Source organism: Aquarana catesbeiana, linkage group LG04 (genome assembly GCF_042186555.1).
Source record: "Aquarana catesbeiana isolate 2022-GZ linkage group LG04, ASM4218655v1, whole genome shotgun sequence".
In the NCBI taxonomy this organism is placed as follows: Eukaryota; Metazoa; Chordata; class Amphibia; order Anura; family Ranidae; genus Aquarana; species Aquarana catesbeiana.
In genome coordinates, this window is record NC_133327.1 from 140779607 (window position 1) to 140851695 (window position 72089).

At 43.5% G+C, this 72089-nt stretch overlaps 2 protein-coding genes across 2 annotated transcripts in view; one reads left to right on the plus strand and one right to left on the minus strand.

The window, feature by feature from the left end:
- Window positions 1-7237: 7237 nt before the first annotated feature.
- Window positions 7238-28136, plus strand: POLR2D (RNA polymerase II subunit D). Its single transcript, XM_073625807.1, has 4 exons — window positions 7238-7379; window positions 14101-14281; window positions 16830-16925; window positions 25862-28136. Exons 1-4 carry the CDS (start codon window positions 7253-7255, stop codon window positions 25938-25940), a joined length of 483 nt encoding a protein of 160 aa, XP_073481908.1. The 5' UTR covers window positions 7238-7252; the 3' UTR covers window positions 25941-28136.
- Window positions 28137-48024: 19888 nt separating this feature from the next.
- Window positions 48025-72089, minus strand: part of LOC141139548 (dysbindin-like) — a 32041-nt gene continuing 7976 nt past the window's right edge. Inside the window, exons 3-4 of the mRNA XM_073625797.1 lie at window positions 51123-51260; window positions 48025-48878 (exon numbers count right to left, since the gene is read on the minus strand). Of these exons, the coding sequence (XP_073481898.1) occupies window positions 48682-48878; window positions 51123-51260 (335 nt within the window). The 3' untranslated portion in view covers window positions 48025-48681. The remainder of the gene's footprint in view (window positions 48879-51122; window positions 51261-72089) is intronic.

Genomic DNA, 72089 nt, shown 5'->3' on the forward strand with positions numbered 1-72089 from the left:
ACACCTGAGAGGATAATCAAGTACCTCAGGCCTACCTTAGGGTGGGACCACTGCAAGACTCTTGGCGAACCTCGGTTCTGCAGTAAGCTTTACCTTTACTCCATATGCTTGATGAAGGTATCTTAGCTGGATCATGCGGCTGATCTGCCGGTCTACTCCACCGGTGTCCCTGCCTTCTCTGTTTTGGATGCAGGATCTAGGTGGAGTGGGCTCTTAAAGATGGAATCAGAAAACATGTTAAACTTGTAGGTTATCAATGTTGCCTGTCACACATCTACCAACAATGGCCTATTCTGCCTATAGGTGCTGTTTAGAACCACTAAAAAGATTAATCGGAGACCTGTGTTGTAAGACAAGGACACTACATTGATCCATAAGGGGGCCTGTCTTAACACAACCCTGTCCAGGGAAATAAAACTGCCAAAAAAGGGGGGCCCCTGACAGACAACCCCTTTTTGTTCATTTTTAGCTTTACGTCAGCAAAGACTGAAGGGAAACCTACTTAAGGGAAATAGATTAACAAAAACTTAATCCCTGGGTTTAAGGCATGCCCAATCTATAGTTTTACTTACACCTGAGAGCCTACTCAGGAGATTAACATCTATAGCAGGAGAAGAACACTCATATTGCTACATCTAGTTTTGCTAGAAGGGCAAAATGAAGGCCATGCACCGAGCCGTAACCTATTTGGTCGGGTATACATGTTTATACTTCATCTTCAGGCCATAAAACTCCTCTGAACCGAACTTCCTAAGTTCTTATTAAACAGGGCGATTCATTATCGCCTTCCTCCAGTGACCCATAACTCTACTGGGCTTCAATCCTAGGAAATGGCTCTGGCATCCCTGAATGTAAGGGGTCGAGGCTTTCTGACATTTGACATCTGCACCAGAACTCCTGGCCCTTTCACGGAAGAGAAGGCTGAAATACAAAAAGGTGATACATGTATTATTAATATCACAAATAAAAAAAAAAATCATAGATTGTGGACATAGCACAATAGATTTAGACAGAAAGGACACAAGCATAGACATCAATGTTGTGTATCTGAGTGTGACTAGCTAAACCAAAATATCAAATATGGGAAGAGACCCAAATCTGAACCTCACAGTCTGGTTTTCTGATGTGCGGCCAATATGTAAGCATTAAGACACAAACACACCTTAAATGCTGCGCATTTCTGAAGTGCAGCTAGCTAGGTCATAACTGGTAAATACAGAAAGGACGGGAACCCCCTTTTACAGTGGCGTTTTACTGATGTACAGCAAAACAAGGCTATAAAGAGAAGACAGAAAGACCCAAACTTCTATGTTGCGTATTTATGACGAACCACCAAGTACAGTTATAAGACAATCCTTCCTGTTATGCAGTTCTGTAGTGCAGTTACATAGAACCAACAGAGAAAGAACACAAGCAACCTACAGCATTGTGTTTTTCTGAAGTGCCATAAGGTAAGGCAATATGAAACAGAAAGCACCAACAAGCTTCAATGTTGAGTACTTCTGCTGTGCAGCAACATAAAAACAAACAAACAACAGACAGCCTTTACAGCTGCAATCTTTCTGGTCTACTGCAAAATAAGGCAATAACTCCACAATGAGTATTCCTGCAGCGTTGCAAAACCTGAACCAGAAGGGACAGATAAGCTTAGGGTTCCCACACCCGTGCGACCCAACCTGCCACTTGGGACTGCAAGACGCATGAGAAGTCATACTATGGCTTCCAAAGGGTATCATTCGTGACTGTGCGACTCCAGGTCGCAGCGTATCCAGCAGTCCCTGCTTACGGAACCACAGACCTCAAGATTACACAGGTCGCAGGAAAAGCAGTTTTCGGGTCGAACAAACAAGGGGTCCCCATGCTGTGGCTCCCTGAAGGAGTGGAGCCAACAACCCCCTACTGTGTATACCTAAGAAACAGCAAGGAAGATCAATGAGAAACACCACTTACTGCTGTGCCTTTCTGATATACGGACGATAAGTCAGTAAATATAGGACATACAGGACACAAACAATGTTCAATCTTTGTGTATGTCTGATGTGTAGCATATACCAATACTGAGCAGGGATGTCATTACCCTCAATGTGTCTCCCTGCTGAGCAGCAAAAACAAATCAGAAAAAGACAAACAACCTTCACTGTTGTGTCCTTTCTGATATGCAGCCAATAAGGCAGTAAACCTTCAATTTTGTATGTGTCTGATGTGCAACAACAATCTTGAATAGAGATAGCACATCCATATTCAAGTGATTTGGCATGTGACTCAACATGTCAAATCGCATGCCTAAAATTGGCAGCCATTGCCGTTAATAGCACTGTCTGAATCAGCCCGGGCCACTTTATGGTGCTGCACTGATTACCAATAGCAGTATGTGTACTACCCCTGGCACAGGTTCAATTTCGTATTTTCCAACAAAATCAGGACCATCCGTCATCACTGCTGCCTTTCTGATAAGCAACCAATAAGGCAGTGATACAGGACCCACAGACAGACCTCAATCTTGTATATCTCTGATCGGCAATAATATAACAGTTCTGAATAGAGATAGCACATCCATATTGAAGTGATTTGGCATGCAACTCAACATGTCAAAGTCGCATGCCTAAAATCGGCAGCCATTGCTGTTAATAGCGCTGTCTGAATCAGCACGTCACTTTGTGGTGCTGCACCGATTACCAATGGCAGTATGTGTACTACCCATGGCACAGGTTCAATTTGTATTTTCCAACAAAATCAGGACCATCCATCTTCACTGCTACCTTTCTGATAAGCAACCAATAAGGCAGTAATACAGGACCCACAGACAAACTTCAATCGTGTATATCTCTAATGTGCAACAATCTAACAATTCTGAATAGAGATAGCACATCCATATTGAAGCGATTTGGCCTGCGACTCACATGTCAAATCGCATGCCTAAAAGCGGCAGCTATTGCCGTTAATAGCACTGTCTGAATCAGCACGACGCCACCTTGTGGTGCTGTACCGATTACCAAAGGCAGTATATGTACTACCCCTGCCATCAATCTTTCCTGCTGCCTTTCTGATAAGCAACCAATAAGGCAGTAATACAGGACACAAAAACCCCACAGACAGACCCCAATCTTGTGTAGGTCTGATGTGCAGCAATATAACAATTATGAGCTGAAATGTCATCACCAGACTCAATGATGTGCGTTTCTGGCGTGCGGCACAAAACCAGAAAGTACAGACCACCTTCCCTGTTGTATTTTCTGATCTGTAGCCAAACAAAGCAGTACCTTTAGGATATAAAGGACACCCAACAAGCTTCAGCAGAGATGTCACAAATCTCAATGTGTACTTTAGTTGTGCCAAACACCCCAGCAAGGACAAACCTTCACTACTGAGGTCTACTGGTGAGCAGCCAAGAAGGAGTCATGGTGTATCCCTTTATGAAATAACCAAACAGGGGCAAATTATTTCATAGGCATAGCCTGGGCTGTAGATACTAATCCTTCACCACCAGTGAAGGAACCAATCCTAAAATGGTTGGACACCTTACTATAGTAGCTGTTGTCCTACCTTACCTCCGTAGATTGAGCAAACGCTAGCCAGCTCATACACGGGTGGGGCTGATCAGTAACTAAAGTCTCAATGAGCCCAGCCCTAGAGACCAATATAAGACCTCAAAAAAGGGTGGTTACCAATTTAGCCTGGAGGTAAATAGCCACCTGCAGCCCTTAAAGAAGCAATCATATAGCCATCTAGCTCTTGCATATGTTTGCACAGAAAATCCTTAATCAAAGGATATAGGAAAAACGATTTATGGTAAATCGCTTTTAGATCTGTCACTGAGTGGACTGTAGCCCAAACCAACAAAAAGGTTTTTCTTACCCCCTGCATTAAAATATAACCACAATGTAAGCGTGGAGTGGGAGGTTGGAGCTTATGAAAAGTTACCCATAGCAAGCAACCCCCAAAAGGAGGATCTGTCACAAGGGAACCCCTACTGTGCCACACAGAAGCTTGGTCCCTGCCACATTGTTGAAAGTTAGGTCAGCTTTTAAGCATCTTGGAGCAACTTTAAGCAGATTCCTAGCAGCTGGGCTAATAGGGCCAGATAACCTAGTGCACCTGCTGAGCAAGGGAGCTTACTCCTGAATCCTTCAACCATTGCACCATTAATAACTTGTTTAGTGGTATACCTGGCCAGTAAGGAACTCTTTGTTCTACCAGGTCACCCTCTTTGCTGTATTCACCCCTACTAATGTACCACAACCGGTTATGTAGGGAGAGGCTGACAACCTACTGTGGTGATAACCACAGTGTCTCTGCTATAAGAGGAAGCTGTGGCTGGTGGTTTTTAGCAGTAGCTTCTGGGCTATTTTGTTATGGAGACCCCAGGTCCTGCACTGCACCACTCAGTAAATACAGGTGGAAGGGGAAAAAATGCCTTACCTACCTCTTTCCCATCTGAGGTGGTTTAGGCACACTCGCTCCTCTGCACCACTTGTCCACCATACAGCATCTCTTATGTAGGAGGGAGCTGTGGCTGATGTCTTTAGCAAAAGCTTCTGGGCTATTTGAATCCAGACCCCAGGGGAGATTATCTCAAATGCCCAGAAACCATCTGGCTGGGATTGGGGATTTTTGACTCACCGTTGTCGTCTTCCCCTTTACCACAGCCACCGGGCTTGCTTTTCCATCCTTATGGTCCACACGCAAGGAGGATAGCCGCCAAAGTGCCCCCCCCCACAACTGCTGTCCCTTTAGGGAGCTGCAAGGTTAGGCTGTGTCCTGCTCTGTCCAGTCAGTATATACACATGGGGGGGGGGGGCCATGCCATACGTTCCTCATTCCCATCTGAGGTGGTCTAGGCAGACATTCACCATAGTAAACTGGTGCCTCCTCGAAAGGAGGATGTGGGCGCCTGCTCCTGCTGACTCTCAGCCTTCCCTTCTGGGTAAGAACGCGGGTCGTTCAGACGGTGCCCTCCCCAGCAGCCCACGCGAGCTACCAGGGACCCAGGAGTCAGGGGATACGATCCCCCTGGAAAGAACCGACGGCCAGCACCCCCGTCTGAACGGACGTCCGGACAGGTAAGGGGGGGGGAGACAGGATAAAGGCCCCTGAAGTTCTGGGGACACCACTGTACCCAGGGGCCTTCAGCTCTCAGGGGGGCTTTCCCAGTTTCTGCTGCCCCCCCCCTGAGGAAAGGATAGGGGAACCCCCCGTGAAGGATAAATATATCCCGCCAGACCCAGAGGCTTCCCAGGCATTTGGTCCAGCTCCCAGGGGGAGACCACCAGCCCCAGGCTTCGGTCATTTGGAAAAAAACAAACAGTTTCGCCATGTAGGGAGAAACACAATCAAAAACTGAGGATCAGGGGGAAGGGTGTGGACTTAAAACAGCTGTTGATTGATTGTGTTTCCTGTGGGGAGGAGCCTCTCATCTCTCAGGTGTGCCGTCCTGGAAGATGACTTGAGAAATAATGCGCTTCAATCATCCTGACACCATATCAACCATGGTGCCATGATGATTGAAGCGCCAACACCAGGTGTTTGGAGTATCTTTATCTGCTGATTGTTAAACTTTCTGGCATACACATATTACTATTGCAGTGTAGGATCTGGGCCTGCTGTCCCTCCATTTCTCTTTTATTTCCTTCCTCCTCTTTCCTTCCCTCCCTATCTCTTTCTCTTTCTTCTTTCTCTCTCCCTCTATTCCGTTTCCCTCCACCCTCTTTCATCTCAGACTCTAACCACACCCCCTTTAAGCCACACCCAATATTTAGTTTAACCACTTAAAGAGGAACTGCAGTCTGCTCACATAATCTGTAATAAAAACATCTTTGCCATTCTGAAGCTTCCCTCCAACCACTTTGCATATTATTTTATATATACTGTGATTCTGTACTTCTCAAATATGCTGCAGAAATCTCCCTCCACTGAGTCTGGCTGCATCCATTTTAACTGTGGGCAGCTGAAGCTGCTGCCTGTTCACTTCCTGGATTTACACAGACACACAGAGGCACACCTCCAGCTCTGCAGCTCTCATTAGCCCTCTGATGACTCCCCCCCCCCCCCCCCCTTCCTGGCAAACTCTCACAGGAGTGAGAGAGAGAGCTGTTCATGAGGTCATAAGCCTAGGCTTTTTACCAGACAAGAAACAGGAAGTGGGTTTTTCCGCCTCCCTGCTATGCGACGCCTACAAACGAATACCACACCCCCTAATTATAACAAGACTCCACCTACAGACAAAAAAAGTGTCCCTATACATTTTTGACAATGTTGGCAACTATGCAGTAGGAAAAATAATGTGCCCTCATTGGTGTCAGTGGGAGAAACAGTGTTCTACAGTTAGTGTTAAGTGGTAGGAATGGTGCCTCGTCGTTGGTACCAGTGGAAAGAATAGTGACTCATATCAGTGGAAGGCATTATGCCCCATTGCTGGCATTAATAGAAGTAATAGTGCCTCATTGTTTATATCAGTGGGAGGAATAATGTACACTCATTGGTGTCACTGGGGAAAACAGGGCTCCAATTGGTGTCAGTGAAAGGATTGGCCCTCAAGAGCCGCGTGTGGCCGGTATCTTGCCGAATAAGTTCCTTTGGCGGATAGGTTCCCCCCCCCCGCCTGCGCAGTACGAACTACTAACAGCCGCCGGAGATAGCCGAAGCTCAAGATCGACAATCAGCTGTACACGGCGCCTGCGCTCTGGGTCCAGGTTCCTTCCCTACCATCCAAGTGGACCTAGAGGGGAATCTAAAAGAGCCGAGCGAAGCGAGGCCGTGCCCGAAGCGCGGCGAGCGAAGCGAGCCCGCGAGGGGCCCTCTTATAGGCGCCGTGTACAGCTGATTTTCAGCTATTCTGCTTCGGCTATTTCCGCCGGATCCTACTGCGCAGGGGGGGGAACTTATCAGCCGAGCGGAACTTTCTCGGCAGAACACCGGTGTGCTGCATTTTGAAGACCACTGCTGTATATAAACATAATCATACAAGATTCAGACATAATCAATTGCTGTAAATGGTGGTGGATGGGGGTTATATGGATAGAGGTTGTGCTTTGACTAGACTGTTCATGCCTCTATATGTATTTATATTGTTGTGTTCACCTGTGGATATCTAATAAAATGTATTATTTAAACATCACATTGTGTGGTGCCTTTAGTATTTTTCATGCCAGAGCAGAACAGCTCAGACTTCTGCCAACCATAGAGAGGACATAGGAGGGGTGGAGCGGCCAAAAAAGAGGAAGGTGGGGTATGCGCTTTCCAAGAAGACGGCTCTATGGTATATTACTTACTTCCGTTTCCTCTGGACTCTACAGCCGGGAAATCCAGCATGGCGGCCGGTGGAGTGGAAGTTCGTACGGCTGATGTGGAGGAGGACGCATCTCAGTTACTGTTTCCCAAAGGTGAGAGGTGACGGTGAGATCACAGGAAGATGTGTTGGGGTAGAAGGAGTGCTGGCTCTGTGTGCTAGGAGGCAGAGGCAGCTCCTGTATAAATGGCGCCTTGTTGTGTTGTTCTCGGTAGTGCGTGTTCCTGGACTCGCCACACCTCTTCCCCGTGCAACCTAATTGTGCAATCTTTTATAGAGATACCAACAGCTGTATACAAAGGAGGCCTACCTGATTGTACAAAACTCTTCTTCTATTAACAGTCTGATTGTAATGTGTGTAGTCAGCAGATCTAGGATTCCCCTCCATACTGCCACCAGAACACCACTTCATGTTAGGGTCCCCATACACATTACATTCTTTGTACAATCGGCTTTAGATTTACCAAAGCTATGTAGCACGAAGGCTTAGCTCAGCTATCCAATTAGGAAGACCCATGCACTACATCAGCATTTTTCAACTAGGGTGTCTTCAGGGGTACCCTGGCAAAATACCTACAAATTACCCAAAAACCGTATATAATCCAGTGGGTGGATCACTGTTAGTTACACAAGGCTGTGCACCATTACAGCCTTCCAGCTGCTATTGTCCTAACAACCAATGATGTGATTGGTTGATAGGAGGATGTTGTGCACCTGCCCCTCTTCTTCAGCACCAAGGTCACATTAGCTGAGTGAGGGAGAGAAACATTGGAATACTAATTAGTACCAGTGTGCAAAGATGTATTTTTGCTATAGAAGAATAAATCACCGCTAATGTGTCCTACGCACGTGGATGTCTTGCTATAATATGCAAAACTATTTGAACAAATTAATGGGTTGGGCAGATACATGGCAAATGAGGTTTCATGTAGAAAGATGTAAAATAATTTATATATGGGGCAAAAATATGAATGCAATCTATACACTGGGGGGGAGAACCTCTGGGGGAATTTAGGATGGAAAAGGACCTGGGGGTCCTAGTAGATAGGCTCAGCAATGGCATGCAATGCCAAGCTGCAGCTAACAAAGCAACAGAATATTGGCATGCATTAAAAAGGGGATCAACTCCAGAGATAAAACAATAATTCTCCCGCTCTACAAGACTCTGGTCTGGCTGCACCTGGAGTATGCTGTCTAGTTCTGGGCACCAGTCCTCGGGAAGGATGTACTGGAAATGGAGCGAGTACAAAGAAGGGCAACTAAACTAATAAAGGGACTGGAGGACCTTAGTTAGGAGCACTGGACTTGTTCTCTCGAGAGGGGATATGATTTAAATGTATCTGCTGATTGTTAAACTTTCTGGCATACACATATTGCTATTGCAGTGTAGGATCTGGACCTGCTGTCTCTCCATCCCTCTTTTCTTTCCTTCCTTCTCTCTCTCTCTTTCCCTCCCTATCTTTCTTCTTTCTCTTTCTTTTTCTCTCTCCCTCTATCCCTCTCTTCCTTCTCCCTCCACCCCTCCTTTCATCTCAGACTCTAACCACACCCCCTTTAAGCCACGCACAATATTTAGTTTAACCACTTAGGCCCCTTTCACACTGGGGCGGTTTGCAGGCGTTATTGCGCTAAAAATACCGCCTGCAAACTGCCCCTAAACAGCCTCCGCTGTTTGTTCAGTGTGAAAGCCCGAGGGCTTTCACACTGAAGAGGTGCGCTGGCAGGACGGTAAAAAAAGTCCTGCGAGCCGCATCTTTGGAGCGGTGAAGGAGCGGTGTGTTCACCGCTCCTGCCCATTGAAATCAATGGGACAGCGCGGCTATACCGCGGGCTATAGCCGCGCTGTACGAGCGGTTTTAACCCTTTTTCGGCCACCAGCGGGGGTTAAAACCGCACCGCTAGTGGCCGAATACAGCCGCAAAAACGACGGTAAAACAGCGCTAAAAATAGCGCTGTTTTACTGCCGACGCCCCTACTGCCCCAGTGTGAAAGGGGCCTTAAAGAGGAACTGCAGTCTGCTCACATAATCTGTAATAAAACCGTCTTTGCCATTCTGAAGCTTCCCTCCAACCACTTTGCATATTATTTTATATATAAAACTTTCCGCGAAAGTGAATTTAATAAGACATGTGGCCATTCACTAAAATTAGAAGAAAAGCGGTTTAACCTTAAAATGCGTAGAGGGTTCTTTACTGTAAGAGCAGTTAGGATGTGGAATTCCCTTCCACAGGCGGTGGTCTCAGTGGGGGGCATCGATAGTTTCAAAAAACAATTAGATATGCACCTGAACGACCACAACATACAGGGATATACAATGTAATACTGACATAAAATCACACACATAGGTTGGACTTGTCTTTTTTACAACCTTGCCTACTATGTAACTATTTAGTTTTGTTGTTTTTAAATTTTAGAATGGGGTGCCTTAAGATTGTGTGGAATTTTAAAAGGTGCCTTGACTGAAAGGTTGAGAAACACTGCACTACATAGTAGTTGGTAGAGATGGTACAATCAGATTATACAGCATCTCACATTTTTGTAAATATTTTATTATATCTTTTCATGTGACAACACTGAAGAAATGACACTTTGCTACAATGTAAAGTAGTGACAACACACAGCCATTAATGTCTAAACCGCTGGCAAGAAAAGTGAGTACATCCCTTAGTGAAAATGTCCAAATTGGGCCCAATTAGCCATTTTCCCTCCCCGGTGTCATGCGACTTGTTAGTGTTACAAGGTCTCAGGTGTGAATGGGGAGCAGGTGTGTTTGATGTGGTGTTATCGCTCTCACTCTCTTATACTGGTCACTGGAAGTTCAACATGGCAAAGAACTCTCTTGAGGATCTGAAAAAAAAGAATTGTTGCTCTACATAAAGATAGCCTAGGCCAGTGACGGCGAACCTTGGCACCCCAGATGTTTTGGAACTATATTTCCCATGATGCTCTTGCACTCTGAATTGTAGTTGAGCATCATGGGAAATGTAGTTTCAAAACATCTGGAGTGCCAAGGTTCGCCTTCACTGGCCTAGGCTATAAGAAGATTTCCAAGACCCTGAAACTGAGCTGCAGCACGGTGGCCAAGACCATACAGCAGTTTAACAGGACCGGATCCACTCAGAACAGGCCTCGCCATGGTCGACCAAAGGTTGAGTGCATGTGCTCAGCTTCATATCCAGAGGTTGTCTTTGGGAAATAGATAGATGAGTGCTGCCAGCATTGCTGCAGAGGTTGAAGGGGTGGGGGTCAGCCTGTCAGTGCTCGGACCATACGCCGCACACTGCATCAAATTGGTCTGCATGGCTGTCATCCCAGAAGGAAGCCTCTTCTAATGATGATGCACAAGAAAGCCTGCAAACAATTTGCTGAAGACAAGCAGACTAAAGACATGGATTACTGGAACCATGTCCTGTGGTCTGATGAGACCAAGGTAAACTTACCATATTTATCGGAGTATAACACTCACCCCAATTTAAGAGGGAAGTTTCAGGAAAAAAAACTTTTTTTTTTTTTTTTAATAAACCACTTTGAAGCAAAATAATGGTCAGTGAGAATCAATGCAGCCTGATTAGTGCCCATCTGCAGCTTTAGTGCAACCTGATCTGCGCCCTTCTCCCCCATCAATGCAGCTCACCATCTCTCGCAGGAAATCACTGAGCCGTCATCTGTTTACTTTGCTCTCAGTCGGCAGTCACATACAGTCCTGCCTCCGCCATTGGACCAGCTCCTGTGATAGACAGAACACTGGTCCAGTGCCGGAGGCGGGACTGTGTGTGTGACGTAAGAGCCGTGTGGAGAGGAGATGACGGCTCAGTGATTTCTGGCGACACTCGTTCCCCTTCTGAGGTACGCTGTCAGCGTATAAGGCGCACCCGGGATAAAAGTGTGTTATACGCCAATAAATACAGTATTTGGTTCAGATAGTGTCAAGCGTGTGTGGCGGCAACCGGGTGAGGAGTACAAAGACAAGTGTGTCTTGCCTACAGTCAAGCATGGTGGTGGGAGTGTCATGGTCTGGGGCTGCATGGGGGGCTGCCGGCACTGGGGAGCTACAGTTCATTGAGGGAACCATGAATGTCAACATGTACTGTGACATACTGAAGCAGAGCATGATCCCCTCCCTGCGGAGACTGGGCCGCAGGGCAGTATTCCAACATAACAACCCCAAACACACCTCCAAGATGACCACTGCCTTGCTATAGAAGCTGAGGGTAAAGGTGATGGACTGGCCAAGTATGTCTCCAGACCTAAACCCTATTGAGCATCTGTGGGGCATCCTCAAATGGAAGGTGGAGGAGCGCAAGGGCTATAACATCCACCAGCTCCGTGATGTTGTCATGGAGGAGTGGAAGAGGACTCCAGTGGCAACCTGTGAAGCTCTGGTGAACTTCATGCCCAAGAGGGTTAAGGCAGTGCTGGAAAACGATGGCGGCCACACAAAATATTGAGACTTTGGGCCCAATTTGGACATTTTCACTTAGGGGTGTACTCACTTTTGTTGCCAGTGGTTTAGACATTAATGGCTGTGTTATTTTGAGGGGACCGTAAATTTACACTGCTATACAAGCTGTACTCTCACTACTTTACATTGTAGCAAAGTGTCATTTCTTCAGTGTTGTCACATGAAAAGATATAATAAAATATTTACAAAAATGTGAGGGGTGTACTCACTTTTGTGAGTTACTGTATATGGGGGGGCTGCAGCACAGTATTTTTTTTTTTTTTACTTTAATGCATTGAATGTATTAAGGTAAACAACCTTGAGCCCGGGTTCACACCTATGCGAATTAGATGCGGCTTACACCGCATCTAATTCGCAGGACATTTTAAAATACATTCATATGAATGCATCTGGTTCACATATGTGCGTTGCATTCGCACTGCGCATTGCACAAAAAACGTGTGCGTTTTTTGGGCATTGCGGTGCGAACTACAAGCCTATTATCTCCTATGGGAACGCATCTGATTCGCAGATGCATTGCGTTCTGAACAAGGATTTTCTCTTTCTCCTCACTACACCTCCCCCTCTCCCCCCCCCCCCCCCTCCCTCCCCCTCTCCCCCCCCCTCCCTCCCCCTCTCCCTGCTCTCTAATCCTGAGCAAAAACGCAATGAATCCGTTGAACAGGAGATTGTTATCTCCCCAGTGAAACCTGAGCTTCAATTCGCACCGCACATGTGTGAAACCAGGCTGAGGCTTTAGAACCAATTTAATAAAACTGATGCATATCCGAGTACTCTTTTCAAGCAATTATCAGAAGTCTTTGAGACTGAAAAGCATTACAAAGGCCATGCTCCTTACAGTTAAGCTGATAATGGCCAGGGATTTTCATAAATGTACAAAATTAAACTAATAGTTTACATATTGCCGCAACATCCACACATGTAGTATATCTAACATGATTTTTTATTTTTTCCAAACCAAAAACACCTTTGCACTCTGGTACCGACTAGTACTCCAGTGTTTCTTCTCTCCCTGACTCCGCTAATGTGACCCCAGTGCTGAGGTGGTGGTGGGGGGGGGCACAAACATTGATGCTTTGCAGACACCCGATGTCCTTTTTATCAACCAATGGCGTAATTAGTTGTTAGGGTGCTAGTGGCCGAAAGGTTGTAATGTTGCACAGTAAAAGGCATATGGACATGTTTTATAGCAGAAAGTAAAACAATTTTTTTTTCCTCCGAAAGTTTTGGTCTTTTTCTGTTTATATAATAATAATAAAAAAAAAGTGGTGATACCACCAAATAAAGCTGTATTTGTGTGAAAAGATGTGATATAAATTTAATTTGTGTACAGTGTTGCATGACCACGCAATTACCAGTTATAGTAGCACAGTGCTGAATAGCATAAAATGGCCTGGTCATCAAGGGGGTAAAACCTTCTGGAGCTGAGGTGGTTAAAATAAATGTGATGTAAATGCAAGGACTGCCGTTACTGACTTTCTTCTGTTTGACGCTTTCCATTGGGAACTGTTTCCAGTCCATTTGGAGCCAGGTGCCTCTTCATAGTGATCCTGGAGCTGTAGGGGTAAATGGGAGAACTGCGTGGGCTCACACTGGGTCATGGGATGGGGGTAGACCTTGCCAAACTTCCTATTAAATCAGAAGGAAAGGCATGACCATAACTTTCCAATTAAATGGTGGCAGGGCACACTTCTCCCAGCTAACGCTTGTCAACTCTGGGAGCTATGGGCACTGGAGGGAATACGTCACAGCTCCCTGATATACAGCACCATTGTTAGATCCACAGAAAAGAGCCAAAGCTTTGCAGTCACACAACCACATTGAAAGACAACAAGAATGTATGCAGGGCAAGTCTGAGCCAAGGAGAAGCAACATTTAACTGATTAGTTATTGCAATGCCTTCTACTGTAACATCTTTGCTGCTACAGCTGTATCTATAACTGCAGGGCAGTAAGTGGCTGCAAACAAGCGCACATTCACAATAGCAGCTATTATCAGCTCCTTTTCACTTCACTATCTTATAGCATGTCCCCCCGGGGCACTGTGTTACCTAGTTTCTGTTGCTATGGCACTACTGTGCCTTTTAGTAATGTGGCAGCTGACGAGAGGAACCACAGTACTTGGCAGAATGTGTGGTGTAGGTTTAAAAAAAAAAATAGATTTTGCTTTCATTTTTCTTTTGAAATGATTGTTTTAGAATTTTACCAGGTGTATGTGAATGTGGGTAGAAGAGAGGATTTGTGTGTGGATGAGAAAAAATTGAACTGTCCTAGGTATGGCTGCATCTGCCGGCACATCAAAGTGCTCCACTTTTTATGTGACTCATGCCTGTCCATTTTTTTTTTCCCTGCAGAGTTTGAGAGCGCAGAAACACTGCTGAATTCAGAAGTGCACATGTTGTTGGAGCATCGGAAACAACAAAATGAGAGCGCAGAAGAGGAACAAGAGTTGTCCGAAGTATTTATGAAAACTCTCAACTACACAGCAAGGTTTAGTCGATTCAAGAATAGAGAAACCATTGCCAGTGTCAGAAGGTACATTCAAAATGTTTTTAAACCTACCCCGTACACACCCATACCAATCCAGAATATCCTGGTAGTTTGTCCTCTGTAGTGGTTATGGAGTCTAGTTGAGCCTGTGATGTGAATATAAAAATGTAAAGCTGAATGTAGACACTAAAGGATGATTGAACTTCCCTCAGGCATCTGTGCTAAGCAGCAAATCCTACAAACAAATGACTGCATCAACCAACCCCTTGGGGAAATTAGCAAAGCTTTATAGTGGCCATTACAATGGCCAGTAAACTGGCACGAGCCACAGGCACCACATTAACAAAGCAGATGGACCTGATTCAGTTCTTTCTGGGCCACCCATGTCAGTTTCTGTTTTAGAGTGAAATGGATTGCAGGAGTTTTCAGCATGGAAGATTGCAAGATTGGACCTGGTCATTTGGGGTGATCCTCTTGGTAACCTTTTAGAAGAATGGGGCAGGATTGATGCTTTTGCCACTCTTTAATTCCCCCTCTTATGTTGGCCAATGCATTAAGGCACTGTTGACACATCTGTTGCTGATTTATCAGAGAAGCCACTAACAATATGACAAGTTTTCAGAGCGTTCCAATTGCTATTCCTCAAAATGAGCCTAGTGGATAGATTGCTCTGTATACATTAGACCATTGCATAAGTTGGTAAGCATTAGAGCTGCATGATTCTGGCCAAAATGAGAATCACAATTTTTTTGCTTAGAATAAAAAGATCACGATTCTCGTGACATAAAATCTTTCACATTATCAAAAAAAAAAAAATGGGCTAACTTTACTGGTTTAGTGTGTGTGTGTGTGTGTGTGTGTGTGGTGTTTTTTTTTTTTTTTTTTTTTTTTTCATTAAAGTGTAATTTGTTTCCCTAAAAAAAAAAAAAATTGCATTTGAACGACCGCTGCGCAAATACAGTGTGACAAAAAAAATAGTGCAACAACCACCATTTTATTCTCTAGGGTCTCTACAAAAAAAAATATATATATATATCTCTATATCATATTTTTTGCCAGAAAATTACTTAGAACCCCCCCAAAAAAATTATATAAAATGGTTAAACCTCCCTCATTTACACACCAAAGTGTATTCCTTTGAACTAAAGGACAAATTGTTACAATGTTTATACTTAAGTTCCACTGCTAATGGATGTTGTGATTCTTGGCAGATTTCCCGTGTTTGTGTTTTTTTTTTTTTTTGTTTTGTTTTTGTTTTCTTTCTTTTCCTTTTGCTGTCGGCTTCAGCAGAGAGAATTCTCTGCATAGAAATCAGGAAATTCTTTGTCAAGATCGCAACAGGGAAAAAAATCGCAATAACGATTAATCGCGCAGCTCTAGTAAGCATCTAATACCTAATGGGCCCGTTAATATTTAAACCATCTTTCTTGTGAAGTGCACAATGCTTTGTTATACAGATTGTATATTTTGTTTACAAAAGGTAGTCCTCAGTGTCATTATTGCACTCCTAAACCATTTTGTTTTGTAGCAATCATTGTTAGACGTTTACTAAGCCTGCTTGGATTGTGAACTGTAAAAATAAATGTGTAGAGAAATCATGCTTTTAAATGAGACAGGTTTGTTTGTAGCCTTTGTGGTTCAGTAAAGTAAACTAAGTTTGAACAGATGTTCTGGCTAACAGATTACCGTATTTATCGGCATATAACACGCACTTTTTTCCCCTTAAAATTGTGGGTGCGTGTTATAGGCCGATCCCCGCTGATTTTGTGTGATCGGAGCGATTGCGGCAATTGCCGCGTTCGCCACCGACATACACAGCCGTGTATAGATTCAAATATGGCGCCGAGACTGCAGGGATTCGTCGGAGCCGAGATACACATACCCGAGTGTTCTCGGCTTTTTTTCAGCGTTGCTCAGTCACGCCCAGTCCCACCATTGGATCTGTGTTATGTCCATCATAGGTCTGGGCGTGACTGTGAGCGGCGCCGAGAACACTCGGGTATGTGTATCTCGGCTCCGCCGAATCCCTGCAGTCTTGGCGCCATATTTGAATCTACACACGGCTGTGTATGTCGGCGGCGAGTGCACAAAGCTGCACTGGGGCAAGGCTGCACTGGACACTGAAAAGGCTGCAGATGGACACGATAAGGCTGCATTGATGGGCATTTTAATGTAAGTTTTTTTTTTTTTTTTTCCCTTAAACTTCCCTCCTAAACTTGGGGTGCGTGTTATACGCCGATAAATACGGTACTTTGGTAATCTATTATAATGCCCAGAATCGCTGATAGCATGGTTTATGCATTTATTAGATCCGTATTGACTTACATCTTCTCAAGTATCAAGAAACAGATGCTTAAAATCTATGTATGTTGTAAATCTGCAGATGTGATTTTAGATTAGAGTCTGCCTATTTCAAAGTGCTTTCATTGTAGAATTGAACATTCAAATGTTGACTACTTGCCAGTACACCTGTATTCATTGTCTTTTTATGTGTTTGATAAAAAGATGTGCAGAACTAATATATGTTTTGAACACCATTTTATAGGACTAACTGATTTAGTGTTGTGACATGTCATTTTCTTTCCCCACACAGCTTGCTGTTACAGAAAAAGCTGCACAGATTTGAGTTGGCCTGTTTAGCCAATTTGTGTCCAGAAACAGCAGATGAGGCAAAAGCACTGATTCCCAGGTATGTATCTTTGTAAAAATACTAGCCTGTCTCTCTCATAGCTCACAACCACTTCTCAGTCCCATTGCCTCTAGCCTTCTGTAGTATACATTCTATAAAGGGGGTAGCCTCATTTGAAGCAGTCATATTTGACTTTAGATTTCTACAATGCAGCATTCTTTTGTCATGGGAAAAGTCCATATGGTGTCTGTACAGACCGATTTGTCTGTCACTGAGAACCACGATTCTGTTTCTGGAGTCAAAGTCCTCCCTTCCCATCTTAAGAAGGAACCTCATGACAGGGTAGGAGTCCTGGTCTCTTGAGAACCCTCTAGAACTTTACAGTGTTGAACCATCATACCGGAGGTCATCCTATCCATATTCTGTCAGCCAGTGAACTGGTGGTGGTATACATCATCTGTCAGAACATCACATTCCAAACTTGTCAGCCATGTACATTCAAAGGGTAGACAATTGGCAGTCAGACTTTCTCAGCCACCAGCATCTGGATTGGAAGGAGTGGTCCCTACACCTAGTGGTGTTCCAGGACCTGTGCGGCAGGTTGGGTATGGTGGATGTGGATCTCCTGGACTCTGGGTTTTACCAAACTTACAGCAATCCTCTAATGGAAATATTGGTTCTGTGGGATCAGTTGATCCTGACCTATGCCTTTCCTCCCCTGAAGCTTTCTAGGATTGCACAAGATGGCATTCCAGCGATCCTCATTGTTCCAGTCTGGCCCAGATGGATTTTGTGCGCCAACCTGCTAAGACTCCTAGGAGACGTGTGGGTTCTACTACATCACCAGGATCGTTTGTCCCAAAGACTCCTTTGTAACCCTTCTTCAGTCACTGGCCTCACTTACATAGCTGTTGAAGCACAGGTTCTGAGGGACAGGGGCATCACTGAGTCTGTAATTCCTACAATAATAAAATCTACTTCTCGCAAGGACGTGGAAGGCATACTTCACTTGGTGTGTCTCTTGGCTTCCACCCTTCGAGTTTCTCATTGGGATGAATCCTCCTCTTCTGCAGAAGGGTCTGGACCAGCATCTGGCTCTCAGCACTATCAAAAGTCAAGTTTTTACACATTTTGTTCTTTTTAAGAGACCGTTGGTCTCTCTCACCGTTTGTACAGGTGTGTCTCGTGTATCTTCCCGTTGTCTGTTTCCCTATCACTGAAATCTGAATCCTAGTTCTATCACTTCAGAAACTTAAAGTAATCTCAAAGGCTGTTTGTTTTTTACGGTTAAAAAAAAATAGATATTTTTGTACCGTCAGTAAAAACCACTTCTTGGGAGTCCACTGAGGGACACAAAGTCTTAAACCTTTGGATTATACTGCAGCCTACGTCAGTACGGAACAATGGCAAAAAAAAAAAACACACCTGAAGCCCAGCCCAGGATAACCCATCCTATCGCCAGCATTGTATTAGCAAGTTTTTTTTTCCTGTTTTGCCCATCCTTTATTGGACGGCTTTTAGACATCCCGAAGGTTTAGGACTTCCTCTGTTACTGAGAAAATCTGACTGTAAAATCCTATCTTTGTGCCCATAGAGTGACAGGTTCCACCCCTCAGTGTTTATGATCCTGCTCTTGGTGCAACTTTTCTGAAAAACAATAGTATGCTGGTGATGGGTTATGCTGGGCTACAGGTGCTTTTTGTTTTGTTTTTTTGCCGTTGTTCAGTACTGCTGTAGGCTACAGTATAATCCAAAGGTTTAAGACTTCGTGTCCCTCAGTGTACTCCCAAGAAAAGGTTTTTACTGACTGTACAAAAATATATATTTTTTAACCATAAAAATCATAGCTGGCTGCAGATTGAACTTGAAACATTACATATTCTTTATTACATTTGGTAAACATCCACAGCATTAATAAAAACTTGATTTTAGTTAATGGGAAAAGGGGGGGAAGGGGGAATGGGAAAATGTGAGCCTTTAAATGAGACTCAGGAAAACCTACGCCTCCATCCCTAATAAAATGTAAATAAGCATCAAATTGAGACTTTAAATGAAGCATGTTCAATGTGGCCAGAAAATTAGTCAATAATAAAAATGTATATGTATTATCTGGACAGTGAAAAAATGTCATATTGAATACAACAATTGATGAACATAAAAAAAAATATATACATTAAAGACCATTGTCCTAGAAATGGATCATCGCATAAAAGTACACTACACAATGTGGCCTAAAATACCGTCCATGTTTATAAGACTTTTGAACAGAGTGGTATAATAGCAAAACCAACTGAGCTAAAATCAAATAGACCGTCTATATAAGACATGAGATGCATCCAGATATACCCGACATGTTTCATGGCTAAAAAAAACCTCCTCAGGGGCAGGTGCATCTAAATTAATAGAGAAATATAAATAAGCCAGTATAATAAAGTGTAGACAGGGAAAATTGAATAAACTATCCCCACATGCTTGCATATGAACGAAGCCTGGAACCTGCGAGACCCAAACCTGGAGGCTGCCTATAGTGTCCATACCGGGAGCTGTGGTAGATTGGTCCCGCCAGGGAGTCAAGCACACACACAGAGTCCCACACTGTTTGATGTGCAAGGGACAATGAGATGTTGGGAAAAGACCCAATTGGTAAATTATTTGGGCTCCATTTCTGTGGAGTTCAAAAATTGACTAAGTAAATACTCATAATAAAGAGCATACTACTTACTAAAAAAAGCAGGGGAAAGAAATGAAATGGAGCCCAACCCCAAAAATACTGACGAAGGAAAATTACCTATTGCCACAACAGGAAAGACTGCAATCCAATAGCAGATACAAGGTGTGTGAGAGGTGCTGCCATACGGGCAAACTGACATCAAATGGAGATGTTATATGTGCTTGAACTATCCAGGAGGCCCTATTTGGACCCAGCAGGGAGTCAGGCAAACACACTGTCCCGCACTAATTGATGTACAAGGGGGAGGTTCAGGTATTGTAAAAAAAACAGTTGGTAGATTGTTTGGGCTTTATTTCTGTGAAATATAAAAATCAACTATTTAAACCATTAAATACTATTAGTAAAGATTATACTACTTTCTAGAAAAAGGGGGAAAAGAAAAGGAATGCAGCCCAACCCAAAAAATACTAGACATATGGATAAAGGAAAATTACCTATTGACACAACAGGGAAAACCAAATACCAATATCAGATACAAGGTGTGTGAGAGAGGTGCTGCCGCACAGACGGACTAACACCAAAAGGAGATTTAATATGCGCTTGAGCTACCCAGGGGGCCCTATATCAGCGTCACGTGTGCATGACACAACAGAGGTGTGCACACCTGAGCGGCAGAACTGCCCATCCGTGTTCACCTCCTCATAGGTCAGCCGAGATCTCACAACACACATGCCAGTGCAGAAACATCCAAAAGGATGTCATGCGTGGGGCATGGCGCTGAAGCATAATGGGAAAGGCTTGCCCGATCACCCCACATTCTACCGAAGAGGAGGGGGAGGGCACCCAGAACGCGATGCAGCTCCCGGACATAGGACAATGAAACGGCCATCCAGGTGATGATCGCACATGGCTAAAGTAGGTCTCGCTCCATGAGGGGCAGGACATAATGTGCAGCAACAAGGGGGACTAGTATCTATGAACATATTTGATAAAAAATAGTTGGTGAACACGGATTGGCGATTCTGCCGCTCAGGTGTGCGTACCCCACATGTTGTGTCGTGGCCACGTGGCGCTGGTATAGGAGCCTCTGGGTAGCTAAAGCTCATATTAACCCTTTCATGACTAAGCCTATTTCTGACATTTGGTGTTTACAAGTTAAAATCTGTATTTTTTGCTAGAACCTCCAAACGTTATGTATATTATTTTTTTTTTTTTTTTTTTTAGCAGAGAATCTAGAGAATAAAATGGTGATTGTTGCAGTATTTTATGTCACATGGTATTTGTGCAGCGGTCTTTTAAACGCAACTTTTTGGGGAAAAAGACACTTTCATGAATTTAAAAAAACAAAAACAAAACAAAACCGTAAAGTTAGCCCAATTTTTTGTATAATGTGAAAGATTGTTACGCTGAATAGATAGATACCAAACATGTCACGCTTTAAAATTGCGAAAACTCGTGGAATGGTGACAAACTACGGTACCTAAAAAATCTCCATAGGCGACGTTTTAAAAATTTTTTTTTTTAAATAACGGTTACCAGGTTAGAGTTACAGAGGAGGTCTAGTGCTAGAATTATTGCTCTCGCTCTGATGATCGTGGCAATACCTCACATGTGTGATTCGAACACCGTTTACATATGTGGACGCGACTGCCTACTCTAAATACTCTAAAAGACCCCAAATCCCTCCTTTGCACTTCAAAGTATTCAGATTGCCGAAAACGGCGATTCTGAATATTATATATTTTTTCTAAAACTGGCACCATTGGCAGCCGAGTAAACCGGAAGTGACGTTGTGACGTCACTTCCGTGTTTACAGAGAGAAGACTGGATGGAAGCAGTTTCCGGCTTTGTGCCAGTCTGTCTCTTGCCGCCGGAAGTGGCGGATCAAGGATCGGGTCTCCCAGTGGGACGAGAGGCCTGGTAAGAGCGGCGGGAGGGGGGGATGTCCGCATCGGTTGTTATCCCTGGAAAGCTGACCGCCTGCTCTAAAAAATGGTACCGGATGATGCCTGCAGCTGCGGGCATCATCCTGGTATAACCCCCAAAAGCTGAAGCCGCATATATGCGAAGGCTCAGCGGGAAGGGGTTAAATCTCCTTTTGGCGTTGGTCCGTCTGCACGGCAGCACCTTTCTCACACACCTTGTATCTGACTGGTATTTGGTTTTCCCTGTTGTGTCAATAGGTAATTTTCCTTTATCCAGATGTCTAGTATTTTTTTGGGGGGTTGAGCTCCATTCCTTTTCTCTTCCCCTTTTTTCTAGAAAGTAGTATAATTTTTATTAATAGTATTTACTTATAATTGCTTGTTTGGGATTTATTTCTGTGAAATACAAAAATCTACCAATTGGGTTTTTTCCAACACCTGAACCTCCCCCCTTGTACATCAATTAGTGTGGGACCGTGTGTGCGTGTGCTTGACTCCCTGATGGGTCCGATTTTAGTGTCCGTATGGCAGCACCTCCTCTCACACCTTGTATCATCTGCTATTGGATTTCGGTCTAACGTGTTGTGGCAATAGGTAATTTTCCTTTTATTCATATGTTTAGTATTTTTTTGGGGGGTTGGGCTCCATTCCTTTTATTTCCCCTGCTTTTTTAGTAAGTAGTATGCTCTTTGAGTATTTACTTATAGTTGATTGTTTTGGGCTCCATTTCTGTGAAGTTCAAAAATTTACCAATTGGGTCTTTCTCAACATCTCATTCCCCCTTGCACATCCAAACTGTGTGTGTGTGTGAGACTCCCTGGTGGGTCCAATCTAGTTCCCGGTATGGACACTATAGGCAGGTTCCAGGTTTCGTTGATATGTGGGGATAGTTTATTAACTTTCCCTGTCTACACTTTTTATTATACTGGCTTATTTATATTTCTCCATTTATTTAGATGCACCTGCCCCTGAGGAAGTGGTTTTTATCCACGAAACATGTCGGGCATATCTGGATGCATCTCATGTCTTTTATATAGATGGTCTATTGGATCCATGATTTAAATCGCCACTAGTTAAAAAGGCTTGATTTAAATCATAATTTTTAAAGAGCAATTGTCAATTCTGTCCGGCAGTGGCTCCTCTGATCTGCTGTTGACTCGCCAACAGTCCCATTTGCTTTAATGGGACGGCTGGTGATGCGACAGTGACACAACAAGGTGAGGGACGTGGCAGCAGCAGGTGAGTGATTGCCAGCTAACAGATGCTGCCATGATGGATCTGAAATGACAGGTGCTTTTTAAATGTAAGGACTTATTCTTGCTGGTAGTTGGAATATTTAATATTTGCAAACAAAATGAAGGTTTCTTATTTGGAATAATAAGCTGTCAGGTTAGTAAAACAGTGATATCAGAACCGATTTGATCATATATTTTGTGGTGTACATAGATTTGTGAAACAATGGGATAAAGGAATATTCCTGAACTTTGGTTTATCTCATGGTTACTGTGAAATTGTGTGAATGCATCGATGCAAATGCATATTATCTCAGCTTGCATTCATTGAATAAGTTTACCAAAAATGTAAATATTGCAGAATATACAGCCTCATGCTACATAAAGCTCCATTTCATGCTGAATAAACTTTATTGTTAATGTATCTTAAATAGAAAACTATATTTAGATAGATTTTTTTACTCCAAAAGCATTTTATTAAGATTGAAATTCTCTGGAGTAAGCAGGCTATGTTGTATTGATATATACCAGCTATAGAAAAAGGACAACCTGCTCCTTTACCCATGTTACCTTTAGCGAAAAGAGAACTAACTCAGAGAAAACTAAAATTTAAAAAAAGATCTGCACCTACAAAGATTAAATACGATCAAAATGTAAATAAAGCAGCAAATTGGGACTTTAAATGAAGCATGTTCAATGTGGCCAGAAAATTAGTCAATAATAAAAATACAGTGGCTTGCGAAAGTATTCGGCCCCCTTGAACTTTTCAACCTTTTGCCACATTTCAGGCTTCAAACATAAAGATATAAAATTTTTATTTTTTGTGAAGAATCACCAACAAGTGGGACACAATTGTGAAGTGGAACGAAATCTTTTGGATTTTTGAAACTTTTAACTAATAAAAAAATGAAAAGTGGGGCGTGCAAAATTATTCGGCCCCCTTGCGTTAATACTTTGTAGAGCCACCTTTTGCTGCGATTACAGCTGCAAGTCGCTTGGGGTATGTCTCTATCAGTTTTGCACATCGAGAGACTGAAATTCTTGCCCATTCTTCCTTGCAAAACAGCTCGAGCTCAGTGAGGTTGGATGGAGAGCGTTTGTGAACAGCAGTTTTCAGCTCTTTCCACAGATTCTCGATTGGATTCAGGTCTGGACTGTGACTTGGCCATTCTAACACCTGGATACGTTTATTTGTGAACCATTCCTTTGTAGATTTTGCTGTATGTTTGGGATCATTGTCTTGTTGGAAGATAAATCTCCGTCCCAGTTTCAGGTCTTTTGCAGACTCCAACAGGTTTTCATCCAGAATGGTCCTGTATTTGGCTGCATCCATCTTCCCCTCAGTTTTAACCATCTTCCCTGTCCCTGCTGAAGAAAAGCAGGCCCAAACCATGATGCTGCCACCACCATGTTTGACAGTGGGGATGGTGTGTTGAGTGTGATGAGCTGTGTTGCTTTTACGCCAAACATATCGTTTTGCATTGTGGCCAAAAAGTTCGATTTTGGTTTCATCGGACCAGAGCACCTTCTTCCACATGTTTGGTGTGTCTCCCAGGTGGCTTGTGGCAAACTTTAGATGAGACTTTTTATGGATATCTTTGAGAAATGGCTTTCTTCTTGCCACTCTTCCATAAAGGCCAGATTTGTGCAGTGTACGACTGATTGTTGTCCTATGGACAGACTCTCCCACCTCAGCTGTAGTTCTCTGCAGTTCATCCAGAGTGATCATGGGCCTCTTGGCTGCATCTCTGATCAGTCTTCTCCTTGTCTGAGCTGAATGTTTAGAGGGACAGCCAGGTCTTGGTAGATTTGCAGTGGTCTGATACTCCTTCCATTTCAAAATGATCGCTTGCACAGTGCTCCTTGGGATGTTTAAAGCTTGGGAAATCTTTTTGTATCCAAATCCGGCTTTAAACTTCTCCACAACAGTATTACAGACCTGCCTGGTGTGTTCCTTGGTCTTCATGATGCTCTCTGCGCTTTCAACAGAACCCTGAGACTATCACAGAGCAGGTGCATTTATACAGAGACTTGATTACACACAGGTGGATTCTATTTATCACCATCAGTCATTTAGGACAACATTGGATCATTCAGAGATCCTCGCTGAACTTCTGGAGTGAGTTTGCTGCATTGAAAGTAAAGGGGCCGAATAATTTTGCACGCACCACTTTTCAGTTTTTTAATTGCTAAAAAAGTTTAAAATATCCAATAGATTTCGTTCCACTTCACAATTGTGTCCCACTTGTTGGTGATTCTTCACAAAAAATAAAAATTTTATATCTTTATGTTTGAAGCCTGAAATGTGGCAAAAGGTTGAAAAGTTCAAGGGGGCCGAATACTTTCGCAAGCCACTGTATTTTTATTATTGACTAATTTTCTGGCCACATTGAACATGCTTCATTTAAAGTCCCAATTTGCTGCTTTATTTACATTTTGATCGTATTTAATCTTTGTAGGTGCAGATCTTTTTTTAAATTTTAGTTTTCTCTGAGTTAGTTCTCTTTTCGCTAAAGGTAACATGGGTAAAGGAGCAGGTTGTCCTTTTTCTATAGCTGGTATATATCAATACAACATAGCCTGCTTACTCCAGAGAATAGGAAGACTCCTCTGCATAGTGATATGATTGCAAAGGCCCTGACTAAAATATCAAAGATAACCTGGGTTGAGCTCTGTCTGTGTGTAACTGATTAGAACAGGCCTGTGTGACATGAGCACTTCCTAATGGCTGCACAGTATGACATGAAAAGGTGATTGGTTGGTGTGGGCACAGACTGAAGTGCTGGATCCACTGGTTGAAAGCAATGCTGGTGAGGGACAGAGGTGGCAGAGTTACCTGAAGATGGGTTTTAAAGCCTTATATATTTTGATCTGTGGACTGTGAGATGAGGAATCCCCCCCCCCCCCCTTATTAATTTGTCTCCCTTTTTTATATAAGGGTTTGTTTATACCTGCGTTTGGCTTCCAGGGAACATCTGATGTGCATTATTCTTTATTCAGGAGGTGGCCCTTCCCTTTGTATTTTTTTTTTTTTTTTTTTTTTTTTTAACAATTTTACTGCCCCCCCACAGTCACTAGTGTAAACTAAGCCTAATTTAGTGTTTTTTTTTTTTTTTTTTTTTGCCCATTATGTGGATTCCGTTTAAAACCTTGTTCTTCTTTCTGCAGTCTTGAAGGACGATTTGAGGATGAGGAGTTGCAGCAGATCTTGGATGATATTCAGACAAAGAGAAGCTTCCAGTACTAAAGAGGGAAATCTCTTGTAAAGATGGACTACATCCACTTTTCTGTGGCTTGCGCTGGTCATCTCTAGTGCTCACCTTTGCCCGTTCATTCTTTGGACACTTGCAGAAGTTATTGATGTATTTTATTGTGTATAATAGTCATTCCCGCCATAAACAAATATTTTTACATAATTCCTTCTACAATGCTGAATTTTGTTCACCTGAACATGGACATTCTGATATCAGACATCAAAAACAAGCTACTTCTTGTATTTAGATACTGGCTATTATGTTTTCATTGATGTGCGTGGTTAATTTTTTTAAGTTGTACAGGAAGCTGATGGGTTGTGTGTGCCTACCTATGTGTTTATTTTTTTTTTTTTTTTTTCTTCTACTAACATGAGATTTTCACAGCTAAACTGAGTTTGGGTTGATTACATATCCCTCTTTTCAAAGGCCAGAAGTAAATAAAAGGCAGATTTAAGGTACCCTCATACATTGAGATGGTTTATAAAGTAGTGATCCTTTTGTATGGTTGATGTACATCCACTTCTTAGGCTGAGTTCACACCTATGCAAATTAATTTGCATAGCAGGAGAATATGACTGTCTCTATGGAGCTGGTTCACATGTGTCCGGGGCAGCTGTGGAGCGCACTGCACAGAGATTCTGCCCTCAAACGGAGAACAGGGACAGACAGTGTTGCTGTGCGATCCGCGGCTGGTTTAGGTGTGAACCGAGCCTAAAAGAGGAATTTGTGGTAACTTTCTACATAAGAAAGTTTCTGATATGTCAGTCTCTAGCTACAGTTTAGGTAAACAAACAAAAAACAGCAATCCTTTCTTATTTCTTTTATTATAATGTAGTCTTTGAGATCCGCTTAAGCTATGAGGATCACCTTGAGGGAATGTCATCAGTTTGTTTCAATCTGGGTGAAGAAAGCATTTCCTACATCTCTACACTGCAAATTATTACTCTGGGGCTGTTATAGTAAAATGCATGCAGCACCAAGATGAATAGATTAAAGGATAGGGGGGGTGACCTGTGGCAGGCATCATGTGTTCACATAAGCCATGAACCTAAACATGTAAAATCCCAGTTTGCATAATTGTCACATCTGAGACCATGGATCCCAGATGCCGACTTTGCAGTGCCTAAAAAAAAAAAGATGACAGCAGCTTTCTTAAAGCGGTTGTATACCTGCACAAAATTATTGTGTGTGTGTGTGTGTGTGTGTATACACACACACACTTCTTTTTAAACCTGTAAAGCAAAAGGCATAATGAGCTGATATGCAGCGCATACTAGCTCATTATGAAATACCTTTAGAATGAGGTGTCAGCAGCTGATCCTGGTCACCGCTGAGGGAGCTGACATTTCGCCTCGGCGTGTCTGCCGGGTTCGCGGCTCCGGCGTTGTGAGTGGCTGGAGCCGTGATGTCACTCCCGCCCATGCGCGCAGGAGACTTCTTTCCAGCAAGGTCAGGCAGCGTCTGCTGGACCTTCACAGAGCGTGTGCTGCTGACGTCAGTGTCTGCATGCAAAGTGAATATCCCCTAAACCGTACAGGTTTAGGAGATATTCATTTTACCTACAGGTAAGCCTTATTATAGGCCTACCTGTAGATACAAAGAAAGTGTATACAACCAGTTTAAGAGATAGAAAATTAAGCTTATGTTCAAATGATTTCTTTTTAGGACTAGAAAATATTGAATTTAACCTTACAGGTTACACCTGAATTTCTTAAAACTTTTAAAATAAAGAGCACATGGAAGGGCTTGGCACAGCATAAACAAAAGTTTTCACAGCATACTTACAATAGCCTGAAAACAAATGACTGTGTCTAACAATTTGCTTTAATAGCAATGGTTCTGGATGCACATTTGCAGATATATGTGGGAGCCACACTGTTGTATCCAGGCACTGCTGTGAAATGCTGTCCTAACTCTAATTTTTGAGAATCTCCATATTGGAGCATATACATCGATAAATCAAGGGCTGCTAATTGACAATTTGCTTTTAGTGACAGTCACTTTAAAAGCTGCATGTTGTCAAATTTCATGCATAATCGTTTATACACTCTGTGCAGAAGATCAAGCACCCCTGGTAGTGTTGTGCTTTGTCCTATCCCCTGTCACTTTTGTTTGACAGCTTAATCTGCTTGTAAGTGCATGAGAACATTATAAATAAAGGCTTGTGAAATAAAAAAAATCATATATGAGAGTCAGTACATGCATTTACTGCATATAGATCCCAAAATACAACATTTTTTTCATTAATAGACCCTTAATATATTAAAATGTACCAATCTATGGAAAGTCTAGAAAAAGCTGTTCCGTTATAGATACTAGCAGACTGAATCATTTTCACAATGTTCCATCTCCCTGCCTCCCTTATTACAGGTAAGATATATTTTGAGGCTTTCACACTTGTAGCTGTACTCTGTTTATGCACTATATGTGCTTCTTTACATGAGCAGGATGCGCTACTGTCCCTCTGAAAAGTGATGTGGTTAATTGCTTTTCAGAGGGCAGTATAGCAGGGGCTGCAGGACATTCAAGAGGCAATACTGCAGCCTCCTGCTACTTTTTTTTTTTTTTTTTTTTTTTCTTCAACCGAAGGGGGATTTTCTATTGAAATACCATGCCGCAAATACAAGTCAAGGAAGTCCTATCAATTTGTGTTCCATACACACAACAGGAAGTGAGGTAAATGCTCCCTTAATTGTCACTGGAGCAAATGTTCCCATTAGAAGAGTTCTCCTCTATTTCAGTTCTGATGACAACTCAAAATACTGGATTTTTCCTCAGTTTTATTTCCAATGAATGGTCGCTAGGACAAATCAAGTGACTCTCCCTAATGGGGACACAGACAAAAAAAAAAAAAAAACCTGATGGGTTATTATCCCTTAAAGGAGTTGTAAAGTCTAGAGGTTTTTCACTTTAATGCATTAAGGTGAAAAACCTTTTGTGGTGTAGCTGTCCCCCAGAGCCCCCCTTTTACTTGCGTGAACCTGATCTTTCCAGGACTGAGAACGAGCCCAGAAGCTCCAGCCGCTGTCTTGGGTCCTCTTTGGATAGATTGATAGCAGCAGGATCCATTGGTTTCTGCTGCTGTCAATCAAATCCAGTAACGCAGGGGGCGGGGTCGATTCCTGCCGTATGTGTCAATGGACGAAGCAGGACACGGGAGCGTGCCCACACGAGTGCCCCCCATTGAATGTGGTTCTCTGTGGGAGCACTCGATGCTGAGGAGGAGCCAGGAGCGTTGCCAGGGGACCCCAGAAAAGGAGGATCGGGGCTGCTCTGTGCAAAACCATTGCACAGAGCAGGTAAGTATAACATCAAGATTTTATATGCTTTAAAATGATCAAGAGTTATTAAAATCAATAAAGCAAATTCCTTTATTGATTTTAATAACTTGATTGTTTTAAAGCATATGAGATCTTGATTTTTTTATGTTATCGTAGCAGCTCATATGTTCATATATGTCAACTTAATTTCCATGAGCGCTGGATTAGTAATTTATTTACTTCTAGGGTTATTGTAGATAAGTATAACATGTTTATTTTTTTGTTTAAAAACCAAACCTTTACAATCACTTTAATTACATACTCCATTAACAGCATTCAGTGAAGTCCAGTTTTGCACTTTATATTATGCAACAAGTATATTCTGCTATTGATGGTAGCACTCTTATCTGAGAAGTGTGGTTGCTACTGCAGTTTAATCACTTGTCTACCAGGGTACATTTAAAAACCTTACAGTAGACAAGTAGTTAAATCAAGCTTTTAACTGCAGCAGCAGCTGCAACCTTGCCGTGTACCCGCTGTGTTTTGCGGGCTCTCTCATTCCACTGGGCAGCCAGGGAACGCTGGAAACCCCTTCCTCAGAGTAAGCAGGAGGAACTTGGCGAACATTCATTCTCCGAAACCTCCTGCGACTAATGACCCAAAATGTGATGTGTATTACGTCACTTTTGGAGTCACGATTGTCATTCTTCAGCTAGTGTAGCTGAGGATGTAGGTGTTCAAACACGATATATGTTTGAATAGCTGCAGTGTAGCAAAGTAGAGACATTGGGGGTTTAATAGACCCCCCAATGTGTCCATAAAGAGTGCCTGTCACCCGCCCATACTATCACATAGGGAGCTTGTTATCCCCCTTGTGATAGCAATAAAGTAAAAACACAATACAAATTAAAAGCACACCTGCACACACCCCATATAAAAAGCAGCATAGGGTAAGCACATGTGAGGTTTCATTGTGAATGTCAGAGTAAAGCCTCGTACACACGATCGGATTTTCGTCAGGGAATTGTGTGATGACAGACTGCCTAAAATCTGACCATTTGTACGCTCCGTCAGACAATTGTCCAACTTTCCACCAACAAATGTTGGATGGCAGGCTTGTAAATTTTCGGCAGGCAACGGTCTGTTGTCAGATTTTCGTATCATGTGTACACAAGTCCGTCACACAAAAGTTGAAAGTACAAACACGCATGCTCAAAATCAATGCTCACCAAACACAAAATAACAGAATGTGCCCAAAGGGTGGCGCTCAAGAGCTGAGATTCCTCGTAGTAGGTCACTACGTTTGTGTTTGTTGGACGACAATTGTGTACCGTTTGTATGCAAGACAAGTTCTTGGCACATGACCTTCGGACAAAAGTCTGACACTTTGTTGGCCAACAGTCTGACTGTGTGTGTGATTTACTTGTAAAGACTTTTAAAGTGTCACCTATGGAGATTTTCAGGTACCATAGTTTTTTGTGATTCCAGGGGTGTACGCAACTTTAAGGCCTTGACATGTTTAGTTTCTATTTGCTTAACGCAACACTATCTTTTATAGTTTACCAAAATATTGGGTATAATATTGCGTTTCCTGACAGCTCCATGTCAGCACACACATGGGTACGGGCCATAGAACGTTTAACTCATAAATTTTAGCTCTTGAGCCAGCACCACGTTCCTCTTTTTTCCTCCTCACAGTGATAGCAGGAGCAATCAGTGCCTTGCTGCGGTAAATCCCTGGCTCTCCATCCGAGTCTGCCTGAATGCAGTCCCCACTGAGTGCTTCTAAATGGGGCAGGGTGAGGGAACCCCGCTGCTGGTATTTGGGAGGTCTTTTGTGGCTGGGTAATTCCTGGCTGTGTAGAGGCTTGGCATGGCTTTTCCATCGCAGAAGGAACAAGGATCATGGCTTCAGAGTTGCTGGAACGCAGGTCCTGTGTTCCAGCCAGACAACTTCACTACAGACTTCTTCCTGATCTGTGTGGATTACCATTGGATTAAGCTGAATCACTTGACTACAGGTTCACCTAAGACAGGGATATGCAATTAGCGGACCTCCAGCTGTTGCAGAACTACAAGTCCCATGAGGCATAGCAAGACTTTGACAGCCACAAGCATGACACCCAGAGGCAGAGGCATGATGGGACTTTTTGCAACAGCTGGAGGTCCACTAATTGCATATACCTGACCTAAGAAGTTGCCGAGATGCTGGGTCAGCTGTTTGCTCTCTCAAGCTCTCTGCCCAGATGTTGTGGTGTTCTGCACTGCCACCTGCTGCTTAAGCCTGGTACTGCACACGGAAGGTATTTTCTTGCATGTAATCGCTTCTGAATGCCTTGGAGGGAGTTTTGACTTAGCATGATGTTAACCTGACTTTTATTACAGAATGCCAAATCAAGAGCCAACCCCTCCAAAAGACCAGCATATGCAAAGAAGGTATGGTGGTTGCTCAATATATAGATATATATATTTAAATATATATATCTATATATTACTTTTTTTCCTCTCATTCTTCTCCTCCTACGTGAGCTGTCTGGCTAATGGCAGATTAATTCTAGTCCTTCCAGATCTCACCATTTACCAGTAACTGTGCTTCCTCTTCAAGACGTGGATCCAGATCAAGGAAAGGCATCATTCCAGTCACAATGTATCCCGTCTCTCCGCTTCTCCTTCATTAATCTTCAGTCACCTCAGGAGCGTGATTATTACTCACAGCCACAACCAAGGGAATGCTGGGCCTGTCCAAATGTTGCCCTTCCTGGCATATGACTTGCAAAACTTGCTTCTTGGAGGCCACGAGGGAGAGGGAGGCAGACAAATCAAAAATAATGTCATTAATTAAACAAATGTTTCAAGACACCTTGGAAGCATATGCTAATTAGACACCCCGCAGTGCAAAGGATGGCCTCTACTTCCCAGGATGCAACCCGTGTTGCAGCTACCAATACCTCCTGAAGCTTACGCCCCTGGCTCTGATCCGGGAGTAACCTCAGATGAAAATGTAGATCAGGTTCTACTTCACTGAGGTAAATGATTTTGTGAGGGCGGTCAGACATGCCTTGGTATGGGAGGACGAGCTGAAGGCTCGCTCCAAAAAGAAGAAATATTTCAATCACATCTGCAAAACAGTTGCGTTTTTCTTTCATGGAAGCACTCAGATATATCAAGGGTGAAATGGACCCCAGATAAATAACACGTTTTCTTTTCCCAACTGTTTGTCCAAACTTTATTCTTTCAGGAAAGAAGACCTCAAGTACCGGGACGAGTCGCCGGTTGTGGAAGCTGCCCTGTTGAGGTTGGCAAGGCATGTGACCCTGCATCTAGAAGACGGGGTATCGTTTAGGGATGCCATAGACAAGGAGCTGACCTTGACCTCAAAAGATTTACGTATTAGCCAGTGAAGCATGCAGGCTTGCAATGGCATTTGGTGTCAGTGGCAAGCCATGGAAGTGTGGGTGAAAAGCTTGGGCCCAACTGCGGGAAGCTTCCAAGTCTGTTGACGGTTTGCTCACCCGGTCCCTTCCAGTAGGGGGCAGTCTGCTCTGGTTTCAAAGAGTATGGACCAATGTAAGAGAGAAGTGGGTCTTGCACACCATATCCGAGGGTCACTCTTGTCTGTTCCGCTACATGACGCGCTCCAACGAAGATGCCGATTTTGGGCCGTGAAGAGGGAGACTCTTCCCTCCTATATAAGCACATTGCTGTTCCAGGAAGCAATCATCCCAGGGCCTCATCAGGATCACTTCTCGGGTATGTGTTCTCCAATATTTTTTGGTACCTGGATAAAAATCAGGAGGATGGAGGCCTGTTATAGACCTAACGTGATGGAACAGATATATAAGGAAAGAACACTTCAAGATGGAATCACGTCAAACCATACTGAAAGTTGTTTAACCAGGAGATTGATGGCTATCCGTGGATCTAAGGTTCTTATTTTCATATTCCAATACATCAAAACTCAAAATATCTCAGTTTCGCCTTGGGGCCTCTACACCTTCAGTTCGTTCGTTTGCCCTTCAGGCTTACAACCTCTCCAAGGGTGTTTTCCAAGGTTCTTTTCTCCCTGGTTGTCCTTTTACGGTGGAGAATAGCTCAATTTTACCATTGCCTAGGCGATCTGCTTTCGCCAGCCCAGAATTGGGAAACTCTTCTTTCACACCAGACGCTAGTGCGGTCAGTTCTTCAGGACTTCGGCTGGCTGATCGACTTCATTAAAAAAAAGTAATCTTATACCTACTCAATGCCTCATATACCTGGGAGTATGTATAGACATGTATCAAAGCACAGTGTCCACTCCAGAGTAGAAGATTCCAGCGATTCATCAGAGATTATGTTCTGCACTGACAGCCAACTTTCTCGCAGCCAAACATTGCCAACAGGTAGTGGGGACGATGGTGTCTGCAATACCCATGGTCAGATGGGCTCAGTGGAAGACCCGAGCTTTCCGATTCAGGTTCCTGTCCCAGTGGAAGTCAGAGAACACGAGCCAATCAATTCGAACATCATCACAGGTAAAGAAGGTTCTAAGCTGGTGGCTAGACACTTAGAATCTTTTGTCCGGTCACTCCCTTTTGCCGAATGCCTGGATAGTAGCCATGACCAATGCCAGTACTCTAGGCTGGAGAGCTACCTGCCAGGGGAGAGTAGCCCGAGGCAAGTGACCCTGCCAAGTGAACAATATAGTGTACAACATCCTGGAGATGGGAGCTGCCTTTCAAGCCCTTTTTTGCCTTTCAAGTTACAATTCAGGGATGTTCAGTCGATTCTTCTCCATCTGCGGGCAGCCTACATTCCAGGTCCCTCCGATCTTGAGGCAGATTATTTGTCAAGACACCAGTTAGACAATGAAGAAGTGGTTCCGGAACCCACAAACCTGTCAAATGTTGATACTTTGGGCTTTTCAGCTGGAAGTGAACCTATTGGCATCCCCAGCAAACTGCCAATGTTTTAAATCTGTCTATCTTGCCCACAGGTAGCAGCGACAGATGCTCTGACAGCAGAGTGGTCTTTTCAGTCTGCATATGCCTTTCCAATGACACAGCTAATCTTCAACTTTCTCAGAAGACTGATAAAGGGGAAAGTCACAGTTCTGGCAGTAATACCCAACTGGCCCAAACGTCTGTGGTTTCCACTTCTGTATTTACTGAGTTTGAAGCCACCAAAGTCAATTCCACTAACCCTGGGTCTGCTGTTTCAGGGTCCAGTGCTTCATCCATCTCCTCAGAGGCTGCGGTTGCAGGCTTGGGTTTTGAAAGGCAGAGGCTGATCAAGGCGGGCTGTTCAAATGCTGTATTTGGTACCCTACTAAAATCTAGGAAACCGAGCACTAATGCAACTTACAACAAAGTGCAGATCAAGTTACAGGACTTTGCTTCCACCCTTCCTCTCCCCAAATAAGTAATATTTTGGACTTTCTTCAAAAAGGCCTAGATATGAATATGAAGTCTTAGTACTCTTAAGGGTCATGCTTCTGCCCTGTCTGCCTTCACAGGGATTCAGTGGGCTGCCAATAGCCTTGTAGTTCAATTTTTCAATATGGTCCTGAGGTTAAAGCCTCCAAGAGAACTTTGCTTTCCTAAGTGGGACCTACCCGTGGTCCTGGGCTTTCTGGCTTCAGATAAATTCTCTGAAGGTTTGGCATCCAAACCTTCAGGAGAGTCTCAGAGATGGCAGCCCTGGGCTGCAAGGAGCCATTCACAACCTTTTATGCGGATAGAGTGGTCCTAGTTCCACTGCTAGGATTCATGCCGAAGGTGCCTACTGTATTCCATCTAACCAGGAAATCGTTCTGCCGACATTCTTCTCGGTCCAAGATAGCCAACCCGACTGCTATAGTGGTTACATCCTCCCTAAAGTCTTCAGTTCACCTCTTTGTGTTTCCAACAGGATCAAGCAAGGGCTCAAAGCATTCAGCAGGCTAACCACTTCCTGAATAGTTAAGCTATAACCTTGGCCTATAATGAGAAGGGGTGGCATTGCCTGATGACATCAGGGAGCATGCTACTTGCAGTATTTCTACATACTGGGCAGCAGCAAAGGGTGTGTCCATGGAAACTACCTGTGAGGCAGCCACTTGGTCATCAAGACATACCTCTTAGGCCTCTTTCACACGGATGATCCGTATGTCCGTTTTTCATCCATCCGTTTTCGGATGAAAAACGGACATACAGTCATCCCTATGGAGCGTCGGATGTCAGCGGTGACATGGAAGAAAAAGGATAGATGGTTCGTCCGTGTGAAAGGGGCCTAATAAGTAGTACAAACATTTAGTTATAAATAGGGCTGAAACAACTAATCCATAGCCAATTAGTTGGCCTGCATACAGAATGCATTATTTGTTTACATATCAGGAAATACAATGCAGCACACATACAGCTCAGTACTCCGCCTATACATGTCAGTAAGTGCCTGAGAACTTGTGACTGTGTGAGGAGCAATGCCTCATGGGATATGTAGTCCTGGGCAGGAAGTGAGTGGTTCTAAAGGCAGAAGTTTTCTTTACCTTGCTATTGGGGCACTCTATACTGTACTTAACGCACAGAAAAAAGCACTGTAGAAAAAGATCAAAAGCAACTGCATAGGTGTGTACCGAGCCTTATGCTGGCCACACGGATCAGTTTTCAGATGAGAATATTCATAGGAAAAATCTTTGTACATTCACTGAATGAAAGAATGTCGTTTGAAATTTTCACTTGCTTTTAACCACTTGAGCCCCGGACCATTATGCTGCCTAAGGACCAGAGGTCTTTTTCCAATTTGGCACTGCGTCGCTTTAACTGCTAATTGCGCGGTCATGCAATGCTGTACCTAAACAAAATTTGCGTCCTTTTCTTCCCACAAATAGAGCTTTCTTTTGATGGTATTTGATCACCTCTGCAGTTTTTATTTTTTGCGCTATAAACGGAAAAAGACCGAAAATTTTGAAAAAAAATGATATTTTCTACTTTTTGTTATAAAAAAAATCCAATAAACTAAATTTTAGTCATACATTTAGGCCAAAATGTATTCGGCCACATGTCTTTGGTAAAAAAAATGTCAATAAGCATATATTTATTGGTTTGCGCAAAAGTTATAGCGTCTACAAACTAGGGTACATTTTCTGTAATTTACACAGCTTTTAGTTTATGACTGCCTATGTCATTTCTTGAGGTGCTAAAATGGCAGGGCAGTACAAACCCCCCCCAAATGACCCCATTTTGGAAAGTAGACACCCCAAGGAAATTGCTGAGAGGCATGTTGAACCCATTGAATATTTATTTTTTTTGTCCCAAGTGATTGAATAATGACAAAAAAAAAAAAAAATATTTACAAAAAGTTGTCACTAAATGATATTTTGCTCACACAGGCCATGGGCCTATGTGGAATTGCACCCCAAAATACATTCAGCTGCTTCTCCTGAGTAAGGGGATACCACATGTGTGGGACTTTTTGGGAGCTTAGCCGCATACGGGGCCCCGAAAACCAAGCACCGCCTTCAGGATTTCTAAGGGTGTAAATTTTTGATTTCACTCTTCACTGCCTATCACAGTTTCAGAGGCCATGGAATGCCCAGGTGGCACAAACCCCCCCCCAAATGACCCCATTTTGGAAAGTAGACACCCCAAGCTATTTGCTGAGAGGCATATTGAGTCCATGGAATATTTTATATTTTGACACAAGTTGCGGGAAAGTGACACTTTTTTTTTTTTTTTTTTTTGCACAAAGTTGTCACTAAATGATATATTGCTAACACAGGGCATGGGCATATGTGGAATTGCACCCCAAAATACATTTAGCTGCTTCTCCTGAGTATGGGGATACCATATGTGTGGGACTTGTTGGGAGCCTAGCCGCGTACGGGGCCCCGAAAACCAAGCACCGCCTTCAGGATTTCCAAGGGTGAAAATTTTTGATTTCACTCTTCACTGCCTATCACAGTTTCGGAGGCCATGGAATGCCCAGGTGGCACAAACCCCCCCCCAAATGACCCCATTTTGGAAAGTAGACACCCCAAGCTATTTGCTGAGAGGCATGGTGAGTATTTTGCAGCTCTCATTTGTTTTTGAAAATGAAGAAAGACAAGAAAAAACTTTTTTTTTTTTCTTTTTTCAATTTTCAAAACTTTGTGACAAAAAGTGAGGTCTGCAAAATACTCACTATACCTCTCAGCAAATAGCTTTGGGTGTCTACTTTCCAAAATGGGGTCATTTGGGGGGGTTTTGTGCCACCTGGGCTTTCCATGGCCTCCGAAACTGTGATAGGCAGTGAAGAGTGAAATCAAAAATTCACGCCCTTAGAAAGCCTGAAGGCGGTGCTTGGTTTTCGGGGTCCCGTACGCGGCTAGGCTCCCAAAAAGTCTCACACATGTGGTATCCCCGTACTCAGGAGAAGCAGCAGAATGTATTTTGGGGTGTAATTTCACATATTCCCATGGCATGTTTGAGCAATATATCATTTAGTGACAACTTTGTGCAAAAAAAAAAAAAAAAATTTGTCTCTTTCCCGCAACTTGTGTCGCAATATAAAATATTCCATGGACTCGACATGCCTCTCAGCAAATAGCTTGGGGTGTCTACTTTCCAAAATGGGGTCATTTGGGGGGGTTTTGAACTGTCCTGGCATTTTATGCACAACATTTAGAAGCTTATGTCACACATCACCCACTCTTCTAACCACTTGAAGACAAAGCCCTTTCTGACACTCATTGTTTACATGAAAAAGTTATTTTTTTTTGCAAAAAAATTACTTTGAACCCCCAAACATTATATATTTTTTTTAAAGCAAATGCCCTACAGATTAAAATGGTGGGTATTTCATTTTTTTTTTTCACACAGTATTTGCGCAGCGATTTTTCAAACGCATTTTTTGGGGAAAAAACACACTTTTTTAAATTTTAATGCACTAAAACACACTATATTGCCCAAATGTTTGATGAAATAAAAAAGATGATCTTAGGCCGAGTACATGGATACCAAACATGACATGCTTTAAAATTGCGCACAAACGTGCAGTGGCAACAAAATAAATGCATTTTTAAAAGCCTTTAAAAGCCTTTACAGGTTACCACTTTAGATTTACAGAGGAGGTCTACTGCAAAAATTACTGCCCTCGATCTGACCTTCGCGGCGATACCTCACATGCATGGTGCAATTGCTGTTTACGTTTGACGACAGACCGCCGTTTGCGTTCGCCTTAGCGCGAGAGCAGGGGGCGACAGGGGTGCTTTTTTTTTTTTTTTTTTTTTTTTCTTTATTATTTTTTTGCTTTTTTATTTTATTTTTAAACTGTTCCTTTCATTTTTTTTTTTTTTAATCATTTTTATTGTTATCTCGGGGAATGCAAATATCCCCTATGATAGCAATAGGTAGTGACAGGTACTCTTTTTTGAAAAAATTGGGGTCTATTAGACCCTAGATCTCTCCTCTGCCCTCAAAGCATCTGATGACACCAAGATCGGTGTGATAAAATGCTTCCCCAATTTCCCAATGGCGCTATTTACATCCGGCGAAATCTAAGTCATAAAATGATCGTAGCTTCCGGTTTCTTAGGCCATAGAGATGTTTGGAGCCACTCTGGTCTCTGATCAGCTCTATGGTTAGCTGGCTGAATCACCAGCTGCATTCTCAGGTTCCCTGTTGAGACAGGAGAGCCAGAGAAAAACACGGAAGACGGTGTGGGGGGGGCATTCCCTCCCACGGCTTGTAAAAGCAGTCTAGAGGCTAATTAGCCACTAGGATTGCTTTTACATGAAAGCCGACCGCTGGCTGAAAAGAATGATACCAAGATGATACCTAAACCTGCAGGCATCATTCTGGTATAACCATTCAAAGTCGTGAATGGCGTACCTGAAGACAAAAAAATGGTTAACAATGGTTAACAATAAAGCACAGTAAACAGTAAAGTATAAATAATTACATACCTGAAAAACAAACATGATAAAACATAATAACAATAACAATAACAATAAAACATTGCAGAATAGAATACAGTAAAAAAAGAGCAGAACAATAGAGAGAGAGAATAGAGAGAGAGAACAATAAAACGACAACTATTTTTTTTTATTTTATATATATATATTTTTTTTTACACTTTTTTTGTAACTAACTTTTATAACTGTAACCGGTTCCAGGTTCGGGTCTCTCAAAATGCGATGGCATCTTGGGAGACCCTGTGAAAGTGTGCCTAGTCTGTGCAATGCTGTACCCTACGCTAATAACTAGTGCATGGTAGCGTTCAAAACATTCACCAATGCAAAGACCAGGATTGTCAGGACAGGAGGGACAATAATAGCGGGTGTCACGCCTATATCCGCGCTTGCTGCAGACACGACATCTTTTTGGGGGGGTTCGTTGGGTAGGGGTACTCGGGAGGACATAAAAATGCCTCTCATGCAGCCGACTGCATTTGGTTGGGGATGTGAATGGGGGAAGTACGGGCGCTGCAGAAGCGGTGTGTTCCCAATTAGGATTGGCGAATGCAGCAGGAAGGGCACTATGGGCATGACGGGCCTGTGTTTGTCTTTTTGGTGGCAGCGGGACACTACTTGTGCTTGCCACCTCACCAGCTTGAACTGCACTTATGGGACTCGCCACGTCACCAAGTGTTACTGCAGCGCTGGTTTGACTACGACCGGGGTGTACTAGGCCGCTGGTGCTTGCCAGTTCAATAAAAAGCTTCCAAAAAAACTGTTAGCGATCGCAGGGATCAGGCCTGACTCTGCAAACGCTGCAGTTATGCGTTTAGTGTTTTGTAAGTGACAGTGATCGATCGATACTGCACTTGGGTGGGCTGGGCTGGGCCGGGCGGAGGGGCAAAACGCAGGTGCTAGCAGGTATCTGGGCTGATCCCGCTAACACTGCGTTTTTGGGAACCCTAAACTGCTGGGGACGCTAGTATAGATCTGATCGGATCAGATATTGATCCGTTCAGATACTATACCACTAAAGGAGGCGTATGCTGCGTGTGTGGGTGTTAGTGGTACTGGCGCTAACCTGACGCTGCCTGGGGCCGGTGCTTGCTAGTTCACCAAAATGCTACCAAAAAAACTGTTAGCGATCGCAGGGATCAGGCCTGACTCTGCGAACGCTGCAGTTATGCGTTTAGTGCCTTGTAAGTGACAGTGATCGATCGATACTGCACTTGGGTGGACTGGGCTGGGCTGGGCCGGGCGGAGGGGCACAACGCAGGTGCTAGCAGGTATTTGGGCTGATCCCGCTAACACTGCGTTTTTGGGAACCCTAAACTGCTGGGGACGCTAGTATAGATCTGATCGGACCAGATATTGATCCGTTCAGATACTATACCACTAAGGGAGGTGTATGGTACGTGCGTGGGTGTCAGTGGTACTGGCGCTAATCTGGCGCAGCCTGGGGCTGGTGCTTGCCAGCTCACCAAAATGCTTTCAAAAAAACTGTTAGCGATCGCAGGGATCAGGCCTGACTCTGCGAATGCTGCAGTTATGCGTTTAGTGTTTTGTAAGTGACAGTGATCGATCGATACTGCACTTGGGTGGGCCGGGCGGAGGGACAAAACGCAGGTGCTAGCAGGTATCTGGGCTGATCCCACTAACACTGCGTTTTTGGGAACCCTAAACTGCTGGGGACGCTAGTATAGATCTGATCAGATCAGATATTGATCCGTTCAGATACTATACCACTAAGGGAGGCGTATGCTGCGTGCGTGGGTGTTAGCGGTACTGGCGCTAATCTGACGCTGCCTGGGGCGACGCATATCACCGCCGGGCGACCGGGGGGCTAAACCTTTATTCGGTAATAAACGGCGGGTGCCCTGACACTATAAAAAATAAACAAACTAACCAGCGTCACCCGTAACAGTTATACGGTGATCAGTGGTGAAAGGGTTAACTAGGGGGCAATCAAGGGGTTAAAACATTTATTAGATAGTATATGGGGGTCCCTGTCGCTATAAAACGCTGACGGCGAACCTAAATATTTACCTCACTAACTAGCGTCACCAGCGACACTAATACAGCGATCAGAAAAATGATCGCTTAGTGACACTGGTGACAGGGGGTGATCAAGGGGTTAAAACTTTATTAGGGGGGGTTAGGGGGGTATCCTAGACCTAAAGGGGGGTAACAATAACTGTCCCAACACTGTAACTGTCACAAACTGACACCAATACAGTAATCAGAAAAAAAAAAACAAAAAAACAAAAAAACTGCTGGTGTCAGTTTGTGACAGGGGGGGGGTGATTGGGGGGGGGATCGGGGGGGGGGATCGGGGGGGGTGATCGGGGGGGGGATCGGGGTGTTTTGTGTGCCTGGCATGTTCTACTGTGTGTGTGTGTGTTGTGCACTCACTCACTTGTCTTCTCTCCTCGGGCCGGAACGGAAATTACCGAGCCGAGGAGAGATGACATCATTTCCTTTGCTGCTGTTTAGCATACAGCAGCAAAGGAATGTTCTCATTGGCTGGCGGCGATCGCGAGGGGGGGGCCACGAACGGATGGCCTCCCCCTCATCTCCGATCGCCGTGGGAGAAAAGACGACCGCCTCGGGCACCGGGGGGGGGGGGTCCGATCGGACCCCCCACCCGCGGAAGGCAAATCACGTACATGTACGTGATTTTGCCTGTCCGTGCCACCTTGCCGACGTAAATCAGCGTGAGGCGGTCGTCAAGTGGTTAACATTCTGTTTTAAAACGAATGTAATTTCTGAACGAAAACCACATACGCTGTCTGAAAATTCCTTTGAACAAGTAGTTTTCTATCATTTCTACATTTTCCTGTCACTGTGGTTGAACACGAACGATGTTTTGACCCCACTAACGATTTGATAATCGAACGAGCGTTCTTAAAATAATATTTTTTTTTAAGGAAGACATTGTTTTTGTATGGCCAGCATATAATAGTTCTGTTTGAAAATCTGCAAAACAGTCTAACTTTTTTTTTCTATATCTCATCTAATAGTATATACAGTATATCTATCTCTTCTGTCTGTTATTCTCAGAGTGGATTAGAGATTTTGCTCTCTAACCATATAGTTGGTTATTTATATTTACCATTGCATAGAGATATTTAGGAATAAATTGCCTTTTTTTATTAAACTTTACATATTAACTAAATTATACACCACACTTTTAAGGTTATTAACCGATTAATCTATTAATTGAAAAAAAAATCGGCCAACTAATCGATTATGAAAATAATTGTTTAGTTGCAGCCCTAGTTATAAATATATTGCTATTACTCTATTTTGTTCTTCCTTGGAAAATGTTAACACGTTAAAAAAAAAGTAGTCAGTAAATTCCAGTCACCAGCTTTTCTCCAAAAGGACGCCCATAAAGGATGATTTATACCAAGAAAGAAGAAGTTAAGGACCAGGGATTTGAACTACATTTCCTTAAATGGTTGGAAGGATCGGTGTTATTTAAATGTTTATGCTGCCTTCTATCTCCAATAATTTCACAAGCAATAGCTGTAGCATTTTAAATCATTCCAAGACAACAAAAAAAAACAGACGCTGAGTAGAAAATAGTTCTGGTATACTGAATTAGTTATAAAGTAGAGATCTGCCACATTGCATTTTGTAAGTAATGAATTCCATGCAGAATTCTTTTTTTTCTGGATTGTGGCATCAATCTTCTACCAGGTATTAACTGAATTGGGTTACACTGGGAGTTAATATTTAATAAGCAGGAGTTCCATCCACAAGTCTTTTACATAAATTTCAGGGACATTGGTTAAGAGGGTGATAAGTAAAGGTGTGATGTTGCATTGATTGCAATACTCTGACCCATTGCATACCCAAACACAGAGATATGCATATCTAATCATTTTCTATTATATAGTGATAACCCATTTGGTTTTCTGCTCTTGAGAAGCTGGAATTTAGTCCCAATCTTTGAGCCATAGAGATTCTATTGTAGGAAAAGCAGAGGAAAGTAATCCTTTTATTTACTAATGGAAGTCCTTCAGAATCCAGCTGTATTTAATACAAACCGATGTGACACATAAGAAATATATATATAATAGAAACACTCCTAACTTATTTCAATTAAAGCTAAAGAAAAACTTAACCCAAGAGCAGAAATTTAATAAATTGAAGCTTACAGTGCTTATATGTGGTGGCTGCCACTATAAAAGGATTCTAAAGGGTACATTAAAAAAAAAATACTTACCTGCCCTGTGCAGTGGTTTTGCACAGAGCTGCCCCGCTCCTCTTCTGGGGTCCTCTACCGGCAATCTCCATTCCTCCGTCCTGAAGTGCCCCCCATAGCAAGCTGCTTGGTATGGGGGCACTCGCGCGGGCTTGATTCCAAGCTGCGCTCTGTATGTCCATTGACACACAGAGCGCAGCTTGGCCCCCACCCTCTGCTCTCTACTCACTGGCTGTGGTTGACAGCAGCAGGAGTCAATGGCTCAGCTGCTGTCTCTCTGTCCAGTGCTGTGTAAGAGAGCTGAGAGAGCCACTGTTTCCATAGCTCTGGATCAAGGTCAGGTTCAGGTAAGTATAACAAGGATCAGGGAGGAAGCTGCACAGATAAGGTTTTTTAACTTAATGCATTAGGGTAAAAAAAAGTTTACCTTTAGAACCACTTTAAAGTGGTTCTGAGGTTCTGCTTTCCTTGCCCCCCCCCCCTGCTTACCTCAGATCTCATTTGATCCAGCGCTGTGCATGTCTGTGACTCTTCTCTCCCCTCCTGCCTTTCCTGAGGCTCCCACTGCTGTCAATCAAAGCCAGTGGCGGGAGCAGGGATACGTCCCGCTGCCTGTGTCAATAGATGCAGCAGTGGGGCTTGGGAGTGAGAACGCACAAGTGCCCCCATAGGAAGTGGCTTCCCATGGGGGCACTGGACAGAGAAGAGAGGCCAGGAGCACCAGTGGGGGACCCGAGAGGAGGAGTATAACATGTTCAAATACAATGGTAGAGGCGCATGCTGTTAAGCATTAAAGTTCATGCAACATCCATTAATAGTCCTGTGGATTCTCTGACTCTGTATTAGAGTGTAAGGGTTTTGCAGTCTTTCAGGGCTAGCCTTGAGGGGGAGCAGAAGCAATCTCCAAAACATGTAGAAAAGAAAAGAGAAAAACAGACGCCTCTAAGTGTAGACTGCATGTAACATTTAATAAGATAAAAGGAGTGAAATTCACATGATAATAGTAAAAAGTAGGCACATCTTTACAATCCAGTGTGTGGTAGCTCTGCTGTTGGTCTGGTTGCTGCCGACACTCACACCGACTGTCCTGACCAGCAGGAAGCTGTTCCGATGATTGCAAATGGAGAGCGGGGTCTGGGCCGCAAGCCAGGACAGGCTGAATCGCAGCACTGCTCAGAATGACGTCACCGGCGTGCTAGTTGGTCTCCTCCGAAATGCATGGTGAACAAGCGCACCGGTGATGTCATTCTGAGCAGTGCTGCGATTCATCCTGTCTCCTCTCTCCATTTGTAACCATCGGAACAGCTTCCTGCTGGTCAGGACAACAAGCTTGAGTGTCGGCGGCAACCAACCAGACGAAACAGCAGAGCTTCCACACACCAGATTGTAAAGATGTGCCTACTTTTTACTATTCCTATGTGAGTTTCACTCCTTTTATCTTATTAAATATTATATGCAGTCTACACACAGAGGTGCCTGTTTTTTCTCTTTTCCTTTCTACAAATATAACATGTTTGTTATTTAAAAAAAAAAGACCTTTACAATCTCTTTAAGCAAGTACCATAAAATACATGTTGATATTGCCAGAAAGGCAGTGTCCTTGTCACTTCCTGTGATCTGCACCAATAAATAGCTTCCTTCCTAGCTATCTTCTGTAAACTAGCAATTTCCATGCAATGGAGCTGAGGAAATATGGAATTGTTTGGAGTCCATCTCAGGTAAGCAGCCAACGGTGATGACCATGGCTCCCTCCATAGACACAGTGGAGGGGTGGGGTAGCTACCAAGGAACAGAGTGTGTGTTTTGTTTTGTTTTTTGCCAGGATTACCAAGTGAAAAAAAAGGAAAAGAAGCTTGAGAAAATGCAGCCACATAACCAAGGAATAGTAATATGTAATGTATTACATTTTTGGTTGTGGGTTAAGGCTTGGTTCACACCTATGCAGGTTGCAGTTTGCATATTCCAGGCGCATTTTGCATCTATGGAACAAATGGAACAGGACTGTTCTATGGAACAGTCCTTGGCCTTTTCCATAAAATGCACAGATGTGAACTTCATCTATAGGAAACCATGTTAAGTGGACTGTAGTGTGTTTCTGCAAAACAGAAAACGCACTAAAAAAATGCGTTTAAATAGGTGTGAACCAGGCCTTAGGCTCCATTCACACTAGCGCGTTTTTTGATGCATTTTGCATTTTGCAGAAATGCACGGGAATTTTTTAACATGGGTTCCTATGGAACATGTTCACATCAATGCCTTTTTGTTTCTCTGCATTTTTGGAAAGGGTCGGGGACTTTTTTTCATGCAAAAAGCAGCGTTTTGCATGTAATGGATTTCAATGGACAAGCATCAAAAACGCAAGTGCACCGTTTTTGCAGTGTTTTTGCAGCGTTTTTGCAGCGTTTTTGCCGTTTTTTTTTTTTTTTTTTTAATTTTTTTTTAATTTTTTTTTTAGACTGTAAAAAAAAACTGTAAAAAAAAAAAAAAAACGCAAAACGCAAATCGCGGCAAAAACGCTGCTCAAAAACGTGGCAAGCATGAAAAAAAAACCTCCAAAAACGCTCAAAAGCAACATGCATAGGTGTGAAACGAGCCTAAGATACAATTTTCAGTATGTTGGTTAAACTATATTTATTGAATGTAGATGTGTTTTAATACAATTACTGAGGACACGTTTACACACGTACTCCTACTGAAGCTATTAATTTACATGTACCTGGATGTTTACCTTCCTGTAGGAAATTTTTCATATTTAAAAACAACCACTGTGCTTTTACTGAGACCTTTTCTTTAATAATTGTATGGGAAACTAACACCCAAAGTGAATGGTTTTGTTCTGAGTTGAAAATAAAGGAACTCGGGAGTCGCTTCAGTAGTGAACAATACTTTCCAAGGCAACACTGCCTTAACTTCATGAAAAACATCCAACTGTAGATGTAAAAATATCCAGCAAAATATTCCCTTGGTATTATCTGGCACATGTAGAGGAAGTTCAATTCCGGCTCTTCACTCCTGCTGATTTCCATCCTGATTAGTCAACTCCTGCTGGCACTGAACCGTGTTACTAAATAATACACACCATTCAAGTGGCTGCTTTAGTCAGATGAGTTTAAGGGCCTGTTCACATTGCCCTGTAGCTCAAATTGCTGCTGCCCACACAGTGTTTTGGACTGCAGAGCCACGTGGCAGGGGGTGGTGTGATGCACATTTTATTGCATCACATGGAGTCCTTTTTTTTTCTTTATTGTTATAGAAGTTTATATGAAATGTGCAGACCAGTGGCGGACCGTCCATAGAGGATGAACGGGCGACGCCTCCCCTATGCATGCGTCCGGCCCCCTAATCTACAGATCAGCAGCACATCAGGCGATCCTACTGGATGCCTAGCGCTTTGGCGGAAGAGGAGACACATGGCGGAGGAAGCCGCTGGAGGAGCGGACATCGAAGCCGCTGCCCCCACTCTAGGAGAGGACACCACAGGCCCGCGGGTAAGTGGCGGTCTATCCGTGGGGGGGTGATTCAGTGCTGTGCCAAGCCACTGGGGGGATGTTTGTTTGCTGCCCCCCCCAAAAGAAGAACCCACCAGCCGCCACTGGTGCAGACACTTCATTCATGTCACTGTATACCAGTGTGGTGCACTGCTCTTGCTGTGCGTTGACATGCAGGACCACACAGAGCGGTGCGATATAATGCAAACACGTATAATATCACACAGCTCTGGAATGCAATGTACCACTGTGTTCTGGTGTGTACATAACTATTGTAAGCCACTGCTTAAAGTGCCAACTGCTAAGCATCTGTTGATACGACGTTGGCCCATGTTTATCATTTGAATCTGTATCATCGTTTTCTGCACAACCATCATCTTGTGCCACTCCATAAAAGCAAGTGCTAATTCTCATTTTCTAGTAGTAGTTGTATATTTGAGCAGAATTAAAATAGTTTTGTTTAATTTGCACAAGACGATTGCATTTCATTTTTGTTAAAGGATAAGCTCATCTTTGAAACATGGTACATGTTCCACCCGTATTTAGGGTCAAACTTGTAACATGTTCTAGCTCCTGCCTCCTCTCTTCCCCCATTCCCTGTGACAGTGAGGGGGGGATCTTCTCCCCGCACCTGCTGTCACAATTTCAAAACTGTGCAGCTGTGGGAGGCTCCGCCGACATGGTCGTGTCATTCATTCACAGAGTTCTGTGAATGAATGAACTACAAGTACCATCGGCTAGTTCTCAATAAACTACGAGGGCGCTGGTGAGCATCCTCATAGTTCATTGATTTTTCCTGCCATTCAGTAACTGTCTGCCTGTATGAGGTATGGGCAGACAGCTGTGCTGAGTATCTGCAGGATCCTGGTATTGCACCCGTAATCTGCTGATCATAGGTGCATTGCCTTACAGGCTGCAGAGTAAAAAAAATAATAAATGCATGTTTTTACCAGCAAAAAAGATGTGCATTTATTATTTTATATAAATATATATGAATGTAGCCTTTAAGATTATTTACTTTATTTAAACTTCATGTCGTATATGTATGAGGCAATATCATAAAGTACATACGGTATATTCATTGCATGTAAAGTTTTGTTTATGTGAATATTTCTGGGGCGGGGGTCCATAGCTTTCATCAGATTTTTAAATATGGCAAAAATAAGAAATACTTGAATCTGAACTTCATGAATTAAGAGCAGGACATTTTAAAAGGACCATACCACCAGAAAAGTGTCATAATAACTTTATTGACTCACCCGCACTGTATTTTTCCAAACAGTCATTCGTTGATTCAGAATATCACAATAAATCATATACACTAGAGCTATCACAAAGCAAAGAATCCTATTGAACAGTGTACAGCTTCACTGTGTGCTACATTACTATATTCCATCAGCAATCCACTAGAGGGAGCCACAGATACAGTTTTATCCATTATGTAATTTGCTATGGGATTATCATCATATTACCCCCTTGTCTGATTTCATGTGGTGCAGACGGAAATAGAAGGAAGTTACACTTTTGTTCCAACCAACATGCTCTTCCTAGAAAATGATTATTAATAGTACAGAGGCCTCTGAAAAGGGCAGACTGACCTTACTCGTCATACAAAGCTTCAACCCACAAATGTGCTTTGTAAAAACACTGGAATGCATTAAAATTCTCCCCATACATAAAAAGCATTTTCTGTTGAATGCCCAGTTTTGTGTGGCAGACTCCATTCAACTGACAATAATGGTGCAATGTAAACTGAATTACAAGTCTGATATCGCTGACAGCTTAGTATGTCCACATGAGCCATATTTTGTATATTAAAGGGACCAGTGAATGGAGTCCCACAAGACACTGGCTAGTACCATAGTCTATTCAGAGGAAACTGGCAGGTCATTGTGTTTCAGACAAGGGGGTCTTGTTGGGACCATGATGTGCAGAATCTGTGGTAGAGCTGTGTTCTTTGGCCTGGACATCTGCAGCTTCCTCCTGTCTGCATGTTGTGTCACCATCATGTGCTGGATGCTCTTGGCCAGGCGCCGTGGAGAAGGGGAAGCGAAGCCTGAAGTAGTCAATTCCCTGGAGGTCAGCTGAAAGAAATATAGAAATATGAGGATGTGTGAGTGAATCTAGCCTGGTCCTGTCTACTGTATTTGAAAGTAAACTTTGCATTGTACACTAAAAGTATCAAGTTTGTGTTCCCTATTTTCCTGGAGATTCTTCTCATCACTTGTGTATGAGGACAGATAGGCCACTGAGGTCTACATTCTACACTCTCCATGCCTCTTGTGCAAGCAGAACTGCTAAATTACACATATTAAACCTCCCTGTTTATCCTCCTTTAGCACACACAATTGGGCAACTATCAGTGGCCATGTGGGCTGTGAAAGCACTCCACTACAGGGATTGTTTTTACTTATGCTGGCCATACACTATACGAAAAAACGGCCAAAATGTGGTCATTTGGCCAGTTCATTAGTTTTTCGGCAAGTTAATGGGCACAAAATCAGTAATCGTTGGGACGTTTTTGAGGCGAAAAAACGAAGCACAAGTTTGGAAATTTTCTGCCGAACGAATGATAAATTGAAAGGTTAATGTCTTTCCCATCTGAACTGTTTGCACTAGATATATGTAAAAAAAAAACAAACAAAAATTGGTTCATTTATGTCCACTGAACAATTTATCAGTCATTACGTGATGGCACTATCGTTTGCTCTCATGGCCGAATGTTCGTTTTTCAAAAATGGGTTCAGCCGTATTTTCGTACAGTGTATGGCCAGCATTAATCAAATCTACTGCCATAATGTACAAATGTAACACGGTTTAGGTTCTAGCTCCTGGTACCTGTGTTTTTTTACTTCTAGCAAAGCACCCCAGGAACAGATGGGAAGACATAAGGTAGAAATGCCGCACACCTGAACCCAGCCACTATATAGAGAGTTAAAGATATGGCTTCAGCCTGAACTCCTCCTGGTTTTGCTCCTCTGACATGTTTCGCCCTGTCTATGGAGCTTAATACCTATGAATAATCCCCGCAGGTGGGGCAAATCATGTCAGAGGGACATAGCCAGGAGGAGTTTAGGCTGAATCCGTATCTTTAACTTTATAGTGGCTGGGCTCCGATGTGCGGCATTTCTACCTTCTGTCTTTTCATCTGATTCAGCTAGTTTGAATGTCGGCACCAGATCTGCGCTTTGGACAGCATGGAGAAGTTTTGTAGTGCTTTGAGCGGCACTCCAAGTTTTTTGTATATGGGTCACAAAGCACCCCAGGAACTTACAAACACCATGTGCTCTCATGTACAGCAGTGACTGCCTCTCAAGGTTGCTTCCTCTGGTCCTTAGCCCCTGCACCTCAATTCTGGTTGATGAGGGTGGCCAGAGTGAAAAGGATCCATAATTGGAGGTGGCTGACCATTCATTCATCCACCTGTCCTCCATTCATAGAGCGTTTTTAATTGTTGGAAACAATAGTAAGGCTTCAGTGAATGGAGAATAGGGGCAGAAAAGGTGAGCATAGCTGGCAGTTGATTGCCTGTCAAAGCTGCAGCCACTCATATAAACCCCCACAGCCTGCAAGGTCACCGCTAAGGGGGGTTTGGGGAAGGAGGATTTCATCCGAAAACAGCATCCATAAGTACACGGGACACTCTTCATTCATGCTAAGTACCATCCCTGTTTTTTCATTAAACTTCACCTTTAAAGTGGACCTTGTACTCCATACAAAGTTTGATGTGACCCCCCTCCCTTTCTAAAGCACTAAAAAAAAAAACCATGGTACAGGGGTGACATCATAATCCTGCTGAAGAGTTCCTGGAGAATGCTAAGCACACCATATATCACGAGAAGATGCAGCACAGTGCAGGATTGTTTTATAGGGAGATTTGTACTATGGGATATTCTCCATGGACGCAAGGAAGATGACTTGGGAAAGTAACTATTACCTCCACAGGAGTTTCTCTATGATTTATTTCATTTTTCCGCAAGGGAGAGGAGGGCCACGTTAAAAAGACCTTCTTAGACTCAAGTTCTGCTTTAAAGCTGAAGTTTACATATTCATTTATTGCATTACAACGGACCAATGTAAGTATGCATATCTCATACCTGAGTGATTGTTGTGGAAGCTGCTACAAAGATAGCCACAATCTTCTGGGTCCAACATATATTTACATACGGTAATTACATAAGTAACTATGCAGTAAAATTCATACCTAAACTTCAGCTTTAAGAATCAAGATTTTTTTCCCCCACATGCCTTTTAATATTAATTATAAGACAGTGATGTTTTCCATCTCCTCTAACATGACTCCACAGCACATTCCAATCTCTACTAACCAGGAGTGACCAGAGGGCTTAGTGGATCCTCACACTGCTGAAAAGCATCACTGGGTTCCAGCTCAGTAATGTCCAGTGGTTCTGACAACTCCAGAGAATCAATATTCACCTCCATTGATGACACACTGTCCAGAGGAGCTGCAAAACAGAGAAATACACTGTTGAAATATGTGCAAAATTTTCCTGCTCAAGTCACGTCATCTTTACTAATATCTGAACATGACTATTTCCTTTGCTTTCAGTTCTGAATTACTCATTTTAGATTCCTAACCAGCCTACTTGTGATGATTTCAGCTGCTGGTTCTGAGAACTGGCTGGGCCCCCAACATCCTCTTCCTTTCTGTGGTTGCTAAAGGCTGCTGCCACTGGTGTTATTTATTATTGAGGAGTATTCTGAAAATGTGTTTTATATTTCAGTGAAGAAATAAAAATAAAAAGAACAACCATTGTGCCAGAAAGCAATATAGGATATTTAAGAATTTGTGAGTCAGTTCAGGCAGTTCAGTCTAATAGGACGTACACACGGTCGGACTTTGTTCGGACATTCCGACAACAAAATCCTAGGATTTTTTCCGACGGATGTTGGCTCAAATTTGTTTTGTCTACACATGGTCGCACAAAGTTGTCGTAATTTCCGATCGCCAACCACGCGGTCACGTACACCACGTACGAAGAGACTAGAAAAGGCCGGTTCAGAACCAAGCGCGGCACCCTTTGGGCTCCTTTTGCTAATCTCGTGTTAGTAAAAGTTTGGTGAGAGACGATTCGTGCTTTTTCAGACTCGTGGCTTTCAGATTGTTTTCTGCCGTTTAGTTTGTGCTTGTGGGTTTGTATCTGCTCTTCAGTGCGTGCAAGCAAGTTCCGCGTGACTTTAATTAGTCATTGTATTCTTGTTCGTTCGTTACTGTTTTTCAGGTTGCTCTTCACAGGCATTGCTGTTCTTCAGTGTGTTCTGTTACTTCGTTCTGAGCAGCCGACCGTTTTCTAGCCATGTTGCGTAATACGTACTCCTCGTAGAGTTCGTGCTGTGCGGGGGCTTGGTGTTGGGGTCCTGACCTTGACACAAGTCCAGTCCATGAACAGGGTGGGGAGGAGTTCATGGACCAAGAATTGGTTGCTCCAGCGTGACCAGTTCTGTCATATGCCTTTGCTCCGTGAGATCCGTGAGAATAATCCTGATGATTTCAGGAACTTTCTCAGGATGACGGACCCCGTGTTTCACCGTTTGTTGGCTTCGCTGACCCCCTATATCAGCAGGCAGGATACCTGCATGAGGCAAGCCATCACTCTGGAGCAGAGGCTCATCGTTACCCTGCGGTATTTGGCGACAGGGAGAAGTCTGCAGGACTTGAAGTTCTCAACAGGCATCTCCCCCCAGGCTCTGGGGATCATTATCCCGGAGACCTGTTCTGCCATAATCCAGGTCCTGCAGAAGGAGTATATGAAGGTAAGATTTTTATCCTTTTATATCACATTTTATTGTATTGAATGTTTGATAATATATTGTATTTCTTTCCTCATTCCCTAATTACCATGATTGTAATATGCTGTGAATGTCCCCTTTGTTCTCATGCATGCTGGATTTTATATGTAATTATTATTTTAGGTCCTTCATACATATTTGCCCTTCAATAACCTCCCCAGCATGGTGTCTCCTGCCCCTATATTCACCTCATGTAGTCAGGGCCGGATTAACATGGGGGCTGGTGGAGCTGTAGCTCCAGGCCCCTCCCTCAATATAGGCCCATGGCAGTGGCTTATGAATATCTGTGTGCCTTCCTGAAGGAAGAGGAGCCCTCTGTGCACACATGGAGGAGACAAGAGTTAGTCAGTGCAGCCCAGTCCTGTCTCTACCGATGCCTGACTCCTATCACAGGATCTGTTACATTCACACAGATCCTCCTATCCTCCTCAGTGTCTGGGAGCTGTCTGGGGGAGGGGCGCTGATGTCCTAACCAGCAGGAGCCCGGGAGGAAGGACATCTTACATGCTGTTGTTGAGATAAGGTTAGTACATTTGTTAGGGAGGTGTTTTATTGTGCTAGGGGAAAGACTGCTGCTTCCCCCCATGTAATGTGCTCTCTTGTGCCCAGTGCCCAGTGCCCACCATGTCATGTGCATTGCAGTGCCCTCCATGTAATGTGCTGTGCCCACCATGTCATGTGCTGTGCATTGCAGTGCCCCCATGTAATGTGCTGTGCCCACCATGTCATGTCATGTGCATTGCAGTGCCCTCCATGTAATGTGCTGTGCCCACCATGTCATGTCATGTGCATTGCAGTGCCCTCCATGTAATGTGCTGTGCCCACCATGTCATGTCATGTGCATTGCAGTGCCCCCATGTAATGTGCTGTGCCCACCATGTCATGTGCTGTGCATTGCAGTGCCCACCATGTCATGTGCTGTGCATTGCAGTGCCCCCATGTAATGTGCTGTGCCCACCATGTCATGTCATGTGCATTGCAGTGCCCTCCATGTAATGTGCTGTGCCCACCATGTCATGTCATGTGCATTGCAGTGCCCCCATGTAATGTGCTATGCCCACCATGTCATGTCATGTGCATTGCAGTGCCCTCCATGTAATGTGCTGTGCCCACCATGTCATGTCATGTGCATTGCAGTGCCCACCATGTCATGTGCTGTGCATTGCAGTGCCCCCATGTAATGTGCTGTGCCCACCATGTCATGTCATGTGCATTGCAGTGCCCTCCATGTAATGTGCTGTGCCCACCATGTCATGTCATGTGCATTGCAGTGCCCCCATGTAATGTGCTATGCCCACCATGTCATGTCATGTGCATTGCAGTGCCCCCATGTAATGTGCTGTGCCCACCATGTCATGTCATGTGCATTGCAGTGCCCCCATGTAATGTGCTGTGCCTACCATGTCATGTCATGTGCATTGCAGTGCCCCCATGTAATGTGCTGTGCCCACAATGTCATGTGCTGTGCATTGCAGTGCCCCCATGTAATGTGCTGTGCCCACCATGTCATGTGCTGTGCATTGCAGTGCCCCCATGTAATGTGCTGTGCCCACCATGTCATGTGCTGTGCATTGCAGTGCCCCCATGTAATGTGCTGTGCCCACCATGTCATGTCATGTACATTGCAGTGCCCCCATGTAATGTGCTGTGCCCACAATGTCATGTGCTGTACATTGCAGTGCCCCCATGTAATGTGCTGTGCCCACTTTGTCATGTGCTGTACATTGCAGTGCCCACCATGTAATGTGCTGTGCCCACCATGTCATGTGCTGTACATTGCAGTGCCCCCCATGTAATGTTCTGTGCCCACCATGTCATGTCATGTGCATTGCAGTGCCCCCATGTAATGTGCTGTGCCCACCATGTAATGTGTTGTACATTGCAGTGCCCCCATGTAATGTGCTGTGCCCACCATGTCATGTGCTGTACATTGCAGTGCCCCCATGTAATGTGCTGTGCCCAGTATGTAATTTGCTGTGCATTGCAGTGCTCACTATGTAATGTGCTGTACATTGCAGTGCCCACCATGTCATGTGCTGTACATTGCAGTGCCCACCATGTCATGTGCTGTACATTGCAGTGCCCACCATGTCATGTGCTGTACATTGCAGTGCCCACCATGTCATATGCAGTTCCCACCATGTCATGTGCTGTGCCCACCCTGCCATGTGTTGTGCCCAGCATGTAGTGTGTTGTGCCCACTGTGCAATGTGCTGGGCTGTTCAGCAGTGCCCACCATGTCATGTGCAGTTCCTAACATGTAATGTGCAGTTGCATTGCCCACCATGAAATGTGTTGTGCCATTCAGTGCCCACCATGTAATGTGTTGTGCCATTCAGTGCCCACCATGTAATGCGCTGTGCCATGCAGTGCCCACCATGTAATGCGCTGTACCCACCATGTAATGTGCTGTGCCATGCAGTGCCAACCGTGTCATGTGCAGTGCCCACCATGTAAATTACTGTGCAGTGCCCACCCTGTCGTGCTGTGTTGTGCCCACCATGTCATGTGCTGCGCCATGCAGTGCTTACCATGTAATGTGCTGTACATTGTCCACCATGGCATGTGCCGTGCAGTACCCACAATGGAATGCGCTATGCAGGGCTCACCATGTCATGTGCGGTGTCCACCAATTAATGTGCTGTGCTCACAATGTAATGTGCTGTGCTGTGTCATGCAGTGCCCACCATATAATGTGGTGTCATGCAGTGCCCACCTTGTCATGTGCAGTAACCACCATATAATATGCTGTGCCCACCTTATAATGTGCTGTGCAGTGCCCACTTGTAACGTGCAGTGCCCACCATGTAATGTGCTCAGCTGTGCCCGCCATGTCATGTGCTGTGCCCACCATATAAGGTCCTGTGCCCACCGTGTGCATGTGCTGTGTTGTGCCCACCATGCAATGTGTTGTGCAGTGCCAACCATGTCATGTGCTGTGCCCACCATATAATGTACTGTGCCTACCTTGTAATGTGCTGTATTGGGCAGTGCCAACAGTGTAATGTGCTGTGCCCACCATGTAATGTGCTGTGCTTCGCCCACCATTAAATGTTGTATCCATGTATCCACCATGTAATGTGTAGTGCCAACCCATGTAATGTACTGTGCTATACACTCCCCCCCCCGTGTAATGTACTATGCCCCCCCTCTCTCTCTTTCACCCTGTTCTCTCTCTCGCCCCCTTTATCCCCCTCTTTCCTACCACCCTCTCTCTCTTTCACCCTCTCTCTATTCCCCTTTTTCTCACCTCCTCTCTCTCGTCCCCCTCTCTCTCACTCAACGCCTTTCTCTCTCTTTTCCCATCCCTTTCATCCCCTCTTTTTTCAGCCCCCCATCTCGCTATCACCCCCCTCTCTCTCTCTTTAATTTAATTCAACAAAAAACATTTTTGCGTTTTCATTTTATTTATTATCATAAAAAGGCCCACCAAAATCTTTAGCACCAGGCCCATGTTGCTCTTAATCTGGCCCTGCATGTAGTCACTTAACAATGTATTTTTTCTGCTCCATAGTAGTGCTTTACCCCGAACACCCCCTAAAATGTTTGGAAATGTTATTTTTGCTTTATATTCAGGCAGAGTGGCAGAGGCTTTTTTTTTGTGGCGTCCCCAAATAATTTTTAGTAACCCTCCCTCCCCCAACTGCTAAGTCAGCTGATCCCAATTCTCTATCCTCAATCATCTATCTGCTGACTTTGCCAAATCCATACACACTATACCCATCTCTTTTGTGCTCTGATTTATGGATGAATTCCCCAAAGCATGTAGTGCAAGGGCCTGCCTGTATACTTTCAAATGGTACTGTTTAAAGTTTTTGTATCCTATTATTATCTTGATAGGTAATAGCAGAATGTCCAAATGTCCACAAATGTGTACAGTGTGTATTTCTATCTTTGTATTCTGACACTTCTTACCTGTCCAGTGGGCTGCCAATAGTGTAACTAAGGAGGGGCTGTTCCAAGTAATACCCTGTATTTAGGCATTCATCAATCAATGAAGTGAAGAGGGTTACCTGTCCAAGATCCCCCCCCCTATAATGTTAGAAATTGCCCATGAGAGGGGGGGAGGGGGAATATGATAGGTGTACCTTATACTTTGGCGTTGCTAAATTCCCCTTAATAAATCCTATCTGGAGGTTGCCCCATAATGTTTGTGTCTAATCTGCTTGCCATGTTTCAGAGTAAAAATAGTAATGTTTATTGTTTTTTCCTCAACAGTTTCCTTCCACGCCACAGGAATGGCAGACTGTGGCCTCCCACTTTGCCGAGCGGTGGGACTTTCCTAACTGCGGAGGGGCAATTGATGGGAAACACGTCCACATCGTCCCACCACCCAACTCGGGGTCGTACTATTATAATTACAAGGGGTTCAATAGTATAGTGATGTTGGCGGTGGTGTCGGCTAATTACGACTTCTTGTATGTGGACGTGGGGAAGAATGGCCGGATGTCCGATGGTGGAGTCATCGCCCAGACGGAGTTCTACAGGCGTCTCCAGAATGGCAGCTTGGACTTGCCAGCTCCAGAGGACAATGTGGAAGGACTCCCATTTGTGTTCGTTGCTGATGAAGCGTTTGCGCTGGGGGACCACCTGATGCGGCCATTCCCAATGAGGACCCTCACCCCGGAACAGAGGGTTTTTAATTACCGGCTGGCCAGAGCCCGAAGAGTGGTGGAGAACACATTTGGAATCCTGGCCAGCCGGTTCCGCCTATTTATGACACCCATCCATATGGCGGAGTATAAACTGAACCATATTATACTTGCGTGCTGTGTTCTCCATAACTTTTTAAGGAAACATTCGGCCAACTATGCTGGCTCAGTTGGGCCTGAGGCCGGAATGATACATCAAACCACACTGACGGCGCTTGAAAGTGGCCGTCCTGGCTTGGCCTCCCTGAGTGCCCGTGATGTCCGGTTACACTACCTGTAGTTCTTTGCGGGTAGGGGGGCTATCAATATGCCAGACAATCTGTGAAACCTTTTTATAATAAAAAAAAAAAAAAAAAGAAATTCTTTGTGGACATTTACTGCTTGTGTTTGTTTTAGCTGACCCTGACAGAAATGTGTTGAGTCCAGAAAATGTCGTGATTGTGTAACCTTATTATACAAAGCACTGTTGGCTGTTATTTACTAAATGCAAAAACACATTTCACTACAAGTGCACTTGCAACTGCACTGAAACTGCACTTGTAGTGCAAAGAGGATTTGCCCTTAGAAAATAACCCCCATTTTTGCAGAAAACAGCAATTACATCACCCCAAAAGTGTTGTAGTGTTGAGACAATAATCCACACATTCTTGAGTAACCAACTTTTTTATACCTGCACAATCACATGTGCATTTACCAAAGGTTTTTAAAACAAACCAACATGTTTGTTGTATAACAATTTTTGGAGTAGCATTATCAAAAATCGAAATGTCCATTTAAGATAAAACAGGCCTGTGTATTCAAAACACAATCCAAAAAGTGATTTTGTGGGGTTTTAAATTCGCCCCAAAACATCAATGATGTTATTATATTTTTTAATCACATCATTGATTTTTTGCTGTATGTTTTGCAGTTCTACATTACACCCCATGATCTCCCCGATCAGGATCTGGGCACTTTCTGATGTGAAAGGATCTGGATCACGATCACCTAAAAAGAGAGAAACAAAACAAAAACAGATATCAAAAATCTGCCGGCATCCATCCCTTTCCTGAGTCTGTGGTCGCAGACACTCACAGGTTGTGGTGCCAATTTCCACCACATCTTCTTCTTCCTCCTGCTCTTCTTGGGTTAGGGGTATTTCACCTTCTTCCATAGGTGGGGGGTCTGTGGTCTCCTCGGATGAGGGGTGTCCTCCGAGTCTTTTATCCCCTATGTAAAACAAAAATGGTATAATTAGCACACAGATATTTGATGGCAGAACTATAAATAGGAAACATTGCTTGGAAGTGGGGTACAATTGTCAATGTTAGCCGAGTTACAAGATGTCTTTTTTTTATTGCCCTTTGTCAAGCTGCAATACTTTACCTGTTTAGTACAAGCTTCACAGATGGAGACCCCCCTATAGTATACAATGGAGCACCTGTGTGGCCCCCCTAATAAAAATGGTGTTCTGGGGTCCCACACTAGTGCTCCAGAGTCCAGATGTGTCCTCCCCTTAGAATCTAGTTTGCATTTTATTCTAGTAACAAACCCATCTACACAAACAAATATTTGGCATCCAAGTAGGCCCAAAAAAAATGTGGGAAAATGCATATGGCCTAAACAATGGTGTTTTAGAGGCCGAAAGAAAAATGTTTGATACGAACGAATAATGGGCCCATGAACATTAAAGTTGCCCTTTTAAACGTTACAATTAAGAAAAGCATATGGAGCAGCACGAACGGAATAAAGACAGAAAGAATAGGAACACAGCACAACTACTTACTTTTTTGCAGCACTCTCCGGATCTTTCGGTACTGCTCTGGCTCTCTTAATTTCATGTCCGACCACCGCTTCCTGAGCTGATCTTTCGATCGCCGTACCCCAAAATTCTTGTGAAGACTTTTGACCACTTTCGCCATGATCTTTGCCTTTCTGATGTTGGGGTTGGGGTAAGGCCCATACTTTCCGTCATAGTCAGACTTCTTCATGATGTCGACCATCTCCAACATCTCCCCAAAGGACATATTTGTGGCCTTAAAACGTCTCCTTCTGGATCGGGACGTGTCCGGATCCGGGCTTTCCTCCTCCTCGTTCCTGCAATTATCACGCACCTGCTGTGACTCCGCCATGTGCTCTTCCCCCACTGTGCCGAACGAAAAGGGGCGGGGAATAGACTAGAAAGAACGTCAGGGGCGGGCGGAGTTACACGCATGCGCAGTGTGTATAAAGCGTAACACGCGTGCGTATTACGTACGATCTGTGAGCAGAGGAAGGAGCATTGGACGCGCCGATCGTAAGAACGAAGGTAAGAGACAAACTTGTGCCTATACTGCTTCTACATTGAGGCCTATATTGTAACAAGATTAGGAGAGTTTTGTCTGACATTAGGCTTTGTCTTGTGTTGTGTCTTGCAGTGAACATGGATATGCTACTGAAAGACAATGACTTCATGTCAGTATTTGTAGATATGTTAAGGGAGCTGCCCTGTCTGTGGGAGATTAACCACCCCCATTACAAGAACCAAGCAAAGAGGAAGGCAGCACTGGGGCAATTGTGTGAAATTGTGAAGCGGGTGATCCCCACAGCAGACATCACATATTTGAAGATCCTATTTGGTGGCCTGAGGAGCACATATCTAAGGGAGCGCAAGAAAGTCCTGGATTCGCAGAGATCCGGAGCAGCAGATGACATCTATGTCCCCCGGATGTTGTACTATGACAGGCTGCATTTTCTGGCAGGCCAGACTGAACCCAGGTCATCACTCTCCAGTCTTCCTTCCACGCTTCCTTCCCCCCCGGCTGAGGCTTCTGACGCCCAACCTGGGCCTTCCAGGCAACATGCGGAGGAGCCCAGATTGAGCCAGGTATAGCATTCCTCTAAATATTGCTGGTTGTCCAATCAATGATGTTAACTAGATGTTAGTTGGGAGTACTAATTTAGGATTGTGATTGATGAAGCAAAAACTAAAACCATGTCTCTTTTTCATACACAGGGAAGTCGCAGCCAGGAGGTGGCCGGGCCGAGCCGGCTGGCTGATCTGCAGGTCCCTCCACCCCCCCTGAAAAGAGAAAGTGGCAGTAGGAGGAGTGCCCTAGAGGAGGCTACCAGAGGACTCTTTTGGAGGGCTACAGAGGTCCTGGGAGCACGACAGACCGTGGAGGAGGACATTGCTGCCGTCATTGCATATAAAATGCAGAGGATGGAGGAGGGCCAACAAGTCATGTGTGAGTCCCTCATATTGGAGGCTCTTAACAAAGGTATGAGGGCCCAAATTACAGCTCAGACACACCTTTGCGATGGTCCTCCTCCTCCTCCTGCAGGTCCTCCTCCTCCTTCTCCTCCAGGTCCTCCCAGTCCTCCTCCAGGTCCTACTCCTCCTCCTGCCACATCTCCAACAGCACAGCCACAGCCCGGAATGAAGCGTGGAAGGAAGACCAGAAAGTGAGGACCCTGGATCCAGTCTGGTCGGCCAAAAAATGCAGCCTCTTGTGGTACCACAGCCTGGGGACACAGATGTCATCTGCTGCTATCCGGATCTCTGCGAATTCTGGACCAGACTGAACTCCCTTACATATGGACTCCTCAGGCCACCAATTTTGATGTTCAAGAATTGATGTCTGCCGTGGGGGTCCCAGCCTTCGCTAATTTCTCCTGTTGATCCAGTGTTGCCTTCCTCTTTGTTTGGTTATGATCCCTTAATAAAGGATTTTTGTTTTGAATTATACTCTCCTATGTGTTTTACTTCAAAAATTACAGTTTTTTTGTGAGGATTCAGGTACATTTCAAATATACAATGTGAAATGAACAAGGGACACCAACAACAAACAATCTCCTGGAGATTAAATAATAAAAGATATCAATGGTGTTGGGGTAACTTGACACACAAAACACACACAAAAATATTCTGGAGTAAAAATAAAAATAACATTGAACAAAGATCAGCCTTTGATAAAATACAAACATTAAATTAAAAAAAAAGGCTTAAAATCCCCAAAAAAAATAAATAAAAAAAAAAATTATGTCAGATGTGACAACTAATAACAATATATTCAGGGAATACCAATAAAAAACAAAAATAAAACTTTGTGAGAATGTGTGAATATGAGCAGCAAAACTACTTAATTCTTGTCACATTATAAAGAAGAAGAGAGTGCGCTGTATTAAACCATTTTTAACATTGCAGCGTGACGAAAGTGCTGTATCCATTGCGAACGCTAAGTTTACCAGAACGAGCTGTTCCGTCTTGGAATTTCTTCTGAGCATGCGTGGCACTTTGTGCGTCGGAACAGGCCACGATCGAATCGAATTGACGCAATCCGATTTTTTGTCGGAAAATTTTATCTCCTGCTCTCCAACTTTGTGTGTCGGAAAATCCGATGGAAAATGTCCGATGGAGCCCACACACGGTCGGAATTTCCGACAACACGCTCCGATCGGACATTTTCCATCGGAAAATCCGACCGTGTGTACGGGGCATAAGTGTATCTAAAACAAAAATAAAACAATCAGCACAAGGGACAATACAAGTGACATGTGTCCCTTGTGCTCCTGTGTCCTCCATTCAATTAGATCTTCCTCTTTTGATACCCCCACACCCACTCCACTGCAATCCTTCGCATTGGGGATTAATATAACTAAGACTGGCCATACATTGTACAATTTTATTGTAGAATTTTCCTTTAGATTTACCAAAACAATATAATATGAAGTCAAACCTAAACATTTTCAATTTGTATGCAAGCAGACAGGACCTTGCATTACACAGCTGAAGGTATAGCTAAAGGAAATTCTTAAGGGGCTGTGCCAGGCTCTCATCATGAGCACCTGACTATGCCTGCCCTTTCTGCCCAGCTCCTCTATTCACAAAAGCCATTTTTATAGGGATCTATTAATGGAGGAGGAGGACCCATCAACCACCCACCCATCCTCAATTCATACAGTGCCTTGAAAAAGTATTCATACCCCTTGAAATTTTCCACATTTTGTCATGTTACAAACACAAACGTAAATGTATTTTATTGAGATTTTATATGATAGACCAACACAAAGTGGCACATAATTGTGAAGTGGAAGGAAAGTGATAAATGGTTTTCAACATTTTTTACAAATAATTATCTAAAAAGTGTGGCGTGCATTTGTATTCAGCTCCCTTTAAACTGAAACCCCTAACTAAAATCTAGTGGAACCAATTGCCTTCAGAAGTCACCTAATTAGTAAATAGAGTCCACATGTGTGTAACTTACTTTCATTATAAATACAGCTGTTCTGTGAAGCCCTCAGAGGTTCGTTAGAGAACCTTAGTGCACAAACAGCATCATGAAGGCCAAGGAACACACCAGACAGGTCAGGGATAAAGTTGTGGAGAAGTTTAAAGCAGGGTTAGGTTAAAAAAAATATCCCAAGCTTTGAACATCTGACGGAACGCTGTTCAATCCATCATCCAAAAATGGAAAATGTATGGCACACCTGCAAACCTACCAAGACATGGCCGTCCACCTAAACTGACAGGTCAAGCAAGGAGAGCATTAATCAGAGAAGCAACCAAGAGGTCCATTGTAACCCTGGAGGAGCTGCAGACATCCACAGATCAGTTGGGAGAATCTGTCCACAGGACAACTATTAGTCGTGCACTCCACAAATCTAGCCTTTATGGAAGAGTAGCAAGAAGAAACCCATTGTTGAAGGAAGGCCATAAAACATCAGTTTGCAGTTAGCGAGAAGCCATGTGGAGGACACAGCAAACATGTGGAAGAAGGTGCTCTGGTCAGATTAGACCAACATTTTACTTTTTGGCCTAAAAGCAAAACGCTAAGTGTGGTGGAAAACTAACACTGCACATCACCCTGAGCACACCATCCCCACCGTGAAACATGGTGGTGGCAGCATCATGTTGTGGGGATGTTTTTCTTCAGCAGAGACAGGGAAGCTGGTCAGAGTTGATGGGAAGATGGATGGAGCCAAAATACAGGGCAATCTTAGAAGAAAACCTGGTAGTCTGCAAAAGACTTGAGACTGGGGCAGATGTTCACTTTCCAGCAAAACAATGACCCTAAACATACAGCCAGAGCTACAATGGAATGGTTTAGATCAAAGCATATTCATGTGTTAGACTGGCCCAGTCAAAGTCCACACCTAAATCCAATTGAGAATCTGTAGCAAGACTTGAAAATTGCTGTTCACAGACGCTCTCCATGACAGAGCTTGAGCTATTTTGCAAAGAAGAATGGGCAAAAATGTCATTCTCTAGATGTGCAAAGCTGGTAGAGACATCCCCAAAAAGACTTGCATCTGTAATTGCAGAGAAAGGCGGTTCTACAAAGTATTGACTCAGGGGGGCTGAATACTAATGCACGCCACACCTTTCACATACTTATTTGTAAAAAATTTTGGAAACCATTTATCATTTTCCTTCCATTTCACAATTATGTGCCACTTTGTGTTGGTCTATCACATAAAATCCCAATAAAATACATTTACGTTTTTGGTTGTAACATTACAAAATGTGGAACATTTCAAGGGGTATGCATACTTTTTCAAGGCACTGTAGATTGTGTTTCATTCATGGAAGCTGTAGTAATGGTTTCTATCAATGAAGCAGCTGGGCAGAAAAGGCCAGCATAATCTAACAGATTCCCCCATCCACAACAACATGGACAGATGGTAATGCTGACACGTACACTACCAAACCATGCAAAGAGTGAATTTTAAAGCTGAGGCAGCTATAAAAGACACAGTCCATAGACAGCAGAGTTTAGCCTAGGGAAAGGAGAAGCAGCACAAGCAGCCAATCAGTTATACTACAGTACAAGGATCATGCTGATAAGAGGAGAGAACAGGGTAACAGAGAGTTGAGCTCTTCTGTTTTCTGCTTTACCTGTATATTTGGTACTGTACTGCAGCAGAAACTACTCAGGCCTCCTCCTCTCTCAGCACTGGATGGACAGAAATACAAATCATATGGAAGGTAAAACAGTTCTTCTTTATATATTTCATCTGTATAGTCAGATGTTTGCCTGGGGATCAGCTTCAAAGCACAATTCAACTCAAATTTTTAAAAAACGCTGACAAGTAGGGTTTTTATGACAGAAAATGGTCTCTTCTGTCATAACTGCTTCCCCCAACAGCAGTACACGGAACCGCACACGCACTACTCTACATAAATTTACGACACCACTCTGTGTCTTGATGATGCGACTCCTGTGCGCATGCACGGGAGTGATGTCATTGGGGCCTGGTTATTCAAGGAGCCCAACAGAGCGGACCCTGAAGGAAGACTGGGAGAAGATGGAAGCGCCCCTACCCAGCTAAAGTGCTGACAGTGCAGTCCTGGAGGGCGTCATCTGACAGGTAAGTCTGCTATAATGTGTAAATATGCAGTGCATGCTAGCACATTATGACATAAACCTCCTAGGGGTCCATGTTATTTTCGGCAGCTACATTCCAGCTGTCTAAAATCTTGTGGACAATTACAAAAAGTCCTTTTGTGCTATGTTTTGTACTTTAAAAATTTTCAATAAAAAATCAATTGAAAGTGAAAAAAAGCAGAGTTTAATTACGCTCTATGGGCCAGTTAACACCTGAATCGCACAGGAATCAATGGGGTGCGATTTTCAGTGCATTTGCACTGGATCGCACCAAAAGTAGAGCATGCGCTACTTTTATACATGCAGAGCACCCAGATCATGTAGTACTGTGGTGTTGGTGCAGGCAAACGCATTTGAATTTGAGGTGTTGTTAGGAATACATTGACACCCACAGATCACATCCCCAGTGTGGAAAATGTAAACAAACCCTAAAGCCTTGTTCAGACAGGCAACAGCTCTTGTCGACCTTCTGAAAAACATTCTGTAGTGGATCACTTTTCAGAGGGCAGATGACAGGGGGCTGAGAGGCGATATGCCACCTCCTCACTTCCGTAATAGTAAGCTCCCCCGTGTATTGTAAATGGTCAAATGTTCTATGTAATAACTGAAGAATATGATTAAGAAAGAAGATATAGAATGTAGAGTAGATTTCTTTGGATTGCTGTTACTGAAATCCACATATAATGACATTTACACTGACACCCAAAACAAAACGTAAGCAATGATAGATATGCAGAAGTGGAATGCTCATCTCTGGCATTCTCTGTACACATTCACATTTTAAAGTATGCTGAGCAAGTAAATACTTATATATTATACATCTGTGATGTTCCAGAAAGTGTACATTTATACATTCTCATCATGGTACTAGTTGTGAATTAACAGTAACACCATAGCAGGCACCGTGTTCACATGTATTATGAGCCACTAATGTAGCTGGCTAGATTTAAAGGGCCACTTCACCCTGAATCAGGCCCTGGCTTCTTATACTGCAAGACATCATTGCCATTTTTGGACTTTGCTCCGGTCCATCTGCGAGTTTAGGGATTTAAGCCCACCTCTGCATTTTCAAGCAACTGTTAAATTCTCTAAAATGTAAAAAAAATAATAATACAACAACAAGGAAACTCCTATAATGGCTATAGCGGGTGTGCAGACTCAGGAACCCGGGTGCAGAAATCTCAGCCGCAAGAGATATAGGCAATAGATGGCTTTTTTGACTGTTGTTCACCTGCATTAACCACTTTGGCTCCAGCAGATTTACCCCCCTTCATGACCAGGCTATTTTTTGCGATACGGCAATGCGTTACTTTAACTAACAATTGCGCAGTTGCGCGATGCTGTACCCAAATACAATTTATCCCCTTTTTTCCCACAAATAGAGCAGTGGTGTGGTATTTGAACACCTCTGCAGTTTTTTTTTGCTCTATGAATGAACAAAAAAAAAAAAGCCATACATACATACATATATATTTTTTTTACTTTCTGCTATAAAATATATCCAATAAAATCTTTTTAAAAAATCTAATGTTTTCATCAATTTAGGCCAATATGTATTCTGCTACATAATTTTGGTTAAAAAAAAATCCCAATAAGTGTATATTGATTGGTTTGTGAAAAAGTTATAGTGTCTTCAAACTCTGGGATATTTTTATTAATTTTTATTTATTTTTTACTAGTAATGGCGGCGATCAGTGACTTAGAGCAGGGCTGCGATATTCGGACACTAACTGACAGTTTTGAGGGAAAAGTGACACTAATACAGTGATCAGTACTAAAAAATATGCACGGTCACTGTACTATTGACACTGGCTGGGAAGGGGTTAACATCAGGGGCGATCAAAGGGTTAACTGTGTGCCTAGCCTGTGTTTTACTACAGTGTGTGAGGTGCTTTTACTAGGGGAAGAAATGGATCCTAGTCCCTGCTTTGCAGAGACACAGGATCCATGCCTTCCCTCCTGTCAGAACGGGGACCTGCCTTATGTACATAGACGGACTGCCGTTCTGTGCCTCACCAGGATGATTGGCGGATGCTGGCGGACATCAATTCTGCAGTACCTGCTGATGGGCTCACGCTGTGCATAATTGCAGCGGGAGCGAACCGCCGATGGCACGCATTCATGCCCACTACCCGGAAAAGACGATCTTGTATACGTACGTGATTCGGCGCACAGCTGCTGCTCTGTAACAGTAAAACTGCAATAGGGTGGTCAGCAAGCAGTTAATAAAACAGTGTTTTAGCCAACTTCTATGGCACCAGCCTTCCTTCCTTTTTTTGCATAGATTGCACATGGAGGTTTGCAGAGACTTCCCAGGCTGAGTGCTGTGTTCATGAGGTTGTCCAGGTATTACATAGGAGGTAGTAGCTTGGATACATCTGTTCCAATGAGCAATAGATGGTTTAATGCTCCACATATACCAAAAACTGAAATGTCAGGTGGACTGAAGGCAAAGATTACAGTAACCCTAAAGTGACTGCTATTTTTTTCTACTCTAAACTGGTTTAACTTGATTTCTTGTTATATCGCTTTTAGCAGCTCATTGAAACATGCACCATAATTATTTGCAGTTGTAAAAAAAAAAAAAAAAAAAACACACAATAATGAGTTTAATATTGTAAAACAGTAAAACAGTGCAATGAGCAATAATGAGTACTGTAACCCAAAAATGATCTGAAATCAGATGTGTTGTTATGGGTTACTACTAAGGTCTTAGCACAGTTTTACTGTACATGGAACCGTGTTAGTATTCCACCACTGAGACGACTCTGGAGATCAACGCTGTCATCCAAATGGGCGCTGCCATGGGCTCCCACATATAATGTGTAATATTTTGGATCACAGTAACTATGAGAGAAAATGTATGCAAAAGCACTCCTTAAAAAATGACATATGCCACATACACCAGATCAGAAATGCTGCCAGCAAAACTCCGATGAGAGCTTTTTGTCGGAAAATGTGACCGTGTGTATGCTCCATCAGTCTTTTTCTGGCGGAATTCCAGCCAGCAAAAGATTGGGAGCATGTTCTCTATTTTTCGGTCGGGAAAAGTTTCTATCCGAAAATGCGTTTGTCTGTATGCAATTCCGACGCGCAAAAAATTACGCATGCTCGGAAACAATTCGATGCATGCTCGGAAGCATTGAACTTCATTTTCTCAGCTCGTCGTAGTGTTGTACGTCACCGCGTTCTTGACGGTCAAAAGTTCAGAGAACTTTTGTGTGACCGTGTGTATGCAAGGCAAGCTTGAATGGAATTCTGTCGGAAAAACCATCCAAGTTTTTTCTGATGGAAATTCCGTTCGTGTGTACGTGGCATTACACATAATCCTTTGTTAAAATATTTCCACATTTCCCTGGGGCAGTAATGGTCACCTGTACTAAAAATAGTACTTGTCCGAAAGCTGAATTACATACTGACTTGCTACATCCCTCAGGGACTGCAATAAAGTGATAATGACCGGTTTTCCTAGTAAAGTTACACTGCTAAAGTCCTTATGAAGCTAAATGATGGTGTCAGGCTTCGCTGATGGATTTTCCAAAATGCAGAATAAATGAATTACTGGTGAGCAGAGCTGAAAAAGAGCATCACCTTCATGGCCTAGAACAAGGGGGTAGGGGCAGATATATTTCTGCAGGACAACTTCTCCACTATTCTCTCCAAGAGGGATGGGAAGACATTATATATGATTCAACCCCACCAAATCCAACCAAAGTGATAAGGTTAGATGTGGTTTGAGGTGGGTGTTGTTGTAATCCTCTAAACCAGCCATTCTCAACCAGGGTTCCTTCAGAGACCTTAAGGGGTTCCTTGAGCGATGGTTGATAGACCACCCATTTGATGGTACCTGCATAGTTCCATGTTTAACGGCATTTGGCAAAGCCAGCTGAATGTCGACCAATGATTTTTTTAGCTGTCAATAAGGGTGGCATTCTGATCATCACTGTAAAGGGGGCATTCTTCCCACTGACCACCAATGAATAGTTTTCTCAGGAGTTCCCTGAGACCTGAAAACTATTTCAAGGGTTCCTAAGGGTAAAAAGGTTGAAAATGAAACCAGGCTAAAAAGGATAAAGTATAAACTAATTATAAATAAGCCTACCTAATTTACTGTGATTAAAGTGAATATTCAGATTCCTGCAAAAGCCAAATTGTGACAAGTTTCTTCACATAGCATGCCAGTTATGTCTTGTGTCGGAAAGAGTTGGTACTTAGTACTTATTCCACTGACATGTCTATCCTCAATAAAGCGAGGCAAAAGTTAATTGCTTCTTGAACTAAATTATTCTACACGCAATGGTGACTGGCACCGCTGGGTTGAGATGGCCACTGTACAATGAGATGTTCTGGTATACATTAGACAGGTGCTCAACATCTACTGAGAAAAGCGTCATCAACAACGTCACACAGACTGTAAGTCATATGTGATTCACCAACAAAACCGAGGACCACAAAGGATTTACAGAAGTGAAAGCAAAGAAAGCCACATCTACCAATCCAAGCACTCAGCCTATATGGCTGCCTACTCCTGTATTTTAAAGAATAAAAGCGTGTTCCTGCCAGCATGAGTCCTGTGTTGCGTCCCCCATAGTCCACCTTACTGAATGACACAACAGCAGCCAGACCCACATTTACTCAGTTTACAGCGTTGTACCTGCTATGGAAATCCCTGGCCATTATCAGCTCAACTGTAAGGAGCATGGCCTTTGTAATGCTTTTCAGTCTCAAAGACTTAAAAGATTTCTGATATCTGCTTGAAAAGAGTACTCAGATATGCATCAGTTTTATTAAAGTGGTTCTAAAGCCTCAAGATTGTTTACCTTAATACATTCAATCCATTAAAGTAAAAAAACTACTGTGCTGCAGCCCCCCCATATACAGTATCTCACAAAAGTGAGTACACCCCTCACATTTTTGTAAACATTTTATTATATCTTTTCATGTGACAACAATAAAGAAATTACACTTTGCTACAATGTAAAGTAGTGAGTGTACAGCTTGTATAACAGTGTAAATTTGCTGTCCCCTTAAAATAACTCAACACACAGCCATTAATGTCTAAACCACTGGCAACAGAAGTGAGTACACCCCAAAGTGAAAATGTCCAAATTTGGCCCAGTTAGCCATTTTACCTCCCCGGTGTCATGTGACTCGTTAGTGTTACAAGGTCTCAGGTGTGAATGGGGAGCAGGTGTGTTAAATTTGGTATTATCGCTCTCTCATACTGGTCACTGGAAGCTCAACATGGCACCTCATGGAAAAAGGATCGGAAAAAAGAATTGTTGCTCTACATAAAGATGACCTAGTCTATAAGAAGATTGCCAAGACCCTGAAACTGAGCTGCAGCATGGTAGCCAAGACCATACAGGGGTTTAACAGGACAAATTCCACTCAGAACAGGCCTCGCCATGGTCGTCCAAAGGAGTTGAGTGCACGTGCTCAGAGTCATATCCAGAGGTTGTCTTTGGGAAATAGACCTATGAGTGCTGCCAGAATTGCTGCAGAGGTTGAAGGGGTGGGGGTGTCAGCCTGTCAGTGCTCAGACCATACGCTGCACACTGCATAAAATTACTCTGCATGGCTGTTGTCCCAGAAGGAAGCCTCTTCTAAAGATGATGTACAAGAAACCCTGCAAACAGTTTACTGAAGATAAGTTGACTAAGTACATGGATTACTGGAACCATGTCCTGTGGTCTGATGAGACCAAGATACACTTATATGGTTCAGATGGTGCCAAGCATGGGTGACAGCAACCAGGTGAGGAGTACAAAGACAAGTGTGTCTTACCTACAGTCAATCATGGTGGTGGGAGTGTTATGGTCTGGGGCTGCATGAGTGCTGCCGCCACTCGGGAGCTACAGTTCATTGAGGGAACCATGAATACCAACATGTACTGTGACATACTGAAACAGAGCTTGATCCCCTCCCTTCGGAAACTGGGCCGCAGGGCAGTATTCCATCATGATAACCGCCCCAAACACACCTTCAAAACAACCACTGCCTTGCTAAAGACGCTGAGGGTAAAGGTGATGGACTGGCCAAGCATGTCTCCAGACCTAAACCCTATTGAGCATCTGAGGGGCATCCTCAAATGGAAGGTGGAGGAACACAAGGTCTCTAACATCCACCAGCTCCGTGATGTCATCATGTCATTCAATTAGGGGTGTACTCACTTTTGTTGCCAGCGGTTTAGACATTAATGGCTGTGTTGAGTTATTTGGAGGGGACAGTTATACAAGCTGTACACTCACTACTTTACATTGTAGCAAAGTGTCATTTCTTCAGGGTTGCCACATGAAAAGATATAATAAAATATTTACAAAAACTTTTATGAAATACTGTACTCACCTGAGCCCGATCTGACCCAGTAATGTGCATGGGAGCGGCTCTTGTCGCTGTCTCCTTCCTCACTGGGCAGATTGATAGCAGTGGGAGCCATTGGCTCCCACTACTGTCAATCAAATGCTGTGATGAGAAATCGGGTGGCAAGGCAGAATTGCCGGTCTAATGCCCTGTACACACAATAGGATTTTCCGATGGAAAATGTGTGATAGGACCTTGTTGTCGGAAATTCCGACCGTGTGTGGGCTCCATCACACATTTTCCATCGGAATTTCCGACACACAAAGTTTGAGAGCTTACTATAAAATTTTCCAACAACAAAATCCGTTGTCGGAAATTCCGATCGTGTGTACACAAATCCGACGCATAAAGTGCCACGCATGCTCAGAATAAATTAAGAGAAGAAAGCTATTGGCTACTGCCCCGTTTATAGTACCGACGTACGTGTTTTACGTCACCACATTCAGAACGATCAGATTTTCCGACAACTTTGTGTGACCGTGTGTATGCAAGACAAGTTTGAGCCAACATCCGTCGGAAAAAATCCTAGGATTTTGTTGTCGGAATGTCCGATCAATGTCCGACCGTGTGTACAGGGCATAACAGTACGACTTGGGAGAAAGCCTGCACGGGTGCCCTCTTTAAAGTGGATCTCCATGGGAGCACTCCCTAAAGAGGAGGGGCCTGGAGTTCCGGTGGGGGACCCCAGAAAAGGAGGATCAGGGCACAGAGCAGGTAAGTATACCATGTTTGCTATTTTAATGGAGGAATAAAAACGAAGGTTTAATGTTACTTTATGTAAAAAGTGTTTTAGTTAATGCCTAGTACACATGATGAGAAGATCGGATGAAAAATACAGCTTTCAAATCGATCGTACGATAATCTGATTGCTAGTACATAGCCTTTGAGAGCCGATCAGGACAGTTCATGTAAAATTATCTGAAGGGGCAAACAAAAAAAGTTTTCTCGTACAATAACAGAATCACTTCTGAAGTTGTATTCTGTTGTCCGGGAATTTTCATAACTTTAGTAACCTATTGGTTTCCCATATGAGACTAACATGCAAAAGAAAACAAACGATCATTCGTCCGATATTCTCATCGTGTGTATGAGGCTGTAGTCTGTCAGCATTCAGAATACCGTA

What these genes read in the sequence shown, in the direction of transcription:
- POLR2D (XM_073625807.1), top strand. Translation starts at nt 7,253, where the DNA reads ATGGTATATTACTTACTTCCGTTTCCTCTGGACTCTACAGCCGGGAAA. An exon ending in ACCATTGCCAGTGTCAGAAG is followed by an intron (nt 14,282 to 16,829) that starts GTACATTCAAAA and finishes TTCCCCACACAG; the next exon opens with CTTGCTGTTACAGAAAAAGC. An exon ending in GCAAAAGCACTGATTCCCAG is followed by an intron (nt 16,926 to 25,861) that starts GTATGTATCTTT and finishes TTCTTTCTGCAG; the next exon opens with TCTTGAAGGACGATTTGAGG.